This window comes from Antechinus flavipes, chromosome 6, assembly GCF_016432865.1.
Source record: "Antechinus flavipes isolate AdamAnt ecotype Samford, QLD, Australia chromosome 6, AdamAnt_v2, whole genome shotgun sequence".
Taxonomy (NCBI): domain Eukaryota; kingdom Metazoa; phylum Chordata; class Mammalia; order Dasyuromorphia; family Dasyuridae; genus Antechinus; species Antechinus flavipes.
Genome location: NC_067403.1, coordinates 41,196,683 through 41,268,771, shown reverse-complemented (window position 1 = coordinate 41,268,771; position 72,089 = coordinate 41,196,683). Strand labels below are relative to the sequence as shown.

The 72,089-nt window shown below is 38.3% G+C and overlaps 2 protein-coding genes across 3 annotated transcripts; one reads left to right on the top strand and one right to left on the bottom strand.

Moving 5' to 3' along the window:
* Positions 1 to 16,598: 16,598 nt before the first annotated feature.
* Positions 16,599 to 35,515, bottom strand: REST (RE1 silencing transcription factor). 2 transcript variants are annotated; one of them, XM_051964367.1, is made up of 4 exons: positions 35,211 to 35,515; positions 34,596 to 35,120; positions 27,600 to 27,683; positions 16,599 to 18,530 (listed from the first exon to the last, which is right to left on the bottom strand). In XM_051964367.1, the coding sequence occupies exons 1-4, from the start codon at positions 35,503 to 35,505 to the stop codon at positions 16,765 to 16,767; spliced, it is 2,670 nt and encodes an 889-aa protein (XP_051820327.1). In that variant the 5' UTR covers positions 35,506 to 35,515; the 3' UTR covers positions 16,599 to 16,764. The 2 variants fall into 2 exon arrangements, with proteins under 2 accessions (XP_051820327.1, XP_051820326.1); XM_051964366.1 differs by having other exon boundaries at positions 34,596 to 35,515.
* A 1,121-nt stretch (positions 35,516 to 36,636) lies between these two features.
* On the top strand, positions 36,637 to 37,455 carry LOC127541378 (basic proline-rich protein-like). Its single transcript, XM_051966664.1, has one exon. The coding sequence runs from the start codon at positions 36,637 to 36,639 to the stop codon at positions 37,453 to 37,455; it is 819 nt and encodes a 272-aa protein (XP_051822624.1).
* The last annotated feature ends 34,634 nt before the right edge of the window (positions 37,456 to 72,089 follow it).

The following is a 72,089-nucleotide window of genomic DNA, read 5'->3' as shown; positions in this document are numbered from 1 at the left end:
TTGTTTGTACAAAAACTTTTCAATTTGATATAATCAAAATTTTCTATGTTGTGGTCAATAGTGATCTCTGACACTACCTCCCTTGTCATTTCACATAACACAATAGTATTCCATCACAATCATAAGCCACAAGTCAATTCAGCTATTCCCCAACTGATGAGTATCCCTTTAATTTCCAATTTGTTGTCACAACAAAAAGAACTTCTATAAATACGTTTGTACATATTGATCCTTTTTCTTTTTCTTTGATCTCTTTGGGATATAGATCTAGGGATGGTATGGCTGGGTCATACTTCTTTGGTCATTTTTTATTAATTTCATTAAATATTTTCCAATTATATTTTTAAAATGTTTGACAGTCGTTTTTTAAATTTTGAGTTCCAAATTCTCTCCTTCTCTCCCTATCCCTTGAGAAGGCAAGCAAAATAATGTCAATTATACAAGTGACATATAAAACATATTTCCAAATAGCCACATTGCAAAAGAAAACAGGTAAAATAAAATATGCTTTAATCAGCACCCAGAGATACAGATCTCGTAATGGTATTGATGGGTCAAAAGGTATGCACAGTTTTATATATCTCTATGGGCTTAGTTCCAAATTGTTCTGTAGAATTGTTGGAATAGTTCACAACTCCACTAATAGAAGTACACTTTTTAAAAATTCTGACCTTAACAGCAAATAAAATGAGCATCCCCATATACAAAGTACAGCTGAAAAAGAGGATTGTACATGTGTTGGAATCCTTACTAACTGCTAACTAATTAGAGTTGATCTAATCTTACAAGAAGATGTTTTGGGCAGAACCTGAAACAAGGTACTAAGTAGAACTAAGTTCAATGAGTTCACACCTCCCTTGAAGCTCGTTGGGCCAGAGAGCACTATGGGAGAAAACCCATAATCCCTCTCTCTCGTATCCCACAATTCCTCCCTCTTGGATAAAAGAAACAGACAGAAGCTCTCGGTCAGATTTCAGTAGAGTTACGCCAGAAGCCCTCTCTCCGAGGCAAGGCAGAATATTTTCCACTTGGCTGGCTGGTGGCAGAAGTGTTCTTCGGAGAGTGAAGACGCTACAAGTCGAGATTTCAGCGGAATGACATGAAGAGTTGGAGCTGGCTGGAGGCTGAAGAAAGCAGAGGCAGAGGCTGAAGGACCAGACCTTTGGATTTGGTGACATTCGGAGAGAGCTCTTGGAACCAAGCAGAGAGATAGGCCTCTAAGCTAACCGGGCTATATTGGGATAATAAAAGATCTGAACTTTTATCACCTGGCTGCGTTTTGAGAAGAAAAAGCTCACTACATTTTGGCGCCCAACGTGGGGCACGAACCCACGACCCTGAGATTAAGAGTCTCAAATTGGACATTTGAGAGCTCATTGTAGATATGGAGATAGAGTGAGAAGACAGGGTCCAGAGTCACAATAATAACATGTGTCAGAGCCCGGATTTAAACCTAAATTTAAATTAAATTAAGAAATTAAAAACCTAAAATCTTAAATTAAACTAAAAATAAACCTACAGAGAAAGCTCTCTATCTGCTCTCTCTACATTTTCAACATTACAACATTACAACAACAGCTCCTACATTCATCATTACAACACAGCTCCTACTGTGCACAATGCTCCCCTGGTTCTATTCATTTCACTTTGTATCAATTCATACAGATCTTGCCATGTTTGGGGTTTTTCTGGCACTACTTCCCTTGTCATTTCATATAACACAATAGTATTTCATCACAATCATAAGCCACAAATCAAGTCAGCCATTCCCCAACTGATGAGTATCCCTTTAATTTCCAATTTGTTGCCACCACAAAAAGAACTACTATAAATATGTTTGTACATATTGATCCTCTTTCTTTTCCTTTGATCTCTTTGGGATATAGATCTAGGGATGGTATGGCTGGGTCAAGGGATGTGTCCAGAAAAACACTATCTAAATGTGAATTATTACAGTTATTCCAAGACATGGTAGCTTATAGAAAATTCTTACTCCCTAGAATCCTGTGAGGGCAGTTGGTGGAGCTGTGGATAGAGTACCCAGTCTGCAGAGTTTAAATATGACCTTAGACACTTAAGAACTCTGTGAACCTGAGCAAGTTTGCCTCAGTTTTCTCAGCTGTAAAATGAGCTAAAGAAAGAAATGGCAAATCTCTCCAGTATCTTTCCCAAGAAATGGGGTCACAAAGAGTTGGACACTACTGAATAATAAAAAGATTCTATTCTGTTTTTTCCATATTTTGGGTAGCCATGCTAGCAGAATCCAAAAAATACTGTGCCCTATAAGCATATACTTTAAAAATAAAAACATTTTTTATTAATTTTTTTTCTTTTTCTTTTCTTTTTTTTTTTAATAACTTTTTATTGACAGAACCCATGCCAGGGTAATTTTTTACAACATTATCCCTTGCATTCACTTCTGTTCCGATTTTTCCCCTCCCTCCCTCCACCCCCTCCCCAGATGGCAAGCAGTCCTATATATGTTAGATATGTTGCAATATATTCTAGATACAATATATGTGTGCAGAACCGAACAGTTCTCTTGTTGCACGGGGAGAATTGAATTCAGAAGGTATAAATAACCCGGGAAGAAAAACAAAAATGCAAGCAGTTTATACTCATTTCCCAATGTCCTTTCTTTGGTTGTAGCTGCTTCTGTCCATCCTTGATCAACTGAAACTGAATTAGCTCTCTTTATCGAAGAGATCCACTTCCATCAGAATACATCCTCATACAGTATCTTTGTTGAGGTATATAATGATCTCCTGGTTCTGCTCATTTCACTTAGCATCAGTTCATGTAAGTCTCACCAGTCCTCTCTGTATTCATCCTGCTGGTCATTTCTTACAGAACAATAATATTCCATAACATTCATATACCATAATTTACCCAGCCATTCTCCAATGGATGGGCATCCATTCAATTTCCAGCTTCTAGCCACTACAAACAGGGCTGCCACAAACATTTTGGCACATACAGGTCCCTTTCCCTTCTTTAGTATCTCTTTAGGGTATAAGCCCAGTAGAAACACTGCTGGATCAAAGGATATGCACAGTTTGATAACTTTTTGAACATAGTTCCAAATTGCTCTCCAGAATGTCTGGATATGTTCACAATTCCACCAACAATGTATCAGTGTCCCAGTTTTCCCACATCCCCTCCAACATTCCACATTATCTTTCCCTCTCATTCTAGCCAATCTGACAGATGTGTAGTAGTATCTCAGAGTTGTCTTAATTTGCATTTCTCTGATTAATAATGATTTGGAGCATATTTTCATATGTCTATAGTTTTAATTTCTTCGTCTGAGAATTGTCTGTTCATATCCTTTGACCATTTATCAATTGGAGAATGGCTTGATTTCTTATAAATTAGAGTCAATTCTCTATATATTTTGGAATCTTTGACTGTAAAAATGTTTTCCCAGTTTATTGTTTCCCTTCTAATCTTGTCTGCATTAGTTTTGTTTGTACAAAAACTTTTCAATTTGATATAATCAAAATTTTCTATGTTGTGGTCAATAGTGATCTCTGACACTACCTCCCTTGTCATTTCACATAACACAATAGTATTCCATCACAATCATAAGCCACAAGTCAATTCAGCTATTCCCCAACTGATGAGTATCCCTTTAATTTCCAATTTGTTGCCACAACAAAAAGAACTTCTATAAATACGTTTGTACATATTGATCCTTTTTCTTTTTCTTTGATCTCTTTGGGATATAGATCTAGGGATGGTATGGCTGGGTCATACTTCTTTGGTCATTTTTTATTAATTTCATTAAATATTTTCCAATTATATTTTTAAAATGTTTGACAGTCGTTTTTTAAATTTTGAGTTCCAAATTCTCTCCTTCTCTCCCTATCCCTTGAGAAGGCAAGCAAAATAATGTCAATTATACAAGTGACATATAAAACATATTTCCAAATAGCCACATTGCAAAAGAAAACAGGTAAAATAAAATATGCTTTAATCAGCACCCAGAGATACAGATCTCGTAATGGTATTGATGGGTCAAAAGGTATGCACAGTTTTATATATTTCTATGGCTTAGTTCCAAATTGTTCTGTAGAATTGTTGGAATAGTTCACAACTCCACTAATAGAAGTACACTTTTTAAAAATTCTGACCTTAACAGCAAATAAAATGAGCATCCCCATATACAAAGTACAGCTGAAAAAGAGGATTGTACATGAAATTTGAAATCTCAATAATGTGAAACTCTCTTTTCCATTTAAGTATATATTAAATGTGTAAATAATTTTCAAAGCTACTTCTTGCCTTTTCTTTTTGTTTGTTTTTTTTCTTAAGCAAATATGCAAACCATCAGTCACCAGGGGGCATTCTCCTAAATGAAATAAAGCTAAGAAAACCAAAATGAGGCAACCCCACTTTGGGGGCCTCTTCGGTCTATCCTATTCTGCATATCTGGCATTAGGACCCAAATCCAAGAACCTTGGTCAATTTCTTATGTCTTTGCCAAGTCAAACCAGTTTTCCTGGTACCTCTGGAAAGGAAAAAATAATAAGCAAAGAAAGATCGAAGGCTTCTGATGGTTATTTCACAATTTTGTCACAGCCAGACATGTTTACCTTCATATTTAAGCTCAGACAAATAAACTGCACCTAGGAGTTATTTCAGGTTCTATAGAAGGTCACCCTGAGTTCATGAAAACCATCACCACATGTTGACACATAGTAAGGAAATAACACTTATACTCCAATCTGCTCAACTTAGCATTTGGCAAATACATGTAAGAGAAGCAGGACTTTGCGGTGGCAGTTTTGACAATACAGGTTGAGATACTCTGTGCCCTAACACATCTTTACCTTCAGGTTAGGTGGGTACCATCTTGAGACTTAAAAAAAATCTTTAAGAGTATTTACATAACAGGCAATATGGGAGTTGAATGGTCCTAAAAGGAAGGATATCCGTGGTGTTTATCCTCACCTAGCTATATATATTGGAAAACCGTGTTTCCTGACCTTGAGGTAGGAGGAGGTAAAAGAAAATCATTCACCCTCACCAGGATTGGAAATTTTCCATGCAAGGAAACAAGGAAGTGTTTACAAAGCAATTCTCTGAGGAGCCCATTTGGTCCCAGCTATGGGAATGATGGAGGCAAAGAGCCAGTGTTAAAAAAATATATATTGAGTAGTCTCAAGCCAAGTAGTCTTTTCAGAGATCTGGAGCATCCAAGATTTCATGTTCAAATCCAGAGAAGGCTTCCAGACCCACCGGTGGGGGCTTTTTGCATCTGTGAGCTGTGATTGGCAGTGGTGGAGGCAAGAAGCTGCTGCAATGGAAGATCCAGAATCCTTCCTTGCACTGTCTTTCCCCCAGGATTTCTCCATCTCCCTCCTCACTCATTCATATTATCAGAAATTTGTTCAATTTCTCCCACAGGAACATAAATCTGAAGGGAGGGAAGATTTTTTTTCCAACGAACATCTGAAGGGTTAACAATTTAATTGTTTAATTGGGAGGAAATTTCTTTTTAAAAAGCCATGGCTGAGAGATAGAAAGCTGTCCAGTTCTGGACAGAGAGACAGAGACAGAGAGACAGAGACAGAGATAGATAGAGACACAGAGACAGAGAAAGTCACGCACAGAGAGGGAGAGACACAGGGAGAGAGAGGGAAGGAAAGAAGGAGAGGAGAGAAAGAAAAAGAGAGAGGGAGGGAGGGAGAAAGATGAGGTGAGAGTGGGAAAGAGAGAGGAAAAAAAGAAGAGCAAAATCAAAGAAACAAAAGCATATTGCAAATAAAGGTTCTGATAATGAAACAAATGTCCATGAGCCTAGTATAGAGAAGAAATAGAATCATAACATGCTCTCTCTAATTTAGATTTATTTCTAGTGATCTTGAAGTGCAGTTACATCACTTTATTAAAAAAAAAAAACAGTAATTCTTTGTTCCTGCAAAATCCCAAAGGCACAGAAATTTTAAAATATGACTTTTTAAAAAAACAATTTTTATAATGGATATTTCTGTTGACACACTAGAATCACCAAAGTGTTTATTTCTTAACTGAATGTAACTGGTTTTAAACATTCAATACAGAATAAATAATTTCAGAGATTCTTGTAAGTTTGCTTTCTTGTCCAATAAAGGCTCTAGTTTCCAATGATAAGAATAATCACCATAAGCAAAACTTCTCATTTTTATGTAGTATTTATAACAGACTAAAATATGGCTCAAATTTTTAAATAAAAATATAACAATCATCCAAATTCCTAGTTTACATTGGGCAAAAATAAACAATTTTTGAAGCATTCCAAAAGAAGAATATTTCAGTTTCCAATTCTTACCTCCTTCTCACGAAACTGTTGGTACATAATATTGTTAGATTGAGAATAAAACTAATCTGAAAATTATATGTTAAGTACCCTTAGTAGTAAACATTTGGAAATAACATTTTTAAAAGCTGTTACTCCAAGGACTCGACTGAATTCTTGCTAAAATTGAAAATTTTCTAATGATGATATAAGGAATGAAGGTATAGCCCTCTTATGAAAACTGAAAGGTAATTGATTAAGTAATCATTAGGTAAAAGAGGTCATATGCTAGACAAGTCAAAGTATTCTCCACCCTCACTTTCTCTCATACTCTACTGGAGATAAGCCAAGGTTTATTTGAACTCATAAGTCTTGGGAATGATGGGCCCCCCCAAGACCCCTGGTGCTGCTTCCAGCCCACGTCCTGCAGCTTAAGGAAATGGAGAAGGAGCTCACTTTCCACACCCCACTAATACCCCTTGTTATGGTAAGCCAGCATTGCATGTAAGCCAGCACTACACAGACCCCACAGATCCCCATTTTTGCTTTACTACTTCCACAACTATCTTGCTTTCAGCCCAATCCTTCAGTCCATCATACTGGGAAGCAAGCTTCTGCTCCTCCAGGTACTGCAGCCACAATTACTTGAAGGCCCAGAAAACAATGCTCTGACCACCAAAGTCTGTGACATTGTCAAATTATTCAACACTAGAAAACGAGAATAGTTTTTTTCCAATAGAAATGACACTATAGATAATATATCAGCAGCAGCTTATATGCAGGAGCTACATAAACTGCAAAGACCTTTCTCTCTCACCTCCTCTCTATGTTCTTTCCCCTATTAAAATGTAAATTCTTTTGAGAGTAGAAACTTTTTCATTTCTGCATCCCGCAGCACTCGCCATAGAGCTTTATACATGCTACAAGTTTAATAAAGACTTTTTCATCCATGGAATCATTCACATCTTCTCAAATCTAAAAATCTCTTCCCATTAGATTTTCATTAAATCAAGTTGGTTGGCAAGTTCCATTTGCAACCTCATTGGTCCCTTTAGACAAATTCTTTTTTTTTTTTTTTTTTTTGCCTTTTCATTGAAGTAGTTTCCCTTTGTGTGTCCTAATTTTATCTTTGAGCATTTCCTATTTAACTTGACAAAATTTACTGTTTTTATATGATATTGCCAAGACACTGTGAAAGGGATTTATATGATATAAAAGTGAATAAGATACTATCGCTTTTCTTCAAGTGGCTTACAAGACATGTGTTCCACCAATTATAATATGACCTAAAAAAAGAGGTACTAGATGTATATTATGGGATTGCTGAGGAAGTACAGATTACCTCCAGCTTTCAGCTTTAAACACTATGATTCTGTGAGTTGATTAGGGAAGATTTCTTAGAGGGGACAACATCCAAGCCGTACCTTGAGAGATTAATACAATTTTCTACAGGTAGAAAGGATCCTCTGTAGGTAGGTCAAGTAGTGAATACCAGAGTATCCAAAGATCATATTTCAGATAAGAAAGCTGAGGTTCGCAGTTTATGACATTCATGATTTCTGTGTTGAATTTAAACATTCTGTGAGCGATAATTACCATATATATTTAACAAAACAGCTTTGAACTTTAAAACTATTCTGGCAGCAGGTGGTGGGGAGAGACAGAAGAAGACACTAAGTTATTGCAGTATCTCAGATAGTGCTATAGGATAGAATGCTCAGATAGGATCCTATACATAACTGATTAAATTTAACCAAGTTTCTGAAAGAGTCCTGAAACAGCAAAATCTGGAGATACTTTTATGTTAAAAGCCCAGAGTTATCGCTATCACTCAAAGACATAAAGAGGTAGATGTCTTCAACAGTAATCTTCCAACACAAAGACTTCTTTGATTTGTACCCACCGGACTAGTCTGGGCCGGGATGTGATATCTCTCCTACTCAATGAGTTTCAGGAGCACAAGCTTAAATTTCATAGGATTACTTTTCGGAAATGGAAGAACTACTTTGTTGCCATTATCAGCTCAAGTGTCGGAGGGAGTTGGGTGGTGTGAGAAAGGACCTCCTATCAACTCTATCACACCGTGTCTGTAGGAATTTTCATTAAGGCCACCAAGCCTTTTCCATGATGCTGTACAATACAGATTTTCCTATCTTAATCTTTAATCTTACAAATCAAAATAAACCCACTTAGAAGCCCAGAATTTATCTTATTTTGTCCTCTACTTTTTCTATTTTTTAAGGTTTTTTTGTCATGTCGATTTCCAAAAACATTTCTCCTTTTGAAGAAAAAAAAAAGAGTAAGCAACACTGACCAATGTAAACTAGTATATGTGATGTCTCCTACTGCTACAGGAAAAAGAAAAGCAAATATAAATTTTATTTATTGTAGTTTATATTGTAATGTGCAAACTGTTTTCCTGGGTTTGCATATAAGTCCATGTGTCCAGGGGAAGAGAGGATAAAGTGAGCTTTTTTTTCCTTTGGCAACAATGATAGTTTCAGCCTTAGGACAAGAGGAAAAAAGAAGACATCCAACTGAATTTTGATCATCTCAAATGGCACTGAAAGTGTTGAGAAATGAAAAATCATTTATTTTATGGTCTGTACCAAGCACCTACAAAAGCCTAGATAAATTCTGATTTAATCATTGCTGATTTTTTTTAAACTTAAGACTAATAGTGATTTGAAAATCATTGGTGAGGAAAGATTTCTACCAGTTCTAACACTGTGATTCTGGGATATTGTTAACACTGGATGTAAGTGGATAGGAACAAATGAAATAATATAAAGCATTTTGCAAGACAAAGCACCATGTAAATATCACTTATAACTGAAGTTTTGGGGTTGACCTGGATGTAAAAATTTAGGCAAACCTCAACAGGAGAAAACTATAGCATATTTTAAAAGGGAGTTTTACATTAACATAATCCACTTTTTTTGTTTTAGGTTAAGCTTTTGACTGAGTTTTATGTCCTTTTGGAGAAATCCTAATTTGGACATTATAGTCTGGTCATACTCCTTTGAAGCACTATTATGGGATAGCTAGCATTTTCCCCTTGGCTCTGACTTTTTGGGGAGGATGAAGAGAAGTTTCTTTCAGCTAACCATCAATATTGCTTTGAACTCATCATTATATGTAGTAACCATCCTGGATGTCTCCTCTAGACATTCTCCAATTTATCAGTCTTTTCTAAAACTTATAACTGATTACAAATACAACATTTCAGATGTTGCTCAGTACAACTTGATAATATGCTTCTTTTAACATAGCCTAAAAATTGTTAAAAATTTCTTGGTTCCCATTTCACACTGTTGACTCATTGAATTTGCAGTCAATTGAGAAGCATAGGAATAATTTCATGAAATGAATTATCTCAAATACATATGTACATATATAACAAAAATATAACTAGAAAGGAATAGATAAAAACGGAATGCTTTTAAATTATTATAAAGAACAAGCTTGACCAAAGAGAGAAAGCAACTCCCCCTACTTGTTTGTAGACTGTGGGAGTATGCATATAATGAGACTTTTTTGATATAGCTTAATTTTCATGAAATAGTTTCCTTCTTTATATGCTTTAATATAAGAGAGAGCTCTCTGGGAAAGAGAGGGGGGAAAGATACATTGAGAAATATTGATATAAAAATAAAATTGAAAAATCAAACCTCTTCAGTGAAATTTATAGCAACAAAAACCCAGAGTGGAGAAAAAACATTATCTGGACTATAGCGCACACCTATTAAGTTAATATGTATGTGGAACATTTATTGCACATGTTGCAATATTGGACACAAAACTGAGCCAGATAGCATTTGAAAAATCAGTGTTTATTAGCCCAAAGTGCTTCCTTTTACAAAAGGTCATCTAAAGTAACTTAAAATCACATGCAACCTGAAGTGTGACACATGGTACAAAGTAGGCTATTGCATATCAACAACGAAGGTATGTGTACAAAAGATACATCATGGGATAATCTTGTAACAAGAATGAAGAAATGGTAGTGTATACTGGTTGAGAATCTGAGGCATACTGGGTACCAGAAAAAGGCCTCCTGTATATTGAAGAGATGAAAACGTGAAAGGTCACAACCTGTTAGTAAAACCACAATCAAATAGAATGGATCCACCAGCCCATTGGTTACCTACCAAAAAGTGGGAAGGAAAATGGCACCCATAAACTGGGACAAGGCTGAATCAACTGTGCTGTGTGATCGTACCAGAGTATTACTACACTATTAAGATATGCTATCAGACATTGGGGCCATAGGAGGGGAGATGGAACAATTTCTAAGGAAAAGTGAGCTGACCTAAAACATGCAAAATGAGGGAGCTATTAGTAATCAGGAAAACCGACTTCCAATATGATCTAACGTGAGTTGTACAGGCCTGGGCAAGTCCCTTAATCTGTCTGCCTCAATTTCAAACTGTAGACTGGGGCTAATAGTACCTCACTCACAGTTGTCAGGAAGCCCCCAACGAAATACAAAATACATAGGAAGCACTTCCTTCTGAGCATATAGTGGGAGTTACATGCTATAGAAATGCTTATTCCCTTTCCCACTGAAGATTTGAAGACTGAAAATGGTGCTAAAAGACACTTATTCTTATCAGCAATAGTGACAAAGAGTGATGGGTGAACCTCAACTCTCAGCAGAGGTAGGTGATTATGAATGTAGAATGAGGTACATTCAGAAGAGATCTGTAACTGCTGGTTTTGCAAGGAAAAGATGAATGTGTGTATGAGGGGGTGTCAAATGTTAGAAATAAACAGCAACAAAAACAAAAGGCAATAAAACTAAGGCTGGGTATCAAGTAATGGATTTTATTTTTAATCAGCAACTTATAAACATTGATGAAAATCATCTCTATATTTAAAGCATCAAACATTTTAATTACCTATTTAGATATTCAATCATTTTGAACTCTTTGTAAACAACCTTTATTCTATTTTCTCTAGTTAAGAAATTGGATTGGAAGAGACCTAAAGGTCATCTGCTCCAACCTTCGATCCAACCAATAAGTCCTACAGTATCCTTTGACAAGTGGATAGTAATAAATTACATTCAATCAAGGGGAGAGCTAATTGTTAGAATAACCTTAGCAGTTCTGCAAGGAAAGAAAAAGGACACTTCTAACACCTTTTAAAAAAACTTTTTGTATTATCAAAAGCTTTCTATTTTGGATTTTTTTCCTTAGTGGCAAAAAATAAATTTTTACCTATCTTCCAATACTGAGGAAACTTTAGAAGTTTAAGCTCATATTGATACCTATTTTTATAACCATTCCTTTTTTTCCCCCTTTTAATATACCACAATACCATTCGAGAAGTGATTGCGTGTACAATCTCAAGTATGGTTTAATCAAGGTTGTCCTGCAAATATAGCTTACCTAAATTTTAAAAGGGCTTATTAAAATTATTCTAATTCATGCTATTTTGGTGGAAAAGATGGAGATACTGGCTAACAAGCTGTATAAATGGGTTCAAAACTGATCAAATGATTAGACTCAAAGAATGGTCTATGTCAATTGCAAAGTCTCTATTGGAGTGAATGTTTAACATATTTATCAATAACCTAGATAATGGCACAAACAGCCAAAATTCAACAAACTCTTGTTAAATTTTCATCTAACACAAAACTGAGACAGCTAACACTGAATGGGAAGAGCAGACTGTCAAAGATTTGATAATTTATAACACTGAGCTGAACCAATTAAAATTAATGTAAAGTATTCTACTTGATTTAACTTGATTAAACAGTTTCCCATGCACAAAATGGGGAAGATAACAATTTTTTTTTTTAATTTAAAAATAAATTAAGCAGCCTGGTATAAACCTGAGCTGGAATTAAGCACCTATACCTTAGGTGAGGCATATCTGGCCTACTATGTTCAATCACAGGAACCACATTTTAGGAATGTCACCAAAACCCACCAGGATTAATGAGGGACATTTAATTCTATGCAATATGAAGACAAGCCACAGCACAGAGAATGCGTGGCTCAACAATGGAAAATATCACAGGAATGCTCAAATGTTTAAAAAGCGGTCATGTAGAAGAAAAATAAGGAATTGGTTGTGTGTGGCCCAGAAGGCTGATCCAAGAGTAATGGATATTTCAACTAGCTACAAAAATATACTTATCTATATGTATCTTGACTATAACCTCTTAATTATTTCACATCAAAATGTCAAGGTTTGTTGTGTTTTTTTTGTTTGTTTTTTATAAGTCATGATTCTAATTGAAACTGCAATGGCTTTAAAATAACTACCTAATGGAAGACATGTTTCTTACTAGAGACTATAAGGGACTCTGCTCAATCACAATTCCACTGAAATAATTTTAAGAATTATGAACAAGACTAACACCAAGGCAATACACTTTTTAATAAAGTTTATTTCAACGTAACTATGCTTAGGGAAATACACTCATATGGGTTAATAATGCAATTTAGTTTAACTTTACACTACAATTTGGACCAAAGACTTGTACATGGTTTAGGTTAAAAAACAAAACAAAAACAAAAACAAAAACAAAACAGGATTTGCAATCTGGTTTATTTTTCATCTATTACAAATGTATAAAAGATCCTCAAGTGCTGCTATAGCAAGCAGCAAGAACCATGAGAAATTTACCTTTGGTTTACCTTCAGAAAATAATACATTTATTGCACTGTAAAAGCTTCAAACATGGTGCAACAAAACATTATAAAAAATGTTTCAGTGCCAGCTTACAAAAGTTCAATAACTAGTGTAGTCTTACAAAAACAAAGCATATGTACACATGAAACAACTGCATTAGCTATCTGGATTCAGTTAATATTGCATGTAGACTGTGGATCTACACAAACCAATATTCAAGGAGTTCCTTGAATGTGAGTAACACTATAAGCTCGGTTATTCTGCTGAGGTCAGCAAGGTGACAACCCATTGGCTGTCAGTTTTCACCGTTTTGCAATTTATATAAAAAAACCAAAAACTTCAGCCTTTGAGCCTCAGTCCAGAATTGAGAACTACACTAACAAGTTTTAAATTCCTCATTCAAAACACACAGGAAAATATGCTGGGGGAGGAGGGAGGAGTTGCTTCTGTTTAAGGTTACAAACCTCTGTCAATCAATACATCCTTCCCTCCCCCAACATAGTTCAAACTGAGAAATGGCTCCAGAAATGGGCCAAGCATGAAAGACAAGAGCAGATTTCTATCTACAAGAGGCATCCTCAACAAGCCTCGAGAAAAATAAGCACCTATGACTGGAAACCAAAAAGAGAAATAAGAAATACACTGGAAATACTGAAAAGAGGAAACGATGTGGTACACAGAAGTTTAAAGGGCAAAGGAATACATATTTTAGAAGACCAATAGCATAAGTTAATTAGGTTCACACACTATAGTATTTCGGTAGTTACCAATAATACAGAAGCATCAACTTACACATATGAATAGAATGTTAGGTCTTGTTACTTTCTCTTAATACATTGCCAAAAATTCTAGCTTCAGTTCTATCCAAATAAAAAACTGAAAGATGAGACATTTTCATGCAAATACTTAACATTCCAAATAAAATTTCTATTTATTGGAAATTTGTATTTGGAATTATTGATTTACTTTAAATCAATAAGCAAAAATATATAGCAATAAAGGACAGTACCTAATATAGGCGTGACTGTCACAAAGTCCTTGCTTGCTGGGAAAAAGGCCTTAAAGTTCCACCTACTTCCCAGTAAAACAAAAAGTTATCTTGCAGCAACATAGGTCTTGATCAATTTAATGATCAAGTTATTTGTTAATTTGTTACATTTAACTTTTAAGGTTTTTAGACTAGTCTTAAAATTGGATTAGAATATTACTAAAGCTCTTCAGCATCTATAGAGATGGCAAATTTTCTTGCTTAAGAGATTTGAAGGGACCTAATAAAACCTCTTTCCAGAACTGAGATTTCTATAAGTCTCTGCTAAACACTTACCAAAAGATAACAATTTTTATATTCATATACTATAAAAGAAAACCCAATAAAATGTACCCATGAATATTAAAACTAGGTGTTTTTAAAGGAAGACATAACTAGTATCATTATTAAAAATTTTTAAACATAAATATAGTTGCAACTTGATCTTATGTTGACAATGATTGTCAGAGCCTATTATTCAACACCATTTAATCATACCCATTCATGCACACTGAACACATGCTACATCACACAACTTACTCCTACCATGAGATTTTTCTGCTTCCTTAAATCTTTGGCCTCCCAATACCAAGTTCCACACCCTTGAACGTCATCTCCAGATCTCTGCCAAAAGAAGCTTCCCCCCAGATCCATGTCCATCCCTCCCCCCCCCCCCCCCAATTCCTTCCCTTCTACCCTAGCTTTCCCATTCATTCAAGTTGTACTGCTGCACATTTGGGAACATGGTCGATATAAAACCAGAACTCATTTTCCATGATCAGGTCTCATGTTTAAGGAAGAGAACCTAAACATTAAAGTGACTTTCCAGAAATGCACTATTAGGATTCTTCAGATTTTTTTGTCCCATTGTGTTCAAATTTCATATGTTTACCATGAAAATTTTTCAGATCAAAAAAAAACTTTTAAGGGCAAATTTTTTATTTGTAGTTTTTAGCAGCTGGCCAAAGAACCTAGGGAAAAAGGACCACTAAAGAAGACATTGTCCTGAAGAGATTTCCCTTTTAGTGCTAACTGCCCACTTTGAGTATGAGTTGATTTTTTTTTTAATAGCCTTGGGTTGCTGCAAAGGCAAACCAGGGCGCACACACCATGGGAGCTAGCCAAATGTATTTTGACAGTGTGTGTGTGTATATATATACATATATAAAAAAATCTAGATGGCACTTCAGAGTTAACTTTATTGGCTGTCCTGTTCCCTTTCTTCATAGGGAGAAGTTGGGGCTGATCTACAAACATCTGTAAATGCTTTTTTTTTTTATCCCAGCTGAAATCTTGGAGGATTCCATGGCTCTGTATAACTTGAATGAAAAAGGAAGAGGCAATTCCCCTCCTTTCTTTCCTAACCTCAGGTTTGCTACTTACCAGCATATGATAACTTATTTATTTGGATTGGTGACTTCATGGACAACAGCCATTTATGAAAATAATGTTTACATGAAAAGTCCAATTTATACTATGCAGTTTGAGAAGCAGCCGTACCAAAACGGACTCAGGAAAAAAAAAAATCTATTGATGTTTTACTATGTGAGATTTGACTCACAAATTCATCATACATATATACATTATACAGCCAAATTGCATAATGATTATGAAATCAAAACCAAAGAATGCCAATTTACTATAGCCACTTTAAAATAAATTAACATGAAACATGGATTCTAATATGCATTAGATGTGAAAATCAAAATACAATGGATTGAATCTGCATTTACTTCATCTGCTCACAAACTACACGCTAGCATACATACACATAAATAATTCTTATTTTAGCAAACTCAAATGACTTTCCATGAAAAAGACAACAAACTGCTGCAAAGGAAATGAACAGAAAAACACCTGCTCTGTGGTAAGCAACAAACCTGAAGGTTATTTTAAAATGAATCAAAATAAACATGCATATATATACACATATATATATACATACACACATACACACATACACACACACACACACACACACACACATATATATATATAAAGTGTTCCTGTACAGCAAAAAATGCTATTTCTAAAAGATTACACTGCATAGGTAAAAAAAGGAAAAAAAAAAATCAAAAACACAATGTGCAACATTTTAAGCCATTAAAGCACCACCAAAAATAAAAAATAGCACTCCCCTTTACTTCCCACAATTATAAACCAATGTTATAATATTGATGAAGATTGACACATATCAGAAATTTTAATCAAAAATCAGAAAAGACTAATAAATGTGGACAAAATTCACTGTCCATTAGAGGGAGAAACAAAAAACATTTTAAAAGTTATGACTGTTCATTTCTTTAACCACACACTGTGGCTTTTTTTTTTCTTTTTGTTAAAAGTGCTAATTTTCTGAAAGAGATCAGATTCCTCAAAGAAAACCACTGAGTAATTTGCTACCAATATGCTGATTTATGCATAACAAGGAACCAAAAAATAAAATGTATTTTAGATAAAACTAGAGATTAGAAATGAGAAAAACACTGACTACTGCTAACTGTATGATCAATAGAACATTTGTGTATAATATTTTGTTTTCTAAATCTCATTTTAAAAATAATTTATGCAAAGGCTAATAGTTTTCCACTAGCACTTGTTTAGTAGAAATGAGAAATCCGATTCCTTGGATTTACTAGTGTATGCAAGAGATTAACAAACTATTGTACAAGGGTGGTGAGGAAAAAGTATCTACCTTAAATCATCAGACACTACTCGAAAATTAAAAAGGAACTGTCTACTACAAGAATTATTCATCAAACATCAGAGATCTTTCATACAAGAATTGTAGGCTTGCTCAGAGGGAGCTGAGTCATTCTAACTCCTTAGTTGCTTCCTCAAGGTAGTAGACATTGACTAAATGTCGATTAAGGTGTTTGCTATATTCTCCTTCCTTTCTAAAAGACCTATCACAGAAAATGCAGACAAAGTTGGCTGCTTCAACTGCTGTGGAGACTTCCTCCTGGGAAGCTTTCCTACTGGTTTCTTCCTGCACGGATCGAGCACCATTCAACCCAGAGTCATCACTGCCCTCAGACATGTTGTCACTCAGGTCACTGCCATCATGACTGTGGATGCCCTCATCTTCATCGATTTCCTGAGACTCGCTGGCGGCAGCGGGCACTGAGGAGGGCACCGGCACCGGCCCGGGCTGGGAGGCCGGCTCGGCCCGCTCTGCTGCTGCTGGAGGAGCGGGCGGCGCGGGCTCTGCCAGCAGTGGGGGTTCTGGCAGGGGCGGTTCTGGCAGCGAAGGCGGCTCTTCAGCTGTCAAGTCTTTATCAGCCAGATGCTGTACTGGGCTTGGACTCGGTTCAGTTTCCATTTCACACACGGTGTCAGTCTGATGCTCTTTCTCAGGAAGACTGTCCCCTGGCTCCCAAGATGATGGACTACAACCACATGAACCCCTCCTTGGGACTTCATCTGGCGCTCTCTCAAGAGCAGTTTCTTTGTCTTCTTCCCGCTGTTCCGGGAGCATTTCTTGGTCTTTCCTTTCTGCACTTGCCACACTTTCAGCAGGTGCTGCGATGGCAGGGATGGGCGCTGCTGCGGGCTCAAGCGCTGCCAGGTGCTCCTGAGAGCCCTGGCCTTCGTCGGTTATCGGGTTCTTAACGGGCGCTAAGGCATCTTTCACCAGGACCTCCTCTTTTTGGGGCTCTTCCCCAGGGCTGTCAGACTTCTCCCTTGGATCCTCTGGAGGGAAAGGAAGAGGAGGGGGAGGAGGAGATTTTTCAGGGGCCAGCTCAAGCGGAATCGGCTTTGCCTGCACGGACTTGCCAGGTTTTTTACCGTGTTTACCTTTCAAAGCTTTCTTCTTTTTGTTTTTCTTTAGGCAAGCTTTCTGTCTCTTATGCTCTTCGGCGCGGACTTCGTCTTTGCCAGCTTCCTGGCTCTTTCTAGATTTGCCCTCTACTTTCTTCTTCTTTTTTGCCACAGGTTCTGTATCATTCACTGGATTATCACTTAAAGGAGCTGCTTCACTTTCCACCTTCCTTTTCATTTTCTTGTTTTTACACGGTTTTTCTGAACCTTTCCCAGCTTTGACATCTACCTCCTTTGACTCTGTTGCCAACTTTCGATTTCGGGTGGTCACTTGGCCTAAGGCGCCTGGCTTTTTCTCTTTTGAGGCATTTTCTTTTTCTTTTTTCTCAACTTTTACACTCTTTTCACTCATCTTTTCTGCTGCCTCTCCCTTTGTTTTTGTTGGCTCTTTTTCAGTTTTTTCAGCGGCCACACTATCAGAAGCACAATTCTCTGCCTCACTCTTTTTGGATTTTTTGAGTTTCACTTTGGAAACATCCATTGCAATATCACAACAGTCGGAATGCCTGGACTTGATATGATACTGCAGGTTACACTTCTTGGAAGCAGCATAATCACAAACGGGGCAAAGGAACTGCCGCGGGTTCACATGGAGTTCTACGTGCTTTTTGAAGTTACTCCGGTCGGCCGTTTTGTAGTCACAGTGAGGGCAGGTCAGTGGCTTTGGCCCATTGTGAACCTGCCTGGCATGGCGGGTGACTTCATGCTGATTAGAGGCCACATAACTGCACTGATCACACTTAAATGGTTTCTCTCCTGTAGACAGATAAGAGAAGTGGAAAGAAAATAAGTTTTAAGCAAAATGAATTCAAAACTAATTGAAACAAATGTAGAGGGAATGGATGCAAACAATGTACCCAAACTTAAGCAAATATGCACAAAGTAAAATATTGACCCATGCATCTTTTAGTTGCCATATTTACTACTATGGTTTCACCTCTTCTTTACCAAAATTTTGATTGTAAAAGGACTTATTGTTATCCATTTCTGCTACCATTTCCAGCAACTTTAAGTTTGAGAATCTCATCCCTCTTAAAATGAGCTCTCCTTAATAGTTGTAGAGTAATATATGGCAGCAGGAGATCTTTCCTGGTACCCCCAGCTTTATCCTCTGAAATTACCTTTCATCCACTCTAGCTCTATTTATTATGTTCCTAGCCATGTTCATATGCTCCTCCACTAGCATGTAAGTTCTTTGAAGTCAAGAAATTATTTCTGCTGTTTTTATAGTGGCAAGGAACCAGAAATTGACTGGATGTCATTAGTTGGGGAACAGCTGGGTGGGTTACAGTATATAAATGTAATGGGACTGTTATCATTCTATAAGCAACAATCAGCAGGCTGATTTCGGAAAAGCCTGCAGAGACTTTCATGAACTGATGCTGAGTGAAGGGAGCAGAACGAACCAGGAGAACATCGTACACAGTAACAAGATTATGTGATGATCAACTGTAATAGACATGGTTCTTCTCAACAGTGAGATGATTCAAGGCACTTCCAATAGACTTGGAATAGAAAGACCATCATTACCTAGAGAGGGAAGTGTGAAAACTGAATGTGGACCAAATAATATTATTTTTACCTAGTAGCTGCTGTTCATTTACTTGTTTTTTCTTGTGTCTTTTTTCTTTTACCTTTTGATTTGATTTTTCTTGTGTAGCATGGCAAATATGGAAATGTTTTTGAAAGAACTCTACATACTTAACCTATACTGAACTGCTTGTTGTCTATGAGAGGGGGGAGAGAAGAGAATTTAGAGCACAGGGTTTTGTGCAGGGATGAATGTTGAGAAGTATATTTGTATGTATTTGAAAAAATAAAAAGCTATTAAGAAAAAAAAAAGAAGAACATTATTTTTGTTTTTCCTGTATCCCTGCCACTTAGCATAAAACCATCAGGACTTCGAGAGTGATGGACAGGAAGGAAAGGAGGGAAAAGGAAAGGGGTAACTCACTCTCCTCATTTCCTAGCCAATGGCAAACAACTAGATATTCCTTTAAGTTAATCCAATGACTATGCTGGCACAAACTCTGTATCACATTTACCACGGTGAAAGTTCAGAACTCTGTTCACCTCATTCAAGAATCCTAAGATTGTCATTGCAGGAAGGGAACTTAGGAACTGATTTTAGCTTGTTCATTTTAAAGAAGGAAAAATTGGGGGGCTTTTGATTTAAATCATTTATGTAAAATTCTCCACCATGTCCTCACTAACACTTTCATTTCACTGAAATTAAGGCTATCTCATAGGCAATTTCTCCTTTCATGCTCCAAATGTTCTCAGCATCCCGTTTTCATTTCTTCCCTTCTCTTGTCTCCTTTGACAAAGAATCACTAAGTTTAACTTCTGTTTTCAAACTCATCCCCAGACACTTTCTTGGTCTATCTCACAGTATTCTGATGACGAATTTGTCTCTTCCTACTTCTCTCTACATTCTCTACTTCAGCCATCTCGTTCACTTGAAAAGCTTTATACCCCACATCCAGAGGCTCTGGCTTACTGTAGCAACCTCCTATTAGTTCTGTCTTCCAATTTCTCCCTGTTTCAATTAGTTATTCAAATTGCAGCCATTTTAATCTTCATGATCAAGTCAGTGATTTTGTTCAATCATCAACAAGGACTCCTTAACGTCTCCTGAGCAAGTCCCATTTCTCTGCCTGACATTCAACTTTTCTTTTAAAATACTGAATCCCCCAATCTCTCTCTCTCTATCCTAAATCTTAGATACCTCAGAATGTCCTCTTCCTCATCAAACCTGCTAAGTGGTGTAGTGGACAGAATGCCACGCTTGGAGTCATTTTCCTCAGTATGAATCTGGCCTCAGATCTGTGTGATCCTGGGCAGTCACTTCACCCTGTTTGTCTCAGTTTACTCATTTTTAAAATGAGCTGGAGAAGGAAATGGCAAACCACTCTTTTTACCCATTCTTTTAACTCCAACTCGAATATCACCTTTGTGAAACTTTTCTTCTCTGAAACTTGTAAAGCATTTTGCTTTGCATTTTATAATGAATTTCATGTGCAAATACACTGTATATTTTAGTTGCATTTTATTCCTCTGCTAGATGAAAAGCATTGATTCCGGAATCAGAAGTCCTGAGCTCAAATTGTTCTTCTGATTTCATTACCTATATATGACTTCGATTTCACACTTGGTAAGATGGATGGTTTAAACTAGCTGTAGAAGACCTCTGAAATCTCATATAGCTCTATATATATGAATCTAGGGCAGACTTCCTAATCTTAGCCACATGCAAGAGGTGTATTTGTTCAACATTTATTGAACTGAAGAGAAACTTACTTAAAAGAATTTCTTTTTGGCAAGTTCATCACAAGATGAGAAGACACTTTGAAAGTAAGAGTATTTCAAGGGAAAACATAAGTAAATATGGCACATAAAAGAATAAGCTAGGAAAAAATACAATCACAAATACATTGAAAAAAGTACAAAAAAAAAATTAAAAGGAGCAATAGAGTAACACACATTCTATCAGAGTACATACCCAGCTAGATCACTCTATAGTAATATTACCAAATGGTATCCATACCCAACTGGTCCTTTGGAATGCATTGTAGAAAAATGGAAATTAACAATTGATCAAACAGAATATTCACACAGTCTCAAAAAAAAAAATTAAAGTTGTTCAACACTCTAAAGGATTTTTAATCTATATTAAAGTAAAAGGGAAGCCTCAAAATTATCCAAGACATTAAAATTCCTTATATTAAGACGACAATTCCATAATGAGTAATGATAAGATGCTTAATTATTAAAAGATTCAAATTCTAGCAAATAAAGCAAGCACATGCATATATAATGGTAAATGGTTCTTTAAAATATTCTCAAAACATACTATATGGCTTAATATTAAATACACAAAACCCCCATCAAAGCATAAAAAGCAGTTTAAGCTATAAACTTCCCCAATTAAAGAATCTGAACATATCCTACGTAATAAATTAACATAACATAATATAGTTTCAAATACATATGGAAATATATGCAATATTATTAATAATGTCCTTTCAAAAGACAATACATTTTGAGTAAGCATATTTTTGTTCAAAACCAATAAAGGATGCCTATTCAAAGTACACAGAAACATTTTTCTTTCATAGGTCATTCCCAAAGGGTCACATCTAAGTCATTATGGGGATTTTTTTTTTTAATTCATTCCCATTCCTTTCCCTGTTTTTTCCTTTACTCATAGAAATAGATCTGATCTTAGTAACATTTACTGTCTAAGTGTATTCATATAAGTCTACAACTATTAGCCATGGTGGTAACTTGTTTCTCTATAACACCACAAGAACTAGGTTTTACAACTTTTAAATTTATTCTGACAAACCTAATAACAATGTGATCATATCTTTTATCCAAGGATTATTAACAAATTTGTTTTTTCTTTTGATGATTGTTCATTTTTTCACTTTCTTCCCTACAAATGAACTCAATAATTAAAGCAAGAAAATTTACAACAAAACAAAAAGGTCAAGTCCAGAAACTACAGACAAGTTTGACAACTAACAAAATTCAAAAATGGAAAAAAGAAACTCAAATTAGTTTCACTTGGAGAAAAGTTTCATAGCAAACTACCCTCATTTCTTTTCTTTTAACAAGTTAATTATTGGGATAACCTGGGAGGGTACTCTAATTATGTCCTCCCTATGATAACATACTGGGTATTCTTGAAAACTATGCTTATAGAAAAAGACAGCATATCTATTAGATGAGGACTGAGATAAGTGCCCATGGACAGGTCTCTATGTTGGTTCTTTGCTACAGTAACCCACAAAACCTATCTACCTCTTAGGTTCCAACACTAGCCAGTGGCAAAAAGTAACCAAACGGATGAAATCAATCATGGATCTCTCAAGTCTATGAAACATTTAATTAGTAGAAATGATGAGACTATTTTAGACAAAGTAGGGAAATGTGGGAAAGATTATATGGTTACATGGATGCAGGACTGAACAACTACCCAAGGATTACTAACTGGAACAATGTCAAACTAGAGGAACATCTAGCTTTCTGCTCAACAACTTTCTTGGTGAAGACACACTTATCAGATTTTAATAGATACAATGTCAACAAAAACATTTATTAGGTGCCTCTTATTTACTGGACACTATACAAAACTAAGCTTACATAGGACAAGAGAATCAAGATTAAAAAAAAAAAATCAATAGTCCGGAATAAAGTTACTTTTAATCCACATAAATATAGAGTCCTACATTGAACAAGTTTAACTCCCATGAATGCAGAGTGGTTTAACAGATGCCAATAGCTAAATTTCCAGAAGGCAGACTGCCAGCTCTGGAGTCAAGAAACATCCAGGTTCATGAGCGGACCTGGCCAAGACACTGACCTTCCCCGTGCCCCAGGCAACTCTTTAATCAAGACTCTAAACTGTAGACCAAAGGCTTGGGTCCAAAAGTCTAAGACAAGAGAAAGAATGAAAGGAACTAGCAGGCATCCATCAAGATGCTCAATTCTGAGACTAAAAAGGAAACACACAAGCTAGCAAATCCCCAAGAACACATTCAGCCTCAAAGGGGGAAAGAGAAAGGAATATAAGAAAGCAGCACAGGTGAGAAGGAACAGATGGACCTGGATAAGGAGTCTTCAAATTCTCTCAAGATTAAGACAAGCTAGGGCAGCTAAGTGGCACAGTGGATAGAGCACCAGACTTGAAGATAAGAGGACCTGAGTTCAAATCTGCCCTCAGACACTTAAAATTTCCTAGCTGTGTGACCCTGGGCAAGTCATTTAACCCCAACTGCCTAAGCCAAAAAAAAAAAAAAAAAAAAAAAAAAAATTTGATTTGAGGTAATAAGTTTTAACAAAAGAATTTCTAGGTTTCTCATCCAATAAAATGATTCTTCATTAAAAACAGGCTTATTCAAGTCCCACACTGTAGAAATTACAAGATGCAAGTTCTCAGCAAAAGCTCCTATTTGAAGAGCAGGGACCCACCTGAGGGCAATTTGTAGGAGCTCATCCATGCCTTTTCATCTTGGGCATTTCTAGCTCATGTTTGCTCATAAATAATACACAGGACCTAACCAAAGGGTAATGGGTCTTTGCTTTGGTCTTTTTATAGCTATTCTTGTTTTGGTTAGAGATCTGCTTTTGTTTTCTCATACCACATGATTAGCCCATTTCGCTTTTCCACTTATAAGGCATCCTCAATAATACCCCTTATGGTACTTTTTATATATATTAAGTCACCACATGAAACATGTTTTAGCCATTTTTTTTTTGAGAAATTCTCAAAAATGACAGAAGATGGGAAGAGCCAATGTTGGAGAGAATATGGAAAAAAAGGCACAATGAGCTCTGAATTGGTCCAGTTATTCTGGAAGCAATGTGGAATTATGAGAAAAAAGTAAACAATATCTATAAGTTTTCTCACCTACATGGTCCTCCATCTAGGCATATGACCCAAGAAGGCTAATGAGAACCAAAAAAACCCAGTCAAGATGACTTTATACACTTCATCACCACAAACCTGCTGCATCAAAAACTTTAGCTCTGTACCCAAAGATAATTCGTCAAGATATTCAAGGAAAAACTATGTGAAATGACTTCTTCCACCCCAAAAGTACACAAAAAGTGACAAGAGATATAGGTATGTCCAAAACTAGCAAGAATGGAGGGCTCTCTGAAGGGAGTGTCGGGGATGGTAGCAGCCAGAAGTTACCAATTCTCTCTGAAAGTAGCTTAGACTAGGACCCTCCAAGAAGCAAGTGTAAGAGGATGGAGCTCTAACCTTTAAACAGAGAAGACATCCTGAAAATACAGTTGATGTTAAAAAATATCAAAAATATATTTTTAAAATGTTGACAATAAAAATTCTGAATCACCAACAAAAAGTACATTTTGCTAAGTATAAATACATTTTCATTAAGACATGGAAAAGTAAAATGGTTTTAGATTTTTAAATCTAAAATGGTAAAAAATATTTATAAATGGTTCTTAATAGACCCAATTACCGGAAAATTTTGATTCATCAATATAAATCACAACTCAAATATATTCTTCTGAAAAGTCAGAATGCCAAAAACTTTAATGGTTCCTAAGTGATAACATTCTAGAAACTGGGAGGGTGGTACAAATAAGTATAAATTCTAATTGATACTATAGGGGCAAAGCCATATTAAGTAAAAATATGCCTTTTATTATATATTCCTTTAAATGATAAAGGCAAAAATCTTTAAGTAGCTTAGAGTGTATGGTTTGTTTGTTTTTTCTGCAACACACTTAAGTTTGCCAGGACAATAATGTTCACAAAGGGTGTAACACTAAAATGTCTGTGCTGCTACATGCCATACTTAAACCTTAAAATGGCTTTGCAACACCTTTACACACACACACACACACACACACACACACACACACACACACACACACAATTTATAAAGTAATTTATAAAATCTGGAGCTGACCAAGTTTTAATCATTTTATTGTTTTCAAATGGCCCTAATTCCTTAAAAAAATGTTAAGGACTACACAGCAACACCTCCCCTCCCCCTGCCCCAAAGGTAACACACACCCTAAATTCTAGGGATAAGGTTAACACTTAAATCTCTAACCAAAACAAGAATAAACATGTAACATATGTGATTAGTTATGACTTTATGCTTTCATGTGGAAATAGCTTATAATGATGAGGTTCCCTTTATCTGTTAATAGAAAACCACCATAAATATAACCCCAAATCTTAGCAGGGCAGGGAGGAGAAAATAATGTCACAAAGAATAGAAGAGTTGGGATTCTGCATGGATCTGGGCTGTAAAAGCTTTCCCACGTCACTGGAGCTGCCTGAGGATCCTTGTGTGATAGTTTCAAGAGCTGTCCAGTCTACACAGGTAGAATGATCTATCCCCAAAGTAGAACATACATGGCAGATTATGTCCCTGTCAGCCCTACAGCTATATTCAATGTAACTCTCCTTTCATACCAACACCTAAGCTCTTTTTTCTAATTTTTTGCTCACCAAACAACATCTAAATTTGGTCTGCTGAATAAACTTGTTCATCAAGAAGGAGCACACCTTCCAAATGACCAGTACTTGCTATCATGTTACCCTAGTGTTCCCATTGTAAATTATCAACAGGCATTCTTATCAAAGATTCACGCAAAAGTTATCCTCAAATAAATGGGACCATCCAATTTTGTGCTGGAAGGAAACCTAAGACATCATTACCTTCCACCCCTGTAATATTTAGCACACCAAATATACTACTTTATGAAACTTTTTGTTTTTAGGTCTTATTTATTAGAAACTGGTATGCCAGGGTCTGATCATCCCCAGTCAAGTTTGGGAGCATGTAAAACTGAGAAGAGAAGAGTCCTTTCTTGAGGACTCCTAGGGGGTCAGCACAGCTCTCTATTTCAGAGAGCATTCAACAAGAAACCCCCCTTCCTTTATGCTGGGCTAAAGGGTTAGCATGAATATCCAAGACCCAAGAGTTTACAAGGAAGAAGCAAGTCCAAAGATAGAAAAAGAGAGCTCTTGAAAGACTTCAGAACTACTAACAAATGTGAAGCTCCCAAATCACTAATTTTGCAAGAGTACTCCAAATCAAAACAAAGCTTCATCTCACATGCATCAATTGTCTAGAATGATAAAGGCAAAATCTAAGTCCTGGAAAAAGGAGGCGCTGGCACATTGATATGCTGTTAGTAAAGCCATGAATTACTCCAACTTTTCTGGGAAAAGTTTGGAATTAGGTGGAAAGAGTTGCTAAAAATGTCCAAAACTTTTGATGCAGAGATCCAACATGTCATTTATTCTAAGGAGGTCAAGAATAGGAAGATTCCCCAAATCTAGAGAGCACTACACTTTTTGTGACAACAGAGAGCTGAAAACAAAGTAAATGCTCCATGATAAGGTAGTGCTTAACAACTTGAGGCACACAAATGCAAAATAATATTACTATGTCTCAAGAAAAGACAAATGAGGAATTCACAAAAGTATAGAAAACTTATTTGAACTGATACAAAGCAGAACCATAAAAACCAATATAAACAATAACTACAAGAACATTAAAAAATAAAATGAATGCTGAATTGCTTAATGATGACCAAACAGAGCCTGTACCCTCCCCCCCTCTTTTCTTTTTCTGTTGCTAGGGAAGATTCACCAAGCAGAGGTACAGGTATTTTGAGAAATGATATTTAAAAAGGCATCAGAAAAATTAAGATAATAGTTAGTCCTCACAACCCCAAAATTCTGCATGTATTAAAAGCATAAAAAACAATTCCAAAATATAGCACACAACAGAAGCAAGACTCCTTCTTACATTCTAAGAGAATTCCAACTAATCTGGAAATGACTCAATTATAGGGAGATTAAGTTTATGGCCTAATTAAATTTGGGGAGGCTCATACATAATAGGTTGCCAATACTGTAACAGACACTCAATTCTTGATGACTTTGCTAAATTAGAGGAGTTACAATTTTCAGTGGTGGAAGGATCCCATCACTAATGAAGTGATCACAATAAATTTTCCTACTCACAAAAGTCTTAAGTTACTAAACATCCATTGAATTAAAGTGGAAAACTTCACTAGTGTCCATTAGGTGGAGCCACAGATTAGTTTAATTATGATATAAAAACATCAATACCATCACTAAGAAGCTGCTTTAGTAATTATAGCTAGTTTATCAACTGAACACTTACCTAACATAAGCCTTTTATCAGATAAGTCATTATTTTAACACACTTCAAAATATATTTTTAATAAAAGTTGAAGAAATAGTTCTTAAAATAATTTGCCCTCTAAAAGGTGTTTACCAACCATGACAGAAGTACCAACCTGAATGAGTACGCATATGTCTAGTTAAATGTGTCTTCTGCGAGCTGGAATAGGGACACATAGCACACTGATATGGGCGTTCACCTGCAAACAAATCAATCATATATTTAAAATCTCAATAAAGCAAAATACATAGGAGATCCATTACTTATTGACAAAACACATATAATGCTTATCACCATCTAAGCCCAGGCAAAATACAATTGATATAATGGTGTGACTAGTATGCAACTAAGATTATCAGAATATTCCTTGATTCAGTTCAACATCTGCATAAATCTGCTTTGAATTCACAACAAATTTTAAAGTTGAACATGATAAAAATGATCCTTCAAAATGCTCTCCAGCAACTGAGTGGATGCCCATCAATTGGGAAATGGCCAAATATGAATGTAACGGAACACTGTCCTGTAAGAAATGATCAGCAAGCTGATTTCAGAAAAGCCTAGAATGACTTACATGAACTGATGCTGGGTGAAGCCAACAGAACTAGGAGAACATTGTATACAGCAACAGCAAGATTATACAATGATCAATTCTGACAGACGTGGCTCCTTTCAACATGAGGTGATTCACACCAATTCCACTAAACTTGGGATAAAAAAATCCATCTGCATACAGAGAGAGGACTGTGGGAACTGGATGTGGATCACAGCATAGTATTTTCCCTTTTTTAACTGATGTTGCTTATTTGCTTTTTAAAAATTTTTATTTTTCCCCCTTTTGATCTGATTTTTTTTTTACAGTGTGATAATGTGGAAATGTATTTGGAAAAATTGTATATGTTTAACCTATATTGTATTACTTGCTGTCTAGGAAAGGGGAAAAAATTTGGAACACAAGATTTTGTAGGGGTGAATGTTGAAAGTTCTCTCCATGTATTTTGAAAAATAAAAAGTTAAAAAAAATATTCTTCAGCCCTCCATGTACTTTTAAGTATCTAATAACAATAATATTTTAGCTAGTTGAAAATACAGAGTATCATAAATTAGTCTGGCACAATTGTGGAATTTTTAAAAAATATATAATTCTTTAAAAATCTGATTTTGACCAGGCCTACACCTACGATAATATAGATACAAACAACAATTATTCAGGCAATTTTTTTTACTACCTATCAGACTTATTGTGAGGAGAGTGCTTTTACAAAAGCTTAAATTAGTAAACATAGGACTTAGGAAGAGTTAGAGAATGTAGGCTCAATTTCTACTTATAGTCTGTGACCTTTAAGAACTTAAGTTTCTTCCCACTATCCCCATCATATGGCAGTATTAATTAACACTTGTACGGTCTTCCCCAAAGGGTTACTGGAAGGCTCAAACAAGACGAAGCCCTGGGCATGCCAAAACCGTAGCTTTGTTCTTGAAGCTTAACGCTGCACTAACACTTTTGGGACGCGTCTCTGAAGTGGATTGCCAAGCTTCATGAGCCACAGCAGACTGAACAACTTTACGAGATGGATTAGTATTCACAACCACTTTATGGATAATACTAATAAAAACCTCAAGTTCATGTCTACAGCTTCTCTGGAGATGACTAGGAAGGCAAGCCTGGAGGAAAAGCCCCAGTGCCAGTTCTGCCGCTGTGCTTGTGACCCCAGAACACCACAGTCCCTCCTCACTCAGAGAAATTCTGTGGGATGCCCCAAAACCCTCAGCTGTCACTGACAGCAGGAGGGGAGTGGGCAAGAGACACAGCCAAAAGGGGCCTGGAGATTTCCAGAAGTTCTAACCTGGGCCCATCTTCCCACCCAGGCTAAGTCCGCAGCAGCCCTGGTGCTGCCCGCCACACTCCCGCCTCCTGTAGCCAGAAAGCCCGGGTCGTGCGCCCGCTCACCAGCCCTGTGACTCTGAACAAGCGGCCCAATCTCTTCGTGCCTCAGTTTCTTCCCCCAGCATGCCTTGCTGTGACTCCAGCCAGGGCCAAGGGCAGCCCTGACTTCCTCTCCACTTTCATCAGATCCCTCCCCCCCTCTTCCCCCAAGCATTTGCTGAGCACAACTCTGCTGGGAGACACAAATAAAAAAGGAAACTCTCTTCAAATCCATGTATACTAGTCACAAATCTGCCGTCAACGGCAGAGAGCTGGTGTTGGAGCTGGGGAGATGTGAGTGAGCTCATGTCCTGCCCCTGGAAACCCTGAGCTGCATGACCACAAGAGGCTACTGATTCTCAATATTGCAGGCCTCTGAGTAGAGACAAGGTGGTTAAGAGTTATGCAGTTTCACACCAGGGAGTTTCCCTTAACGAATGAAATCACAGGTGAAAGCAATCAGAAAGGTGATCTGATATAATGGAAAGCTCTATTATTCTCTTACACTTGGAGACATTTCAACTCCTACACTTAGAAGCAATGTGACTGTGGGCAAGTTAATTAACTTTACTAGGCCTCAAAGTTCTCCATCTGGTTAAAAAAAGAGATTAAGAGTGAGTCTACTTTAAGGGGTAGTACTTTGTAAATCTCAAAATGCAAATTTAAGTTATAATTTTGTCCTGAAAAAGTGGAGGGGGAAGAGAATAAAATGCATGTGAGAACAGAAAAAAAGAGTAGGGAGAATGGACCGGAAATTAATGCATAAAAGCTAGGAATGGATGGTCCTATTAATAAAGGCCTCTGTTTACCATAACAACTTGGGTCTGGAGACATTTTAAGAAAATGGCAGGTTTTACTAGGAGGAAACACTTGTGGATGGATTAATGTGACCGACAGATGAAGCCTTCTGTCACCAAAAGGAGTAAAGACGTTGACAATGTCAACTAGACTTCAGGGGTAGCATTTCAACCAGAAACATTCTCCCATGATGGAAAATTTCATTTTAGAGAGAACTTGTGAACTTGTACAAAACTGGGGGGGAAGGAGAAGAGAGAGATATGGTTGACTTTTCCTCCAAATCATGAGGTAATATGCCATCAAAACTATATTACCTTCAAACTTACATGTAAATAACAAAATAATAAAACAAAAGGAATGGACTAAACAAGCAGTTTGAAGGAAGATGGACAAATTGCTGGAAAGAACTTGGGCAAGTTATTTTGCTCTTTTCCAATTCTAAGAATTGATTAAATTACAGTCTTTCCACATCAAACAATTTAAAAATGATCAATGAGGAGATTAGAGGTACTTAAAAATGTTTTAAAATTCTAAAAATAAAAAGAATCTCCAAGGATCACCATAGTAGAACCAATATCCTGACATATTTAAACTCCACTGACTTTCAGAGTTCAACAATTGATCCTCAATACTAAAAACATAAATGAGGCATAACAGTATAATGAAAAACATATGAAATAAGACTTTTAATCTCAGTGATCAAAAATGTAAATGGTTTTGATAGCTATGAGTTTTTAAACTACATAGCAGTCCCATCCTAAAGCTACCAATTATAACAACCTCAAATGAATCCTATGTAACAGTTTAAAAAGTCTATTAAAACTTCTAATGGGATAAAATGGAATCAAAATAGATTTTAAAAAACAGAATAATACCAAGAAGTACTGCTAAACAAAGCAGACTACTCATTAATTCTTACCCTACATAATATTAAATCCTACCACCAACAATCTTAACTTCTCATGCACAGCAGAAATGAACATTACCTCTTCAATGAAGCCTTCTCCAAAAGGAGAATCATTTCTGTCCTGCTGTTGACAATTCACAGGAAAAAAATATTATTACAGTCTTTCTTTTACCTCCTAACTGGTTATTAGTAGACTGCAAGTTCCTTCAGGGCACTTCTGCCCTTAAAGATACCATGGCACATGGAGAAGCAGTGGCTGAGACTCAGAGGACATGATCATATCCCACTTTGGAAGTGTGGTTAGTCCCTTTACTTCCATGAGCCTCAGTGACCTCCTCTGTAGAAACAGAGAGGGTGAGGAAGGGGGGCAGACTAAGTGACTTCTGGGGTCTTTCCAGCTCTAAATGGATGATCCTTCCTTACTGATCTCTTTCCCATTTCTTTGCCTCCCATGAAGGAATTTAATGAATGAAACAAATCAAGAGTATTATATAACGAGCTATTAGCTACATCTTCTATAATCCTTTGAATCAACCAATCTATTGCTTAAAATCTTTCAATGGAATGCATTTATTAAAATTTGAATATAATATCACGAATGGGTAAGATCTACTTCTCAGGCTATTCATCCATCAAGTTTCCAAAACTATCAATGTATTTGTTGGCAGGCTCTTTCAATCTTTCTTGCCCCTCATTTTTCTTAATGATGCCTTTTAAAAATTATATCCTGATATATCCTTCCCCCTTAAGAAAACAGTTAAAACCTATATAAACATTCTACACCCCAAATAAAGACGTTTTATCTTTATGTTTCTTCCAAAACATTATTAAATTAAAATTCTCAATGACATTTATCTAAAAAAACAAAAAAGGAAAAAAACTTGTTAGGCTATTAGTAGGCCCTTTTCCCTCTCTTCCCACATTTCTCCATACGTTCTACTGCTTCTCAATCCTTCTTTCCCCAGAAGCCATTTTCAAGTACAGTTTTTCTTCAAGAAACTAAAAAACGTATTAAGTTAGAAAATATAAGATCAGGAAGATCTTATTTTAACTAAGATTAGTTTGTCAAATAATCAGTCCACATGTCTAAGAAACGCAACCAAATACTGAAACCTGTTACAGGGCTGCAAATTCTGAATTGGAAAGAAATACACACTAAGTTTGGGCTATGACCTAGTGAAAGTTTAATGAAGATTCCACTATGGATTCAGGTAATATGGAAATTTTATGACAATAGCTAAAAAAAACATGGGTTGATAAATTCTTGCCATTTCCAACCTGAATTAATCACAGTACTAACAATCTGTAGCACTACTCAGAATCCTTATTTAGAAAAATTGCTTTTTAATTGAAACTGTCACCTGGACAAACTTCATTGTATGAAGTAGACAGGCCACCGGGGCCTGGAATCAGAAAAAAAAAAGTTTAAATATGACCCCAAATATTAACTAACTGCAGGGATCCTAGCCAAGTTCCCCAACCTGTCTTTGCCTCAGTTTTCTCATTTGTAAAATGGCAATAAGCCACACAGCACTTACCTCCCAGAGTTATTTTGGGATCAAATGAAACAATAACTGAAAAGCACTACACACAGTGTCTGGCACAGAGTAAACACTGTATTAAAGTTAGCTCAGTTTTGGGTGAATTCTTTTAAAAATGCATTTATGCTAATGAATGGAAGGAATTGTAAAGACTAAAATAAGAGAATCTAAAAACTTTTGAAATGCACTGACTCCTGTTTCTCAGACTAATCTTTCTCTTAGGCTATCGCTAAAATGAATCTGCCTGTTAGGAAGAACATAATGGCCAGGAGACGGGAAAGGTTACCCAGGAGTATCCTGGTTGGCAGAACTGGCTCAAGATTCTTTTAGCCAATAAGCTACAAAAATGGATAAAATGCCCACAGATCGATCATTCATCACAAAATACAGGGCACACTTCACCCACTACATAATTCAAGAACCAATCCAATTGATTTTCCAGTACTGACGAGTGAGCAAGCCCAGTATAGCTCCGAGGAACCCCTTTACCAATGTGCTGTGTGCAGAAACTACAAGCATGGAGAGAACATGGAAGTTCTCTTCCAGAAGAGGGGTTTCCATTCGCACACTTGTCACAGCCCTTCTCAGGCAGGATCATTCAGACCTCTTCCCTGTCTCACGGGGCTAACATACTGGAATCTGAAGGTTTGGCTAAGTAAGGCGCGAGGAGGTCTACCACAATTATTGGGAGTCCCATCCTCTCCTTAGTCTTCTTCAGGGGTTTGAGCCTCTTAGCTCTCTCTCTACTCTTGTTCACTCAAGCAGAACAGTGTTAACTGTGCCACCTCACAAGGTGGTTGTAAGGAAAACACTTAGAAAGGGCCAGGTAAATAAGCACTGATGTAGTATTAGTTATCAAATATTGTTTTAAATGGGTGGCCCATCTACTATGGCTTTTAAATCCTATATTTCATTGTGAGAGACTCCATTTTAACACAAGGCAATTAATATTACTAACTGTATAGACAAATAGAAATCTCTAAACACATCTGCCAACACACCTTAATATTTTGTACCTTAGCTCTGGCATTCTTCTGGGAAAACTGACTACTCAGTAGAAGGTGCCTAATAGTAATAAAGTTTTCCACCTAAATAATAACATATTAGAATATTTATTGTCTCCATATTGCCCTTAATAATTGATTGGTATTGATGTTATTGATATATAAGCATTTTTATACCATGTATAAAAATATAAGATATGCGAAAACTTTAGTACAACTAAAGTGCCAACCATTTATTTATAAAGTTAAATCCATTTTTAACGATAAAAAGGTCTAACAGATCTCTTTTATTCCCAAATAAATTTTTTTGGGGGGGAGGAATGAGCAAATTGCGGAAGACTATAATATTAATTCATGTAGAGAGAAGTCTTGACTTTTGAGGTTTCATGAGTTGTAAAATGAGAATTAATCAGGTTAAATTTCCCAACTTACCAGGCAGATTCTGTCTCTCCTAAGCTGATGTAATAATATGAGGGGCTTTTCCTTTGACAGCTGTACTATCTAAAAAGGGGGGAGGTTTACACTAAAGGAAAGGAATGTCCTTTCTAGAGGAAAATAAACATTAAGCATCACAGGTAAATTTCCATTTAATTAAATCCACAGAATGCAAAAAGATCGTTAGCATTCAGTTTATATTATTGCATACACTGGAAAGTAAAATGAAATTTTTAATAAGTCCTTTAATGTAGACTACTTTTTCCAATTAGTCTTGATAAATGAACTTTTGCTTTACAATCTAAAGTTTGCTGGTGCAAACAGCACTAGTTCTAAAAGATTTTAGTCTTTCCAGATCAGCCTCCTCTCTTCGCAGATGAGCACATAAAGATCAAGACCCATGCCTAAGGTTCAATAGAGCAGTTTGGGGCAAAAGCAGGTCTGGATAACAGGCTCCCATAACACAACCCACAAAATGGACAAAAACCAAAAAACTTACCAGTATGTGTTCGAATATGTTGAATGTAATTATTTTTCCTGTCTGAAAAGTAGGAACACTGCGAGCAGGTATACACTTTCTTAGGAAAATGATTTCGCAAGTGTTTCTTCCAGTGATACTCGCTCACGGTGGTATAGGTGCACAGCATGCACTTGTAGACCCGCTCATTCTCTCCAGCTTTGTTGTGGTGCTTCAAGTGAGCTAAGTAGTGATCGTATCGGTTGGTGTTGTAGCCGCACCGGTCACAACGGATAGGCCCCTTGGAAAAATCGGCTTCTTCGGCAACAGAAGGCTCCGACTCCTTAGTCTGCGCTTGCTGTGCTTGTTTCTCTGCATTTTCCTCTGCAAAAAATTTATTGGCGCTGTGGACTCTGATGTGATGTACAAATTCTTCTTCTGACTCGGCTTCATACTGACAAGGTTTGCAGCGGAAAGGCTTGCTCTTCAAGCTCTTGCATTTGTCCTCAGGGGTCTCTGGCTGATAGGGGGTCTCTGAGGGAGGATCTTTTTCCGAACTAAAAGTCTCTGGAACAGATGATTCATACACAGTTTGAGGGTCAACAACAATGATTTCCAAAGACCCCAATTCCATGTTTTCAGGTCTATTTGACTCACTTTCTATTCCAGGAGCCCCTTCGAGACCCTCCCCATCACTGTCTGAGAAGTTGTTGTCTCCCACCGTGGTCAACTCTGCCATTTGTCTTTCTTCTCCAACCATGTAGTCACAGCAACCGCCATTCACTTCCCCAGTCAAGGCCACGTTGGCCAACATAATCAGCTGAGGTGCTGCCAGCTCAGCTTTGGAGAGGTCATGTAAGTCGTACATGTCGTTAGGCAATGCCATGACGATGTTGGCATTCCCAGTGAAAAGCCCGTTGCCTCCAGTCTGACCTAGCACCTGAGTGGCCATAACAGCAGCTCTGTAAGCAAAGACCAAAACAAATAAAATCAAACAGGTAAGAAGGCAGAATTTTAAGACCAAAAGCTCAAATAACTTACTTAGCTTTAAAGCTTTTAGAGCCTAAGAAAATTTTATCTTGCCTTTTCCAGAAATCTGAATTCAAGTAGTTTTTCAAATACATTACTCAACACTTTTTACTTTATTTTAAATTGAGCTTTAAGAGATCTTCTTCCTGAAAATCTGAATCCAAGGCCACCATTCAACAGCAGGCATGACCTTGAGTTTTGAAAGACTACACAAGCAAAATGCAGCCTCACAACACAAATTGAAAGCTTTCTAGGGGAGAAGATTGGCTAATTTAGACAAATTCAGAGATGATCATTAAAGGACTACTATCTACAACGGCTTTTTGGCAATAGCAACTCCTAAGAAGTCTAGTCAAAGGAAATGCACCAGACCAATAAAATCAAGTATTAAAATCAAGAGAACTGGAAATAATTTTAAATGCTGTTTAAAAATACTTTAAATCACATTTTTAGGAGGGTACTACATCCCAAACAAAATGGCTTGATTTTTCTCAAAAATAAATGTCAATTTCAATAATGTTACCAACAAAGTTTCAAATAAGTGCAATATGTATTTATTTGATTTATATTCCTTCCTTGGTTTCTCCACTTTCTCTTGGTTTCTCCAATTCCCTTCTGAATTTCAGGTGCAAAAAGTTAACAAGTGACAATTCCTCTTCAATTCCCGTTTTTTTTCCATCTGTGGCACTTCATGGAAAGACATTTCCATAACTTTGCAGAGCTCTCCCCTCCCCTCCACATTTTACTGGTCTCTTGAATCCTACAGCTCGGAGGCCTCTGAAAGCCACGCTGTGCATTCATTATATATACACAGACAAGTCTGCAAAGGGGGAGACCGCGGTAATTGGTCAACTTAATTGAATTTCATAGGAACTCAATCCCTAATTCCAGATGACTAACCTATTGTGAAAAGGACCATCGAGTTTGTTTTAATTTCTAAAGGCTTCCATTGGTTTAAAAAAAAAAAAAAAAAAAAAGCGAATGCCCCCAATTCCTAGGAAAGGAGTAGGATATTGATTGGCCAGGGACCTCATGGATGAAAAAACAAGTGTGGATGTGCCCCCGGGAGGGGTGGCAGCAGCAACTTGGTGCTTGCCTGTGGCCCGCCGGCCCAGAGGCCTGGAAGCCATGGTGGCCCGGGGCCCTTCCAGACCGGTTGACCCCCCCCGGGGGTCACGCTGCCCCCCCCACCAGGGGAGAAAACAAAGGGGGCCGGGGGAGCCCAGTTCGGAAGCCCGTGGCCGAGTGCCCCCGTAACCGCTGCCCGGCCAGGCCCGAACAAAGCCAGCACGGCCCGGCGCCCCCGGCCTCGGCGAAGTTTCCAGGAGAATGCCAGCACAGGGCGGCCCGGCCCGGCCGGCCCCCGCGCCCCCCCACCGCCCCCTGCCAAGCCCCGGTCTTCAGGGCGGGGGCTCCCCACGGGCCCGCGCGAGCACGGGGGACTGCAGACATTCCGCTGCCTCCACGGCTGCATTCCTGCCGCAAACAGGCATTCGGCCATTTTCTCCAAATACCCGACACAAAGCGGCTCCGGCCTCGGCGCCCCCGGCCCCGCCTCGGCACCCCCGACCGCCCCAGCCCCGCCTCGGCCCCGCCGGCCGCCCCAGCCCCAGGGCCCGCACTTCCTCGTCGTCGCCCCCGTGCCCCCGGAGATGGGGAAGTTGAGGGAGGGGGGGTCGGCTTTACCAGCACTTTCCGGACTCGGGCGCCCCCACAATTCTCCTCCTTCCCTCGGGGGCGAGGAGCGGCCCAACTCCGGCCTGGGCGCCAGCGAGAGGAGGCCGCCCCCCCCCCCTTGGGGGTCCGGCGGGCACCCCCACCCACGCCGGCCCGGGCCCGCCCGCCCGCCGCCTCTCCCTCCGGAAGTTTCTGAAGTTGAGTCCCCCGCCCCCCTTACGGCCGGGCCCAGGCTCTGGGGATGGGGGGGAGGGCCGAAGCTCGCGTGGGGGTGCTGCGGAGGACGGCAGGGGCGGGAGGGCAGCGGCGCAGCCCGGATCGCTGTCCAGCCTCATGGGCCGGCGCCCGTCCGCTCCGAGGCAACAGCGCCTTCCGGCCGGGGAGCGGCTCGGGACGGGCCGGGCCCGGGGAGGGGGCGGGGTGGGGAGCGGGAGGCCGCGCGCCGCTGGGGGCCGGGCCTACGAGGGTGCGGGGCCACAGGGACCCCAGCGGACAGAGGCAGGAAGTGGGCTTGGGGGTCGGGCGCCTGGGCGGCGGCGGCGCCCTCGAGGGGGCCAGGTGCGCCCAGCCAACCGGGTCACCTGGCCGAGGCGAGGCCCCGGCGGCCCGCTCCCTTCCCCCGCCCGTCGCGGGGGTGTAACCCGAGCCCGCTGATCGGCCTCCCCCCGCCCGGGCCAATGCAGCCTGAGCCGCAGATCAGCCCTGGACAGCGCCTCTGCTGCTGCTGCTGCCGCCGCCGCCACCGCCGCCTCCCCCACGCCGCCGCCAGCCTACCTGAGCTCTGTCCCCCTCCTCAGTGCGGTTCCTTCCGGCCGGGCCCGGGCCGTGGGGGGAAGGGGCGTACTTACCGGGCTCCGAGAAGGGGGGGCAGCACGTGCACGTCTTCCTCCTCCTTCTCCTCTTCCTCTTTGTGGACGCGACTTTCAGCGATTGTTCGCGGGAGGAAAACAGCCTCCGACGAGTAAAGTTGGGGCCGAGGCCGCGGAGATCCAGCAGGCCCCGGGGAGCCCGGCTGCAGGTGGTTCTCACGCAGCGAAGGCTTCCCCGGCAGCTCCCGCCTCCTCGGGGACCTAGTGCGGGGCCCGCGGGGGCAGCGGGGCCGTCAGAGTCACAGAGTCCGGGGGCAGTGCTCGAGGCTGCTGCGCCGCGCGGCCGCCCGATCCGCACATTCCAGCACAGGAGGCAACGCGGCGCAGTCCGCCCGCCCGCGCCGCCGCCGCCGCCTCCAGCGCGCCACGCCCCCTCCGGCTGCCCGCGCGCGCCCCCGCTTCCCGGCGCGTCCCCGGCGGGCGCGCGCGCGCCGCCTCCCGGCACGTCCCGTGGGCGCCTCGGCCGTCGCCGCTGTCCTGCGGGGCTGGCGAACCCCGCGCCCCCCGGAGCCCTTGGCAGCCGTCTTCCCCTTTTTTCGTAATCTGGGCTGCGTCTCTGGGGCTCCGGTTCGGAGGGCCAGGGGGGAAGGAGCCCGAGCACATGGTTGCACCTGGGGAGTCTACACTAAACCGCCCTCGTTTTCACTTCCTGGGGGTCCAAAAAAGAGACTACATGCATACTTGGGGGGGCATCAAAGCGAGGGCCCCCTCCTTGATTCGGGGGCTCCACAGCGCGGACTTGGGCCGGATCTCGGCTCGCTTACGCGTGCATGCACCCGGGAGAGCTCTCCATCTTTGGCAGCACCGCTTCCTCCTTTGTAAAGGCAGGCCGGGCTGGGAAGAGAAGGCAAGCACGGCTCGGGACAGCTCCCCGCTGACCGCGCCGCCCCTTAGCAAGCGGCCGGCGGCCACGCGAGCCAGGCCGGGCAGGCACCTGGGGCAGGAGCCGTCACAGTGCCTCGGCTCCCCAAACACGTATGGAGATAGTCGAGGGTCGTGCTCCCGGCTCCAGGGGAGTCCCGTGCCGAGGTCGGGGAGAAAGTAGTCCTGAGCTCTCCAGCGGGAGGCCGGGACGTCAGTCTACGCTAGAGCCCAACAGGGAGCCGCGCACGAAGGCAGAGCGCGTCTGAAGCTCCTGACTACATCTGCTTTTGGTCCGAGTGGCACCCGGCCGGCCAAGGAGGCCAAGGACAGGGCACCCGAGGAGTCAAGTGGGGGCCCGAAAAGGGCGGCCCCGGGACTGTCATCTCGGAAGTCGTGGCGCTGGAGGACGAGGGGGCAGGGGCAGGGGATCCCCGAAGCTAAAAACAGACTAAGTGGGTAGTCCCGAGGCGCACGTGAGGGAAGGGGCTCCCGGAAGCAAAAATAGAGGCTGAGTGGGTGCTCCCGAGTCACACGTGGGGGAAGGGTTCCCCGAAGCCAAAAACACAAGTCAGTGGGTAGTCCCGGGGCACACATGGGGGAAGGGTTCCCCGAAGCCAAAAACACAAGTCAGTGGGTAGTCCCGGGGCACACGTGGGGGAAGGGTTCCCCGAAGCCAAAAACACAAGTCAGTGGGTAGTCCCGGGGCACACGTGGGGGAAGGGTTCCCCGAAGCCAAAAATACAAGTCAGTGGGTAGTCCCGGGGCACACGTGGGGGAAGGGTTCCCCGAAGCCAAAAACACAAGTCAGTGGGTAGTCCCGGGGCACACGTGGGGGAAGGGTTCCCCGAAGCCAAAAACACAAGTCAGTGGGTAGTCCGGGGGCACACGTGGGGGAAGGGTTCCCCGAAGCCAAAAACACAAGTCAGTGGGTAGTCCCGGGGCACACGTGGGGGAAGGGTTCCCCGAAGCCAAAAACACAAGTCAGTGGGTAGTCCCGGAGCACACGTGGGGGAAGGGTTCCCCGAAGCCAAAAACACAAGTCAGTGGGTAGTCCCGGGGCACACGTGGGGGAAGGGTTCCCCGAAGCCAAAAATACAAGTCAGTGGGTAGTCCCGGGGCACACGTGGGGGAAGGGTTCCCTGAAGCCAAAAACAAACGAGTGCGTAGTCCCGGGGCACACGTGGGGGAAGGGTTCCCCGAAGCCAAAAACACAAGCGAGTGGGTAGTCCCGGGTCACACGTGGGGGAAGAGCCTTCCATGGCAGGCCTTCCTGAGCCTGAGAGCCCAACTCTGGCTTCTGGAAGAAACAGCTTAGGAACAGGGATAACTTGGGAAGGAAAACACTGACTTCTGCTTGAATTGAATCGGTCTATAAAACACTGAGCCGCGTGGTCCCTGTCCCCAGATAACTTACTATCTAACGAAGGAGACAACGAGCGCATAAATATGCCACGCTAGCCCAGTCCTGGGTAAATAGGAAATAACTGACAAACGCAAAATAATTAACCGGGGAGTGGGGAAGGCTTCCTGGAGAGAGCAGGATTTCAGTTGGGACTGAAAGGAAGCCAGGGAGGTCGGCCGCGGGCAGGGGAGTCTCGGAGATGAGGGGTAGGGAGAGGAGTCCAGAAACAGGGCGTCTTATTCATAGAACAAGTAGCCGGAGAGGGCACCGCATGGAACAGGATGGATCTAGCAGCAAGGGGGGAAGAGGAGGAAGGCCCGAAAGGTGGGAGATGGCGGGTCACCAAGGACTTGGAAGGCCGCAGGGGTACTTTGGGTTTGCCTCTGGAGGGGACAGGAAGCCACTGGCGTTTATCGAGTTGGTGAGGGGCCTGTGCTTAGAAAAATCACTTTAGTGGCTGAATGGAGAAGGGACTTGATGCAGGCAGAAGGACCAGCAGGCCCACCGCAGTGGGCTATAAGGGATAAGGGGCCTGAATAAGGATAAGGCTATGAACTCAGCTATGAAGGGAAAAGGGGCCTGCACAAAAGGCGATATATAAAATACTGTTGTGTGTATACACATGTGTACATACTCATCTAGTGCATTCTAGTACATCTATGTACACGGACATATCCTCAGACTCGTGCATACCCCTATGAACTGTTCCTTTCCTTCCTCATCCCAGTATTGCTCAAAGCACTCCTTTCAATCTGTTAACATATTACAACCCAACTGTTCGGAACTGCTAGAAACACCTGGCAGCCACTACAGGGAACTGTTTTATCCCAGTGTCTAAACTTCTCCCTCAATTACTACCACCATCCCAGCCCCAAAGGTTACACCACAGGGTCCCCCTTTTTCCTATAATTCACTAATGGAGGAGGCAATGTGAAATGGTGGAAATGACACCAGACTTGGGATCCAGAAACTTGAATTTCTTAATTTAATATTCTTAGTAAATTCAATTCTTACCAGTTCAAACTTTCTAAATGTTTACTCACTGACTTAAATTTGTACTCGGATGCTAAACTCAAATGGAATTCAACATTTTTCTTCCAAAACCATCCGTGCTCCTGGCCTTTTTCTGCCAAGAGGCAAATTGGTAACATGCAAAAATGCAATGTCAGAGGAGAAATTGTCTCATTGCTTGCACATACTAAATGCTTGTTGATTAATAAATAGGCATTTCAAACTTAACATGTCCTAAGCAGAGCTAAAATCCCATCTTAAACATTTACTAGCTTTGTGACTCTAGCAAGTCACTTTATATCTGTTTCCTTCTCTAGACGGCCTTACAGCCCTGGATGTATGTACGGTCCTAAAATTCTATGATCTTTCTCTAACAAATGCACCACATTCCCTATCTCTCTTAAGGGAAATCATCCTGCCATGTACCCAATCTTACAGCTTCAGTCCTCCACTTTCATTCTTTACTTCAGTATTCCAAATCAATCTTCAAATCTTTTCTTAATTACCTTCTTTTTATTTACACAACCAGCCTTAATTACCTCAACTTTGTACTTTCACAGTGGTCTCCTAATTGATCTCTTTGCCTCCAATGTCTCCCCTGTCAATCCATCCATCCTTCAATAGAGCTGACAAAATGATATTCCTGAAAGTCTGACTCCCGCTCACAGGTACCCTATTTCCTCTTAAAACACAATCCTCAGTTTGTCCTTCTCAATGTGCCTCCAAACCTATTTTTCAAGATCACTTTTATCTTCTTTCCTCTCATTCACTCTCCACTCCAACTGGACTCTTAGTTGCTATTCCTGTATCTGAGATATGATCTCCTACTTTTGTGCTCCTGCTCAGGCTCCATCCTCAAATCTGCTACTTGGAACTGACTTAAAAGGAATGACAAAAAGGAAAGCCTTAATAAAGGTCTAAGGCTTGAAGTATTCCAAGTTTGTTTCTTTTATGAAAACTGCCCTTTTATAAAGAAAAACCTGGGAAGACGCATAAGTGAGTAGAACTAAAATAATTTATACAATGACAATAATATCCTAAAGACTAACTGTGAAAGACTTAAGAACTCTCATGGATATAATGACTAAGTACAATTCCTAAGAAATTCATGATGTTTCATCATGCTGTAGCATGATAGTGAGGTGAGGGACCCAAAGTTCAGAGAGAGGATAGTGGTGGTTTTTTGGCCCTGGCAATGTGGATGTTTGCTTTACTTGCTTATTCATAGTTGTAATAGATTTTGATTTTCCTTTCTCAATTGAGGGCCAGTATCACCTTGGAAGGGAGAGAGGACAAATTTTCGCTTATTGAAAAAACTATATTTGATGTTAAAATTTTATCCCTGTTGAATTTTACATATATTTAGCCCAATACCTTAACCTAGGAAGGTCTTTTCAAATTCTGATGACATCTAGTGAATTAGCACCATCCCTCCAATTTTGTTTCATCTGCAAATGTGATAAATATACCATCCATGCCTTTTTCCAAATCATTCATACAAATATTTAACAGAATAGGGACAACCACTGATAGGAATCTGTGACACTTTATTAAAGACCTTTCTAAATTGATCTCAAATCATTAATGATCACTCTTTGGGAATGGCCATTGACCCAGATTTTAATCTAGGTAATTGTAATCTAATTGTAATTCATCTCATTCATAAGAATAACATGAAAATATTGTTCAATACTTTGCTAAAAAAAAAAAAAATCCACCACCACCATCCCCATCCAACTATGAACTATCATAACTTTTTTTTTTTTTTTTTTTTTTTAACTCATGGGCTCCTGTGGCAATCTAGTATAAACTATGAACTCTGATTCAGAATACTTGTCACCTATGTTCATGATTAAAGAAAATGCTACATTTCACCTAAAGGTCAGTGAAAATAAAGATGTATTTTTTTTCCCTATCTGTGACCTTTAGAGAGGGGAAATTCTGAAAGCCTAAGATTAAGAACCTCTAATCTTGCAGTAACCCAGTCAAAAAAGGAAATTACATTAGTCCAACATGACTAATGTTTTTGATGAAGCTGTATTGGTTTTTGTTGTCATGGGTTTCTTTTCTAAATTTTCACTGTTATTCTTCATTTGGATCTGACTTCCTGACCGGGTGGATTGTATCACACCAATATTGTCCATGGGAAGGATAAGAGAATGGTTTACCATTTTCTTCTCCAGAGGCAAACAGAAGTTAACTAACTAGGCCAGAGTCACCCAGTTAGTATCTGAGGCTTTGAACTTCCTGACTTCCGAGCCCTAGCGAGCCTAGCGTGATCCACTCTGCCACCAAGTTGCCTCTTTTCAAATTTTCTCTAGCAGGGAAAAAATACTATTATTTTTAAAAATATATGTGTTATATGTTTCTATGTCCACCATCATTGGAAGAGGGGAGGAGAAGGAAAAAATTTTTGTAAAAATGAATGCTAAAAATTTTCTTGGCATGTAACTAGAGGAAAAAATAAAATACTATTCAAATTTTCTCTAGCCATCTCTTAAAAATAAAATGGCCTAGAAAGACTCTAAATTTGGAATTCTTTCCATGAAGACAAGTTCACTGCCCTAATTTGCACACTTCCTTATTTACTTTTTTTTTTAAGTAATTCAAAACATAAACACCCCTTTGGTTGTAGAGATCTCCCATTGTCTGAGATCTAATCAAGATCACTGCCAGTGATCATCAGCCAGGAGACCAACCAGTTCTTGAAGCACTTTGAGCTGTAATTCATCCGAACTAGGTGACTCAACCAAGGTCAGTTAATTACTGCCTTGTTATCATCTTTCTTATCTTATTCGATACAAAGAAAATGTTTTAGTTAAAAATTTTCAATTCAAGCACAGGTTTAACCTGCCTGTAGAAGGGAGGTGGGGAGGAAGGGAGAATATTTGGAACACAAGGTTTTGCACGGGGGAATTTTAAAAACTATCTTTGCATGCATTGGAAAATTAAAAGCTATTTAGAATTTTTTCAATTCATTTTTTTTTCTTTTTCGCTGAGGCAATTGGGGTTAAGTGACTTGTCCCCAGGGTCACTCAGCTCGAAAGTGTTAAGTGTCTGAGGGCAAATTTGAACTCAGATCCTCAGGACTTCAAGGTTAGTGCTCTAGCTACCGCTGCCAGCTAGCTGTCCCTCAATTCATTTCTGAACAAAATGTCCTTGGAATCATATAGGATCTGAATCCCAGACTTAAAAAAAAGTTACTAACTTCTCTCTGCCTCAGTTTCCACATCGGGATTTGGAGTTAAATGATTGCCCGTCTATCTCTAAATTTATGATACTGTAATTTACAATTGTACTAAATGACTAGAACAGTAAAAAGCTATAGAACTTCATATTCCTTTAGATTATTATTTTTTCTCATTCACCAAAATTCACTTAGCCTAAGATTTAAGGCTGTTGTAAAACTTGGCCATTACTAATTTCTTTCTTTGAATAACGGTAACTCTCCTTTACATTGCACCTCATGGTATACAAAGCACTTGAACCACACTAATCCTGGTGTAAAAATGGTACAATTGGTTTTCTCCACATTAATGGAATGGGAGAGGAACAGCTGAGGCTCTAAGTAGTTCAGTAACGCGGCTATTGTTACCCAATTAATAAATGTTTGAGAAAAAAACGGGAACTCATCACAAAGATCTGAGAAATGAGCAATCCTGTTACCTAGTTGATGTGGACCATCTCAGAGTTGGTCTACTTCATATTATCTTGCACGCCGTTTCCTGTTCCAATAGGAATAGTGTTCCTGTTGCTTGGACCTTAATAAATAAATAAAGCACCCAGCACTGTGCTAAGTCCTGGGTATACAAAAAGGTCTCAGCTCAAGGTACTCACATTCTGATGGGGGAAATAGCACCTTCAAGTCACACACCAAAATCCCACGTAGGTTAGAATGTAGCAGAAAAGGAAATAGTGATGCATTTTCTTTAATGTCAATTCCACTGATAAAATCGTGAATTTTTGATATTGAACATTTAACAGGGAACCAAGGATCTTAAATATTAAATATGTGTAGCTTTGCATATAATAAAGGAATGCTTTTTGAAAAATCCACTTACTAATAACTTAATAGGCCTGAGGAACACAGTTTTATGCCTTCAGTGTAGTGATTTACAATTTCTCCAATAATTCTGTATTTTCTGAAAAGCTTCCAATCATAGTATGATTCTCCCCATTTTATCTTAATCCCACAACTACATGGTGCTTGCCTATTTCAACACTGATATCCTTTCACTATCACTAACACTTTACAAATATTATCTCATTAATTTTCACAATCACAATGGGAGGTCGCTGATAATATTCTTCATTTTGAGACTAACAGACTTGGCCAGGGTCACACAATTAGTATCTGAGGCTCCATCTGAACTTAGGTCTTTTTGATTTCAGGCCTGCAACTCTGTCCACTGCACTATCTAGTTGCCTCTCAAGTAACTACTATGCAATTACCATTTTATTTCTGTAGACTGATTAATCATTACTTGTGGAACACCTACTATTTGTTTAATATTTAGTGTAGTGGAATGGAAGAAACTAAAGTCTTCTTCATTTGATAAATAGTCCAAGGATATAAACAAGCATTTTTTCTAAGGAAGAAATCCAAACTGTCAACAAGTATGTGAAAAAATTTCAACAAATCACTTAAAGAGAAAAATAAATTAAGCCTCACACCCACCAAATTGACAAAACTGACCAAAAAAGGAGGAAAACTATCAGTGCTGAAAGATGTGCAGGAAAACAAGCACATTAACTGCTGAGGGGTTAAGAGCATTCTAGAGATCAATTTGGAATTATGCCCTCAGAGTTAGTAAATTTGCATATGCTTTGTCTCAGAAATACAATACCAGGCCTAGCCTCCAAAGAGAGAAAAGAATGAAAAGGATTCATATGTGTAAAGATTTATAGCAGTTCTTTTTGTGGAAGTGCAAAATTGGAAACTAAAGGAATGGTAATAAATCGGGGAATGACTGAAAAAATAATGGGATGTGAATGTAATGGAATATTATTGGGCCAATGATGACAGAGATTGTTTCAGAGAAAGCTAAGAAGATTTATATTAACTAAAAAAAGTGAACAGAACTGGGAGAACAATTTATATACACGAACAGTAAAATTAAACAAGTTTGAAAGCGTTAAGACTATGATCAGTGCAATGACCATGATTCCCAAGGACTGATGATGAAACACCTCCTAACACAGAAGTGATAGCATGTGTTGTACAATAAGTCATGTATTAATTTTTTTTGACAATCAGCATGGGTTTGTTTTAATTAAATAAAAGATTTTTGTCACAAGGTTTTTTTTTTTTCTTTTTTTCCCTTTCAATAGTGGGAAGGATAGGATAAAATGAAGAAAAATAGGTATTTGTTAATTGAGGAATTTTTTTCTTCTCTTTTTAAAAAATTGTACTCATTTTGTATTTTTATTTTTATGATTAATTTTTTAAAATTTTAAGTTTCACATTCTTTTCCTTCCTCCAGAGGGCAAACGTGAAATCATATAAAAATCTCCATATTAACTGCTATGTTACAAAAAAAAAATTTTTATTATCCTATTTTCTTTTCTTTTTCCTTTCTCTCTCTCTCTCTCTCTCTCTCTCTCTCTCTCTCACACACACACACACACACACACACACACACACACACACAGAGTCTTACTGTATCCTTCCTCAAAAGTCTGTTTTACTTCTAACTGCTGCTTCCCTTAATCCTGGCTCCCTCTTATCACCCTACTTCCTCTTTCTTTTATCCCCTTCCCCTCTTGCTTTGTTCTTAGGTAAAACAGATTTCTCCGGAATTTTCTTTTAAAAAGAAAAGAAGTCAAGATGTCCCAATTTGTAAAATTTTCAGAACACTGGCTTTGGACTAAATGGTATTTAAGCGCTATTCAGTACTAAAAAATTGTACAAGTTTGTCACATGATTCCTGACCTCAGGGATATTACAATCTATTTGAGATGAGAAAACTAATATTTCCAACTGATAAGAGATCCTTCTTATTATTTTCATGATTGAAAATGTAAGGAATGGCAAATATATCTTATTTCAGAATGTCAATGATTAAATAAATGCAATAATGCTCAAATTCTGTATTAAAAAAAGATCTGGTGAATGATATCTCTCCACGAGACTACTTCTAGCAGTCAGGATGATATATAAGTGAATTGGAAAACTGGAGCATATGTAGACTTCCTGAGCATTCAGAAAGGCTGAGTCAGCTTTAACTGAATTTCTTCACTTCATTTATTTCTTCCATCAATCATGGTTTCCTATGGGAGACCATGCTGCATGTGGTCCTAATAAACAGGAGTCAGTCCTTGGCCTCTGCATTCTTTCTTTCTTATTCGAAGTTAAGAAAGTGGAACCTCAATGACCTTGTGAATTAAAAAAAAAAAATTATAAGGAGAGTCTGACTTTTCAGCATCAATGCCCTAAGGGGCAAAACCCAACTCTTACCAGTAACCTTCTGGATTCAGGCCAGCAGAAGCTAAGACAAGGACTCATCCGCCAGTCATCCTGTATCTAGACACAGCATTCAGGGCCATCTCTAATCATCCTAATGGATATCTGACCATTGGACCCAGATGGTTCCAGAGGAGAATGTAAGACTGGGAACTTTGCACAGCCCTCCCTCACTTCGATCTAATTCATTTGCAAGCCATGGTATAAACTTCCTGACATCATGGTCCTCTTGGAGAACAAAGGACAAAACAATATTCATAATTTCATTTCATGGTTATTTTGGTTTATTAGGATTGTTACCTTAATTATAAGGTTTCCATGGTCCTGGATGATTTTAAAATATTTCATACTACATGTATTCCTGAAAAACAGAAGTAGACAACAAATGGAAGAAATTATAAAAACAAACCAAAACCAGATTCCTTACTGAAGATAAAGGTTGTGTTTTGTTCTGGTTTTGGGCTTTGTTTTGTTAGACAGAACAAACAATGCACTTAAAATAACCTGTGAGGAAGGAATTTTAACATCTAAAATCTATAGAAATTGATGAAATTTTATATGGCTAAGTTTTCCAATATCTATTCCAAGAGATAGATGGTCAAAAAATACTAAGAGGCACTTATAGAAAGTAATAAAAAAAAATCATTAATAAACACCTGCTTCAATTCTTGAGAAATCAGAGAAATGTAAATTAAAATATTGTGAAGATACTATTTCATACCCACCAAGTTAGCAAACACATTAAAACCACAAAATTCATGCTAGCTAGTGATTAAAAAAAAAAAAAAGTTCATTTTAAATCCCAATAAAGCTATGATTTGTTTTGGCTCTTGTGGAAAGCAAAATGGCGTCATATAATAAGAATTGCAAAATAGTTTTTACCCTTTAACCCAGTGATTGTGCTGTTAGGATTATTCTCTAATGATGTTACTGATGTTTAGAAAAGTCTCCATACAAAAATGTTCAGCAGTTTTATTTGCAATAATAAAAATTGAGAATAATTGATGTCTTCAATGACTGGGTGATGGCTAAACAAATAGACTAATATGAATTTAAACCATTACTTGGCAAATTTAAATTAATGGAAGCAAAGGTAATTAAGCATAAAAAATCATTGTGCTTCTGTCAAATATTTACTGTGTGCAGAAAGAATTAACCATGGAATGTTATTCTCTATATGAAATGACAAAAGTGAAGAATGAAAAGAAATAATGGAAAAATCTTATTAAAGTGATTAAGGAAAGAAAACAGTCCTAACAAAATATGCATACTAAAATTTTTTAACAAATAATAAACAGGAAAAAAAATCCAGAAAATACATATAAGAAAAGGAATTGAGAACAGGACACAAATAAAACAAGATTTTTTTTTTATTTCTATCTATTTTAATGTACTTATAAAATACTAAACATATATTTAACAAAATTCTTATTTGTGTATATGGGAGATTTTGTTAAAAATAATTATTTACAGGAAACTAGGTGGTGCAGTGGATAGAGCACTGACCTGGAGTCAGGAAGACCCAAGTTAGGACCTAGTATGGGGGCTGAGAGCAAGTTAACTACCTCAAGTTCCAATTGCTTCCAGGATACATTTCTAAAATTATAGCTTATGAGCCCCCATCGGAGTGTTTACCTTTAATAGTTAACCAGTTGATGGAATTAGCCCAAAACAAAGGCATTCACAGAGACTGTGTCATAAAAACAATTGCTAACAGAACATTCCCTCCCATGAACCTGGAGCTTATTTGCGTTCCAGAAGCTACAAAAAGCATTAGTGGGAAAAATGAGCACACAGTTAAGAGTACACTAGGACAGAGGCACAATCATAGAAGTTCCACAGTCATGATATTTTTTGGCTTCTCGTATATCTGGATCAGTTATTTTGCTTCCAGTACCTCGAATTAGACATTCCAACTAGATCTTCTCAAATTCAACATGATCAACACAGAACTCATTAACTTTACTCCCAAAACCACTCCTTTTAGGAATTTCCTTCTTGTGGAAGACACTACTATCCCTACAGCCATCCAGGTGTGAAACCTCAGTATCTTTGACTCTTTACATGATAATCAGCTTCCAGATCATATCAGTTCTATCTCACAACATCTTCATGTGTGTTCCTTTTTCTCTACTTACATAATCATCACTCTGGTTCAGATACTCATCACATCATTCATAATCTAGGAATATTTTGATATATCTGAGACTTTCTTTTTTGTTTCATCTCCTAACAACAAGGTATCAACAGTGAATTTTCTTTTAAAATTCCAAAGTGTTTCGCAGAATGGTTGTCCCAACCAATTCATAGCTCTTCCAACAGCATTCTCAGAAAACTTGACTTCCCATGCCCTTCCACAAGTTCTATTTTTTGAATTATCTTTTCTTCTTTGAAGGAGTAAAATATCTCTCTCTAGAGTCTGACTTTAAAAACTCATAGTATAAATACTGAATTTGTTTCCATTTATTGTGATGTAAATACACAAGGACAAATGAAGAACTACATTTACTTTTTTTAATGTTTCTTTTTTTATTTTTATTATCTTTTATTACAGCTTTTTATTTACAAAACATATGCATGGGTAATTTTTCCAACATTGACCCTTGCAAAATCAACTGCATTTACTTAAAATTAGCAGAGATCTTTTTTACAAAGGATGGTATTTTTGGTGACCCAAATTATAATGACCTCAATGTCATAGGTCAAATTCATTGCCATGTGTATTTTAGACATTGAATTCCAAGTTATTTATAAAGAATCAGCATTTAATTTCTCATGCATAAAGAATCCCAAGAAGGTAATGCTCAAGATAAAGACAATAACATTTTAATATTTTGTTTGTTAAGTGTTTACGTAGGTTTTTTCTTGATGTGCCAAAGCCACCTGTTACAACAGGAACTTTTTTGGCTTAACTATAAAAGCTAAGAATTATCATGACCTGGGTTAAGAGTTATCATAACCTGGATTCTCTGTACTAATTTTGTAACTTTGGAGAAATCACTTAGCTCCTGTACAAAACAACATAGAACTACTGTTTCTGGATGTGGCAAATATTCTTGGAATAATAATAATAATAATAATAATACAGAATTTGGACTAAGGTATTTCTAACAAGGCAAAAAAAAGTTTTTAAGCATCTACTTGATAGTAGGTGCTTTTGGAGATGTCCTGAGCCACTGTACAATGTCAGCAGCCTTCCACCTTTAGACCAGGTGGGGTGAAGTGTAACTACCAGTTTATCTCCTGCTTACCTCCAACTCTCAAATACACACTTGGACTTTCCATCCTGCAGAAGAATCTAATGCATGGTTTGGACATTACTCTTTGTTTCCACATTTCACCACAACTACAACTAATCTAAAATCATTGACTTCCCTTCCACACACACCCCCAACTCCAAACCCTACCAAAGGGAACCCCTCCACCTTGTCCCTTTTTTTCTCCATCATTGATCTTAGAAAATAGAAGCTCTTACTCCAAACCCTTCAAAGATGGGACTTGGAAAAAAATTTTTTTAAATAGATCACTATGCAATCTATACTATAGTTAATATAATATAGTGCCTTTTCATTACTTCTAATTCAAATTGGGATTCATTTTTAACAACTCCTTGATGTAGAACCTATTTTAAAGTGTAGAATTAATCCTTTCTTCACCAACTTCACTAAATTATTTGGGGGAAAAAAGTAACATCTCAGCACTCCCATAACTATTGAGTGTCCAGACATTAGGAAAATGGAAAATTACTTCATTCATTCACTCCCTCACAGAATGAGTGAATTTGAGAATTGGAAGGGATCCCCTTTATAATATACTCAACAACTAGTTATCCAACTTCTGCTTGAAGACCTCCAAGGAAAAGGAGCCCACTACCTCCCAATGCAGCCCATTCCACTTTTGATCAGCTTTAATTGTTAGGAAGTTTTTCCTGCTATATAGTTCAAATTTGACTCAATAATTTTCTCCCAATCTTCCACTTAGATGTCAAAATGATCTTCTAAAAAATAGAGCTGTTGCTGGTCCCCAAACAGCATTCTTTCTCCTTTTTTTTGCCCTATAGTTAAATGCATTTCTTCCTCAATTCTTAGCTTTCCTGAAGGCTCATCTGAGTAGTTAGCTCCTATATTAGTATCTTCTACCATTCTTCCATTAACTTTTTTTTTGCATCAGTGTTTATTTGAATTAATCTTGTGGGAAAACGTTTTAATGGGCATTGTAGTCTGCTACAGAACAAAGCAACTATGCAAAGAGGGATAAAATTATGGAAGGTAAGTAGACATCAAAGAATTTGAATATGATGTCTTTTCTTTATATTTCTTGGGGGAGAGGATATGGATGTAGATAATCCCTGAACTGGATCACAGCAGAGATGTGTTGAGAAAATGTCTTAAGAGAAAGTAGTTTTATGTGAAATGGGGAGAAGTAAAAGGAATAAAATGGCAACAGGAAAAAATGAGAGCTGCGCCAATGCAGATTCTATGTGTTATACAATCATATCCAATGATTGACTTGTCACAGGCCTAATATTTGGACAAAAATAGACTATTGGCAAGTAAACTGATTGTAAGTCACAGGGAAGATACTGATTTGTAGAAATTTCTTCATCAGAGTTTCCTACATCAGTAAAAACTGATTGAACATAAGGTTTTGCAAGGTGAATGTCGAAAATTATCTATGCAGATGTTTTGAAAATAAAAAAAAGTTTAATAATAATAATAATAAATTTATTGGCAAAACTATACTTTCAGTGGACTCTATCACACTTTAAGACAATGTGGCCCCTTCTCAGGATCACAAGGCTAGCAAGAGTTACTTAATCAAGCTTCCTGCAGGGGTATTAGAAAATAAATGCTTATGAGTGGATCTAAAGTTCATAAGTCATAAGGTTATTCTAAATCTCCAAGGCCCAAGTTTAGATAGTGTACCAGTGATACTCTAAAGCCTCTGAAACTTGTGAAGATGGTACCAACATTATAACAGTCCTTTGGTACACAGATGATGAATCTCCACTGAAATACAAGATTCTGATTCAAAAGCCCCAATAAAAAATTCCATTAATTTTTCAATATCAGCAGCAAAAAAGTTGAGTTACTTGAGAATTGGTTGGATCTTCTGCTTTTTGTAACCTTAGGACCTGCCTCATTGCAACCAATAATGCTTATCATATGATGGAAGTGTAATAAATAGATCAAATTCCTAAAGAAACCACTTTGCAAATTATGAATCAAAAGTCAGTAATACAAAAAATCCCTGGAAAAATACAAATAGGAGAACATGAATTAGTTAATATTAGAAAAAATTGCTCTTTCCTTCTTTCCCCGAGAATGTCCACAATGCATGTTTTCTAAAAACTTTGGGGATTACTTATTTCCCTAGCAATACCTTGCAGAACAGTTGTGTTAGAGTTCTTCAGGACTAATTTTTTTAAAAACAAATTATGAGCTAGAGAAAAAGACACAAATTAAGGAGGGCTTTTGCTGAAGTCTTTACTACCAATCCCTATTTTATTTGTAACATTGAAAGCACCTAAGTTCAATGAGGAGGTGTTGTTCCTTCAAGGGTAGCTCAAAGAATCCTAAATTGACTGTAACAGTAACATCATGTTGGTCCCCATCTAGGGGAGGCTATTTTAAACATGTGAATTGATGTTTTCATGTCACAAAGTCTTAGAGAAAACCACCTAGAACTGTATGCAGTTTTATGTAGTTTTTATCGCCTTTCTTTTAAGAAATTTTCTTCTAATTGCACATTTTTAGCATATATTGGATTACTTGCTGTCTAGGGGAGGAGGTGGGGAAAGGGAGGGAAAAAATTTGGAACACAAGGATTTGCAAGGGTGAATATTGAAAATTATCTATGCAGACATTTTGAAAATAAAGAGGTTTAATAATAATAATAAAAAAAGAAAATTTCTTCTGAACAGCACATATTTATTTTGGATTGCTGACTAGCTTGGGGAGGGAGAAGAGGGAGAAGAGGGAGACAAATTTGGAGCATGAGGTTTTGCAAAGGTGAATGTTGAAAACTATCTTTGCATATATTTGGAAAAAACAATATACTATTAATAACAAAAAAAGAAATTTTCTTCTGCACTTCAGCTCAAGCTAAAGGAAAGCAAGAAAGCATTTTACTGCTTACCATCTAAAAGGCACAGAAAGGTATACTCATGAGTTTGTTAGTATGAATTAGGAGGAAAAAATATTAACTCTTTCAATGAGATTTATTTATATGAAGAAGCTAGATTCCCCAGTCTTCAGAACTATTGAAGTATTGTACTGAGTTGAATTGAATTTGGATAAAAAGACCAATATCTGATTCTCTCCATGCTAAAAAATGCATCTGTTTGGATGCTATTTTTTCCACAAAGTAAGAAATAATTGAATCCAAAAATAAAGTTAAAATAAAGTATTAACACAGGAATATAACTGCAGCAAATTAAAGCTTCACACTTGAATGGCTGTCACACACTTTAAAAGCCCATGGTATTCCAGGAAGTCCTACCTATTCTCCTAGAAGTGGGCCTACAGGAAGGAGAAACATCTCAAGATTTCTTTTTTTAGTAACTGAGCTTCTCTGCCTCCAGAAGCTGCTGGATACCCTGTTACTGGCAGGCAATGGCACCTCACAGAATATAGAGCCTTAGTGACTTTCAAAAGCTTTCCATCATTCAACAAGGCTCTTCATCTTCCCCACAGGAAAGCTGACTAGCCAGCCACAGCCTAATCCATGTGATTCCAATTAATTTCTTTATACTTATCTGTCTACATCATGTATCTACAGTAGAATGTCAGGTCCTTAAGGACAAAGGTATTTTTGTTTGTTTGTTTTTTGTGTATTTACTCCTGTCTCTATCTCAATACTTTGCAGGCTTTATTTGTTTAATTAAGTTTGATAGAAGCAAATACTGTGGCAAGATATTGAGCTTTATACCATTTCTGAATTTTTTTTTATCTTGATTAGAGGTTTTTTCTATACTAAGGTTTTTAGGAGTGGACCAACCCAATCTCAAAATTTTTTTCTTAACTGTCTGAATGTTTTATTTTTCCCCATTTAATAGCTTTTTCCAATTACATTTAAAGATAGTCTTCAATATTCATTTTTTGCAAGATTGTTAATTTCTTATGCCTATAAGGCATAAGACTATCAAACTGTGCATACCCTTTGATCCAGCAGTGTTATTAGTGGGCTTCTATCCCAGAGAGATCTTAAAGGAGGGAAAGGGACCCACATGTGTAAAATTGTTTGTAGCAGCCCTTTTTGTAGTGGTTAGAAACTGGAAACTGAGTGGATGCCCATCAATTGGAGAATGGTTGAGTAAATTATGGTATATTAGTGTCATGGAATATTATTGTTTTGTAAGAAATGACCAGCAGGATGATTTCAGAGAAGCTTGGAGAGGCTTACATGAACTGATGCTGAGTGAAATAAGTAGAACAAAGAGAACATTGTACAGGGCAACAACAATACTATATGATGATCACTTCTGATGGACGTGGCTCTCTTCAACAATGAGATGATTCAGGCCAGGTCCAATGGGCTTGTGATGAAGAGAGCCATCTGCACCCAGAGAGAGAACTTGGGAATCAAGTATAGATCACAACATAGCATTTTCACTCTTTTTGCTATTATCTGCTTGCATTTTATTTTCTTTCCTTTTTGATCTGATTTTTCTTGTACAGCAAGATAATTGTATAAATATGTATGTATATATTAGATTTAACATATATTTTTACCATGTTTAACATGTATTGGATTACTTGCTATCTAGGGGAGGAGATGAGGGGAAGGGGAGAAAATTGGAACACAAGGTTTTGCAAGGGTCAATGTGGAAAAATTATCCATGCATATGCTGGAAAAATAAAAAGCTTTAATAAAAAAAAGATTTTGAATTCTAAATTTTCTTCTTCCTTCTTCCCTTACCTCCCCCCTTCCCCAAGAAAGCAAGCAATCTGATATAAGTTATATAAGTACAATCATTTTAAACACATTTCCATATTAATTCAACCCCAAAATTCTAAACAATATAACCAATCTTTTGGCAACCTTCTTTTTAAAATTCCAAACGATTTAGATGAGATATTACTACTTGCCCAGATCATTAGGATACGAGAGTTTATTGTAACTTTATTTATTATGATTTTTTATTTTATGATTTATTATGATTATGATTTATTATGATTATGATCAAATGAGGGGATTCAGTCATGTTCTGAGGCTCTTTCTGTTAGAGGGTATAGAAATGCCATGGAACCCTAAGTACCCTGTTCTGTGCTGAAATGAAATAGATACTCACCGGTTGATAGAACAGTAAACACGAAAATGTTTACTTTTCCCTACTGAAACATATGGCAGCAAGCACATAGAAGCACTTCATCTCCAGGTGTGTGTAGTCAGCAGGCCAAAGCAATATGGTGACTGGTAAGGTCTTCAGAAATCCACCACAGCAGAGATTAGTGTGGAAGGAGGAGCAGTTTTATACCTTCAGGGGTCCAGCAAGCTGCCAAGGGAAACTGGTCAATCAAGTCCCAAGGTAAACTTTTAGAGAAAACTAATCCATATTAAGGGAAAGGGGAATCCTATCAATCAGTGATTAAACTTGTCACTCCCTCTGAACTCAGAACCTTAAGATCCTGGGTTTAAAACTAAAAGGGCTTTGGACATCAGTTTCAACCCCTTCATTTTATAATGAGGATCTAGATCCCAGAGAGGTTGGGACTAATTTGAGGTCATACAGGGAAGTGGCTGAGCTAGGGCTCCAGCCCATCCATCATCATGATGATTCTTCAAATCCAGTAGCATCAAGATCACTTTAAATTGAAAAACAATCCTATTTTTTTCCCTATCTCTCACCTACTAAGCTTTTCCTGGGAGAGCATCCAAAGTAGGGTGAACAGGAGGATGATGGCAATCATGTAGCTAGAGCTACGCAGGTGCCATAAAGTGCTATCCTTAGGTTTCCTCTGTATTACTTTGTTGCCACAAAGGAAGGGAGGATCCCAGATTATCCACTAGGACTCCTTTAGACGTTTCTAGGGAATCTCAGATAGCATTTGAAGTGGTTAACAGCTGCAGAGTTTAAGGGTAGAAATTTATAACTGATAAAAGTTCTTCATTGCGGCTCTTATCAATGAGTAATTGTTCGTGCAGATTGCTCAAGCCCTTGAGTCTGTATAATGAACAGAAAGCTTTGCCAAGTCTGCAGGAGATACAAAAAATAAAAGGTATGGGAGAATGCTAATCATTTTTGTGCATGTTGGTACTTAACAGATGGATCGGATCCAAACAGATGCAATTCTTAATCAACATGGAGAGACTCATATTAGGCAGGGCCATACAAAGTGTACCTGAGCTTATTATTATAGCTTCAGGTCCCTTTATCCACTCTATTAACTCAGTTCAGTAATGGAGGCGAGCCCTGTGCTACCAGGGATTGCTGTGGAAACCTAAGTCCAAAGCACAATATTTACTCTCAGGGAGCTTACAATCCCAATGAGGAGACAAAATATACACATGAAATAGATAACAAATAGATAAAAACAAAGGGAGACAAGGGTTTGCTATGGCACCGGGAGTGCTGATCTCTGCATCTTCTAGGCTTTATTTATCCACTTGTGATCTTCTTTGAGAAGTCATGGTTATTACTGGATCCTGAACCCCTTATAAGCATAATGACAATGAAAACGAGCATACCGTAGATGGGCAAAGAGCTAGGACAGAACTCAAGAGGGTCAAGGAAGAACACTGGATTATCTCTGGGATGCTGTCCAGTGCTTACAAGGATCTCACGTTGCTTGCTAACGCAAGTAGTCTTTTCCTAATGATGTTATATGGCTCTTAATTTTTATAAACACGGAAGTCTCTGAAATTGTGGATGACCTAAAGCAGTGGTACTCAAAGTGTAGTCCAAAGAATCGTTGGGGTCTCTGAAACCCTTTCAGAGGGTCTACAAATTCAAAATCATTTTTTATTTCTAATATAGTAAATAGCTATAAGTGTAACCCATGTGAACAAAAACTCTTTGAACAGATCCTCGATAGTTTTTTAACAACATGAAGATACTGAGAACAAAAGTTTGAGGACCACTGAATTAAAGGATAATGTAAGATTGTCTTAGATAGACTGAAGCAGCATGTTGCCATATTCTTGTCACTTAAAAGTTGGGTAAAATATGTCATCCACAAGAAAGGAGATAAAAAAAAAGAGTTGATAGGTCACCTTTGCATTCTCTCAAAGGAACCACTTGAAAATGCCATCCTTTGAAGAGAGCCATCTACACCCAGAGAGAGGACTGAGGGTGGATCACAAGGTAGCATTTCCATTCCTTCTGTTGTTGTTCTTTTGCATTTTTTCTTATTCACTTTCTTTCCTTTTTGATCTGATTTTTCTTGTGCAGCAAGATTATTGTATAAATATGTTTACATATATTGGATTTAACAAATAGTTTAATATGTATAACACATATTGGAATGCTTGCCATCTAGGGGAGGGAGTGGTAGGAAGAAGAGAGAATTTGAAACACAAGGCTATGCAAAGAGTATATGTTTTATGTATGGAAAAATAAAAAAGCTTTAATGATAATAAAATAAAAATAAAAAGCTTTAATAATAATAAAAAAGAAAATGCCATCCTTTGGGTATATCAAGGAGAATTCCCAGGAGATGCTTAAGGAACACCAAGAATTTTTTTTTTATTAATCAATGTATTTATTTATTTTTTATTATTATAAATGTTTTTTATTTACAAGATATATGCATGGGTAATTTTTCAGCATTGACAATTGAAAAATCTTCTGTTCCAATTTTTCCCCTCCTTTCCCCATCCCCTCCCCCAGATGGCAAGTTGACTAAAACATGTTAAATATGTTAAATACAATATATGTATACATGTCCACACAGTTATTTTGGAACAGCAAGAATTTTAAGGCAAACATTCAATGCCAGAAACAACTCAGAAAGCAATAGATATGCCATTAGCATGTTTTATCCTCAGGTTGAAGATGGTACCAAAAATCTGGCAATATGGAGAGATATATCTCCATATGGAAATGAGGGGGGTTGTGTCTACCCAAACTAAGTACTACTAATAGGAGAGCAAGAAGTACTTTGGGCATCTATCAAGTCTGAAGGGCAGTGATCCTGTGTGATTAGTACCTTTTACGTGAGAGGTTATCAAGCTGCATCAAGGGAAACAATCTGAGCCTTAACCCCATAACTGGACCAATCAAATCCTGGCTTTGTATTTTTATTGAGAAAATCTAGCTTAATGCATATGTATGTGTAAGAAGAGGGAAGCCTGGCAGGCATTGGTTTTATAACAGAAGGAAGTATCCATATCAAGTAAATAACAGGTCCAATGAAAAATTAAAGTAGAACTTGCATTATATTGACTATATTTTCCAAACCTAAAATCAGAGCATATTTTTTTTAATAGTATTTTATTGACAAAACATATGCATGGGTAATTTTTCAACATTGACCCTTGGAAACACACCTGTTCCAATTTTTCCCCTTCTTCCTTCCACTCCTTCCCCTAGATGGCAGATAGTCCCATACATGTTAAATATGTTAAAGTATATGTTAAATACAATATATGTATACATATTATACAGTTATCTTGCTGCACAAGAAAAATCTGATTGAGAAAGAAGATAAAAATAACCTGGGAAGAAAAAAAAAATTCAAGCAAACAATAATAGAGTGTAAATGCAGAGCATATGTTTTAACAAAGAAACTCAAGTTTACTTACCTGTCAAATGAGGGCCTTCCTAGACCCAGATCTATAATCTTATGATTCTATCTTTTTTGAAAGAAAAGCACATAAAACCCCACATACTTAATTGTCTTAATTGTACATGTTTAACATATATTGAATTGTTTGCTCTCTAGGGGAAGGGGTTAGGGAAAGTGAGGTAGAAAACTTTTGGACCACAAAGGTTTTGCAAGGGTGAATATTGAAAACTATTTTTGCATATATTTTAAAAATAAAAAAGCTATTTTTTAAAGCTTAAAATTTTTTCTTAAAATTGAAAGTTAATTGAAAAACATAAGACTTAAAGTCAGCTTATTTATAATAAGATGAGATCACGATTTTCTTTCTGGCCTAGTTTTCTCTTTAGGAAAAAAAAGAGTTCTTGGAAAAATCCTACCAAATAATTGTGTATATTCGAGAAACTGACTTTCTAGAAAGCCCTTGTCTTACTGCTTAGGCAATTTGATAATTTTTAAGAATCTGCCACTAATCTGGCACCTGCAGTTTCTTGAGTTGAGTCAGAAATTCTCCTGTTAGTCGGGGTAAGGGAGTACATGCAGCTCTCATAGGATTTTGAACCAAGATAGGCAATAAAAAAGCTGGGGTGAGAGTTAAGGGGATTGAATGAAGTGAATGTGTAGAGAACTAGACTGTAGATATGCAAAGGTTTCTCCCTCATCCCAAGTAATAGGTTTCTTTTACATCTTCCTGCATTCCTGGATCTAGTATTTGACATAATGCATCTCAATTAACATCCTGGAACACAATCAATTGGGATGGAAAGAACCATCTGCATCCAGAGAGAGAAAGAACTATGGAGACTGAATGTGGATCAAAGCATAGTATTTTCACCTTTTTTGTTATTGTTGTTTACTTGCTTGCTTTTTTTTTCTTTCTCGGTTTTCCCCCACCTTTTGATCTGATTTTTTTCTTGCAAGCATGATGAATATGGAAATATGTTTAGAAGAATTGCATGTTTAACCTATATCAAGTTGCTTGTTGTCTTGGAGAGGGAGAAAAATTTGGAGCGCACTATATTGCAAAGATGAATTTTTTTTATTATTATAGCTTTTTTATTTACAAGATAAATGCATGAGTAATTTTTCAGCATTGACAATTGCAAAACCTTTTGTCCCAATTTTTCCCCTCCTTCCTCCCATCCCCTCCCCCAGATGGCAGGTAGACCAATACTTGTTAAATATGTTAAAATATATGTTAAATACAATATATGTATACATATCCATGTAGTTATTTTGCTGCACAAGAGGAATTGGACTTTGAAATAATGTACAATTAATCTGTGAAGGAAATCAAAAAATTGCCAAGATGAATGTTGAAAGCCATCTTTACATATACTTGGAAAAATAAAATACTATTTAAAAAATAAAAGGAAAAAGGAGAAAAAAACATAAAGTCTGATGTAATAGTCCAACCTCCCTGCTGCCCCTATTATATTACAGCAGAGTGTAGTTCCTTTTCCTCTCTCACTGTTTAGACTTTCCTAAAGTTTTTTTTTTCTCCTTTTATAAAAATCCTCATTTCCTAGCTTCTTTCCTTTCTATATCACTGTTAAAAAACTAAATATATATTGGATTACATGAGATCTAGGGGAGGGAATAGGAGGAAGGAGGGAAAATGGGTACACAAGGTTTTTCAAGGGTCAGTGTTGAAAAATTATCCTTACATATGTTTTGAAAATAAAAAACTTCAAAAAAAAAAAAAAAGACTATTCTCATCTTGTAGAGTTCAAACTACCTCAGAAGAAATCAGTAGAAGCATTTATACTACCAAGGCAGCCATTTGATGGAGTACCTGGACCGGAGTCAGGAAGATCTGGAGTCAGACACCGACCAGTTGTGTGACCTTGCACAAGTCACTAAACCCAGTTTCCTTAGCTGTAAAATGAGTTGGAGAAAAAAAATAGTCAACCACTCTAGTATCTTTGCCAAGTAAGCCCCAAATGGAGTCACAAAGAATATAACTGAAACAACTGAATAACAACAAAGCCAACTCCCCAGCTCTAGGTAATCCTCACATTTCCATTTGTCCTCTTGTTCTGGTATTGTCAAGAGCAAAATTGGGGACCAAACCCACAGTATTCAACCCCAAGTGGGCCTTCCTGTCTGATAATCCATCATTGTCTCTCCTCTAATTGATACACTATAGAATTTCCCTCATCGATGACTACAGACTTCCTCAAACTTTAAGTCTTAGATGATACTTGTCATCCTTCTTACTCTCTGTTGTAGGTCAGACTTTATAGATATCAACAAGAACACCTTCAATTCTCTCCTTTGCCCCTCAACATTATTCTGTGCTGTATCTTCACCCATTCTCTCCTTTCTTCCTTTATCAATATTTGCATCAAATGAGATAACACATAGGGCATGTTTTTGCAAACCTTAAAGTAGACTATAAATGCTAGCGATTTTTATTATTATCTACCTTTATTTTTCTATTTTTATTGAATGAATGAATGAATCTAATGTTGAAGAGCTAAACTATAGAGGGCCTTGAGTTTCTGGCCAAAGATTTTAAACTTAATTCCAAAGGCAAGGAGGAGCCATTGGTAATCTATGAATAAAGGTTAAAAGTGTACCTGGTGCTCTTTTAAGATTAGCCAGAGAGCTGTTTTGTTAAGGATGGACTGACAGATTTCAAAAGAGAAGGATTTGAGGCTGGGAGACCAATTATACTAAAATAGTCCATATAATAAAAGACTAGAAAAGTATGATTTACCAGATCTAAACAATTGGAAGAATATCAAGTGTTCCTGGGTAGGCTGAACTAAGATAATAAAAATGACAATTCTACATAAATTAATCTACTTATTCAGTGCCATATCAATCAAACTGCCAATTTTACAGGCTAGAAAACATAATAACACAGTTCATCTGGAAGAACAAAAGGTCATGAATTTCAATGGAATTAATGGAAAAAAATGCATATGAAGGTGACCTAGCTGTATCAGACCTAAAACTCAATTATAAAGCAATGGTCATCAAAACCATTTGGTACTAAGAAATAGAATAGTTGATCAATGGAATAGGTTCACAAGACACAATAGTCAATAATTGAGTGTTTGAAAAAACCCAAAGACCCCAATTTCTGGGCTAAGAACTCATTATTTGACAAAAATTTTCTGAGTTGGAATGACCTCAGAGGACAAACAAGACTGGATCAATAATTCCCACTAAAACATTTAAAAAGTGGTTGTCTCACTTAGTTTGAGAGCTCCCCGTGAGAGGACATCAATTCTATCTCAGGTACTCAATCAGGGAATAGACATCACAATGCTTTTCCATACAATTTTGTCCATTGTCACAGATTACACTTCACCTCTCCTAAAGTTAGTCTCTTTTGGAATTCATCTCTTTGCAGATTTACACTGCATTAGATAATCCAAACACCAAAGGAGCAAGAAACATTTATTAAATACCTGCTAAGTGCTCATAATGTGTCCAGCTCTATGCTAAGGGATACAAAGATTAAAAAAAAAAAAAACCAGTTCCTGCCCAAAAGGAACTAACACTCTACTGAGGAAACAGCATGTACACATAGTTTTGCACAAAAAAGAGAGTGAAAGTAAACACAGGGTTATTTGCTGGTGGAGGGGCTATGTAAGGCATTAGAAATTAGGAGGAATAAGGCGAACTTTGATCTGGACTTGAAAGGTGGTTAGGGATTCTATGAGATTTGCTGATACCCTTGGTTTTCATTATTTAATTTTTTCATTATTACTCACCCACCCCCACTCTCTCCTGTAACAAAAAAGAAACAAAGGGAAAAAAACATGTCTACCAAATTAAGGAATGAATTGAAAAAGTTTGGTACTTTATGCAAATTTACTGAATTCTGGAGGGAAAAAAAGAAGCATTACATGTTAATGTTTACTGAGTGCCCAGTCCTATTATCAAGTGCTTTACAAATATGATTTTGTTTGTTCTTCATAATAATTAGGGGAAGTAAGTGCTATTATCATCTCCATTTTATAGTTTAAGGAAGATTAAGGGATTTACCCAGAGTCACAGAGTTACAGATTCTAATTTAAGGCTTCCTGTTTCCAATCCCAGGGCCACCCAGGATTGCTGGAGGAAGATTCTATCAATCAGCCAATTAATCAGTCAAATAATCATAGATTAAGCAGATCAGTGGATAGAATCCCTGGCCTGAAATCAGGAAGACCAATCTAACCTCAAACATTTACCAGCTGGTCAAGTAACCTTGTTTGCCTTTCTCCAGAGAAGGAAATGGCAAGCTGCTTCAGTATCTTTGCAAGAAAATCTTTGACAGTACGGCCCCCAGGGTCACAAGACTGAACTTTTAACATGTTTTACTCACTGATTCCATTTCAGGAACAGTGTGAGGGTTTAGGGGATCCAAAGACCTCCCTCCCACCAAAAATAATTTTAAAATCCAAACTGAGGAGCTTGCTTTCTACCCAGGAAATCCCAGTGCCACAAAACAGAGGGAAGGAACAAGAGCCTCCAAAAGGAGACACCAAAAAGGAAAATCCATTGATATTCCCCACAAAAGTTAATTAACAGTACTCTGAAAACTATTTGTGCGATTAACACATCAATTCCTCTTGGAAGGGTATGGGGGATAGCCTTAAGCAACTAGATTTTAGAGCAATTACTGGAACTGACCAGTTGAGGCTGAACAAAAGAAGGGTGAGAGCTAAAGGAGCTAATTGTCTTGGAGTACCAGAGAATTTTGGCAGACAAATGGGAAGGATTGCAGTCGCCAACCCCGTATCAATGAATAAATTCCAAAGGAAAAGCGCACGTTCCAACAGCCACTTAAAATAAAACAGTAATTTTAAATGGGTCAAATGTGCTCAAAACTTATTTATTTAATGAAAGAATTTCCAAGCTAGAGGGGACACCTCTCTCAGAAGTCCCATGGTAACTGAATCCCCTCTACTACAACTGGCCACCCAGCTCCCATTTGGAGCTGTCCCAAGCCAGTTACCCCCTCCCCAATAGACCAATTTCTTTTTGAGCAGGCCAGTTCCACAGCCTGGGGTCCACCCATTTAAGTTGCTTTGTAATTGGGGCCAAGAAGAGCAAGTAAGTCAATCAGTGAGTACTTAATGAAGGCTCACCGTGTGTCCGGCACGGTGCTAATCCCTTCAAGACAAAGACTACACTATCATTTCTTTTAATTGTGATTTTGCTTTAAAGAGCCTTTCTGCCTGCAGAAGATAAAAGACTGGAACCGGATTCTGGTTAACAAAGTTTCCATCTCCCAGCAGAAATGAATGGAAATCTGGGATATAAAAAATCACTCTAGACCTGTGAATTATGAGAGAGATGAGTGAAAAGCTGGAAAGGATCTTGGAAGCTCATCCATACCTTCATTTGGCAGATAAGGAAATTCAGTTCCAAAGAAATAAAATGACTTAATAATGTGACCACTTAAGGGGTCACATTAGATTCAAATCTCATTACCTAGTTCCTAGATAAAATAATTCTTTCTCCTTCACACAATCTAATTCTGTGTCTAGGCCCAAATGTTGCACAAAACATCTTTTAAGCACCAATAAAAATCTATAAACGACTAGAACTAATATATTGCTAGGTTTTACTCAGTGTGCTGTGATCCATCTATCTGTCCATCTGTCTGTCTCACTCAATATAATACATTTACAGGATATATCTTCATTTTAAAATACAATTCTCAAAACTCAAGAATTCTTTCTCCCAATGTTCCTTCCCAGTCTAGTTTAATTCTATTGTTTCTTTTTAAAAATTACTTTACAAATATTGCTGATACCCTTTGTTTTTACATAAAATTTTCATTATATTCCCTCTCCTGCCTCCCCCATCCCCATCCAACTCTCTTAGAGAAACATTTCCATCAAATTAAGGAATGAATTGGAAAAAGTTTGGTACTTTATACAAACTTCCACACCATTGTTTCCCTGACCCTAAGTCTGACCATGTCCCTGATAGCTCAAGAATCCTCAATGGTTCCCTATTGCCTACAGAATCAAATACAAATTCTTCAGCTTGGTATTTGAAGCCTTTCACAATATGACCCCAGGATACTTGATGAGGCTCACACCTTTCCAGTTTATTGTACAGAATTAACTTTCTTTTACAAATCCTACATGGGAGGTCTATCTCATAATCTCTATGCCTTCACCACAGGCTGTTCCCTGTGCCTGGCAGAATGATAATTTAAATAATGATATTTTTAGAGTTCTTTCAAGATTTCAAATTACAAATATTATTTGACTCAAATTATTGCTATCTCAAATGAGATTAAGTAATTTTCAAATGAGAAAGCTGAGGCTGAGAGGGGATCTAATGATTTGAACGTCTGGTCCATCCTCAAGAGAATACTTAGAATGCATCTCTAGCAATAGAAACACAAGATGTTAGTTTATTTTGAAATTAAAATGTTCATCCTATTATCTCTATTTAATTTGTAGATTTAAACAATGCACTCCAATTAACTCAGTTTAGTCCAAAATTTTAAAAGGTATTTTGTTTTTTTTTTTTTTTTAAACTGGAGTGTTTGGTCCTTTTCTTCTCCAGCTCATTTTATAGTGAGGAATTGAGGCAAACAGGGTTAAATGTCTTGTCCAGGGCCACACAGCTGGTAAAAGTCTGAGGTCAGATTTGAATTCAGATTTTCCCAACTCCAGACCAGGAGCTCAATTTTACCACCTCCCTCCCTAAGACCTCAGTGCCCGTGATCAAAACTTTTCAGTCATTCAGAGGGGGGGTTCTTTTTGCTTTGTAAAAAGTCATTTAACAAGGATTTATCAAGCTGTTACATGTGCCATGCTAGGAATGCAAAGATTAAAAAACAAGAAACAAGGATTTACCATTCTAATGGAGGCAAGAATACACAGACAAGAGTGGACAAACAAGATGTATGTGTGTGCCTTTGTATTTGTATATATACCATATATCCCAGGAACACTCTCTTGTACAAGATTTGAATCAAAGCTTGAAGAAAGCCAGAAAAACTTTTTTTTTTTGGGGGGGGGGCAGAGAATTCTGGCAAAGAGATGATGATGAAGATCTCTGCAAAGAGATTTCCATGTTATCTCACTTGATCATCGTAACCACTCTGCCTGGGAGATGCTACAATTATCCCCATTTTACAGCAAGAAACTAAGGCAGAGAGAGTTTGTCGCTTTCCCAGGATCCTATATAGAGCTAGTGTTTGAAGCAGGGTTTGAGTTCACCACTTCTTTCTTGCTCCAAGTCCCGTCCCTCTATCTACAACCACCTGGCCAGTGAAACAGAGCATCATTTTCCAGGAACTGAAAGTAAGTCAGGCAACCCACCCACCAATTTTACAGATGTAGTTTATATTGATTGAAATTCCCTTCCCCAAACACACAGTACAGTACAGCATGGACGAGTTATATTCCCCAGAAAATGTTTTGTGTTCGAAATGCCCTCCTCGTGCCTAGATTGAAATCCTCTCTAAAATACTCAGTTCAGATGTCAATTCCCAGGACCGAAGCAACTCCCTTGTTCTTCCTTGTTGGAAATTATTTTTCCTTTCCAAGAGTTTATATTTTGTTCCTCTCTCATGTAATTCCTGTACATAGTAGGGATTAATACTTCAGTTCAGATATCAATTCCCAGGACCAAAGCAACTCCTTGTTCCTTCTTGTTGGAAATTATTTTTCCTTTCCAAGAGTTTATATTTTGTTCCTCTCTGGTGTAATTCCTGTACACAGTAGGGATTAATACCTGTTGCATGTTTATTGATTCTGCCCCATTGGACGGTCAGGGCCACAGGGAGGTGTATAGAACAGCCCTTATCTTTGAATTTTCCACAGAGCTTTGCACACAGCAGCCATTTAACATACCTCTTGTTGACTTGAACCCATCAAACTGGGAGCAAAGAGAAGCAGACTTCCCTTTTCTTAGTCCCTCGCCCCTATCCCTCTCCATCCCTCGCAGGGTGCGTGGGCAGTGAGAGCTGGCAAGGATGGCAGGAGAGGAAAGCCTTCTTTCTGGCACCCAGACCAGGCCCCGGTCCTGCCCCAGCTGTGTCCTGCCCACCGGGAACGTTATTAAAACCTCCGGACCGGTGCTGAGAGGCCGTCTCAGAGCCTGCTGAGATCTAAGGCAGCCCCGGAGCCTGAAACAGTAGGACCCTCGGCGCTCTGAGTAGAAAATAAAATCAGATTTTCAGTGTGTGAACAGCCGTTGGTCACCAGTTATTGATGCTGTGAAGCAATCAGCAGTGCCCGTAGCCTTTGGCACCAGGGACTGGGGCAGCGGTGGTCACTTAAGCAATAGCCTCCATTGTGGGGGACAGGGCCTGGGGATAATTGACTGTGACAGGGGTTAGGCAAGGGAGAAAGGCCACAGAATGGACATCAAAGGCAGCTATAACACGGCCGAGCCTGTCATGAAAAGAGGCAATCATTCAGAATGCAGTTTTAAAAATCATTTCCTCACACGGATTTTTGAATTTGGTCCTCTCCGAGCCGGTAGAAGGCCCCAAAGCTTTCCGTGAAAATGGCGTTACAACCTTAGGATTCCCTTTCCAGGCTCCGGCTGTTTCTTGATATGCAGATTCGTGGCCTCGGAGGACCCAACATGTGGAGAAGTTCTATTTTCAAAGTGTCCACATCTGCTTTCCATTGAGCGGTGAAATCGAGCTGATACCGAATCCTCAGAACATAAAAAACAATAATGGTTAACCGACTCCTTAATCTAAAAATGTGACAATTGGCAATAGGACATATTAATGCAAACCACAAAAATCCTCTTGGCTTTATCACACTCTCCATCAAAAAAGAAACAGTATTAGTAAGAAAAATGAACATTTCCTGAAGATAGATTTGTTTTGATATGTTGATTCATTTTGCCGAAGTTTTTTTTTTAACTGATACTTTGGGGAAGTCCCTCTGGGAGGAATACATGGGGAAATGTAGGCGATGTTAAACCAAATGGTATAAATAAAAATTTATCCAATAAAAAATAAGTCACTGTATGTTAGAAAATCACATACATTTTTAAGACTAGGATCTGTAGGATTTTAACGTTTGCAAAACATTTCCCATGTTATTTCATTTAAACTTTTCAACAACCTAGGAAGAACTACAGACATTCTCCCATCCCCCACCTCCAAGTCATTTTACAGATAAGCAATCTGGAGAGAGTTTAAAGTTTCTGTGACCATCCCCCAGCTGGACTGTAGAAATAGCCTCTAAATTGGATCCCCAGCTTCCAGTCCCCCTCTCTATATCCTCCATGTAAATGCCAAAGTAATTGTGCTACAAGGATACCTCTAAAAAAGATCTGACCCTAATATTCTTCTACTTGACAATTTTCATTGGTTCTTTATTGCCACTAGAATCAAAAAAGATCTCAGTTTGTCATTTAAAGCCCTTTACAAGATGACTGTAGCCTACCTTTCCAGGTGTATAATCCCCTTCTCCCATTTGTACACCTTAGTCAAACTGTCTACAATCCCCTCTCCCTCTAAGGCATGAATATGCCTTAGCCTTGGGATATCTGTCCAAATCCAAACATGTTTCAGCTTCAGCCCAGTAGCACCTCAAAGAGGAAAGCAGTTCTCTGGGGTCCTGCTGGTTTTTAAGGGTTCTTTCTCCTCCTTCTCACATTACCATGCAAATACTTCTCACTTACCAAAAGGATCTCACTTAGAAAATCCTTGAAAAGAGCAGTTTTTGAATTGGATTCTTTCTTTCAATTCTTTTCTTTCCTTTTCCTTTCTTTTCTTTCTCTCTTTCTCTCTTTCTTTCCTTTTCCCTTCCTTCCTTCTTTTCTTTCTTTCTTTCTTTCCTTTTCCCTTCCTTCCTTCTTTTCTTAATCTCTCTTTCTTTCCCTCTCTCTCCTCTCTCTCTCTCTCTCTCTCTCTCTCTGTCTCTCTCTCTCATTCTCTCTCTCTATCTCTCTGTCTCTCTGTCTCTTTCTGTCTCTCTGTGTGTCTCTGTTTCTGTCTCTTGCTCTCTTTCTCTCTCTGTTTCTCTGTCTCTGTCTGTCTCTGTCTCTGTCTCTCTCTATCTCTCTGTCTCTCTCTCTTCTCTCTCCCTCCTCTTTGTCTCTCTCTCTTGCTCTCTGTCTCTGTCTCTCTCTCTTTTTCTCTCTGTCTCTGTCTCTCTCTCTGTGTCTCTCTCTCCTCTCTCCCCCCTCTTTGTCTCTCTCTCTCTCTTGCTCTGTCTCTGTGTTTCTGTCTCTCTTTCCTTCTCTCTGTGTCTCTGTGTCTGTCTCTCTCTCTCTCTCTCTCTCTCTCTCTCTCTCTCTCTCTCTCTCTCTCTCTCTCTCTCTCTCTCTCTCTCTCTCCTTGGGCTTTTTCCATACCCAGAGACTAGCACCTCTGCCACTCACATAAGTACTTAATGAACAACAATTGAATTGGAGTGGAAGTGACTAATAGAATCCAGGTTTTCCTGATTCAAGCCCAGCAATCTATCATCTACTATATACCCAGTTCTATAATATGAACTGAGGGGCAATGAAAAACCAAAATCCATAGTTTATTACCCATCAAAAATCTGAATTAACTTTTAGAAGACTTTTACAAGAAGACTTAGAAGAAGAATTGCTATCTGTATCAAGGACTGGGTCCACTTCTAGTTTTTAATTGTTATTACATGTATAATCCTTTTTTTTTAAGTAACTTTTTATTGATAGAACCCATGCCAGGGTAATTTTTTACAGCATTATCCCTTGCACTCGCTTCTGTTCCGATTTTTCCCCTCCTTCCCTCCAGCCCCTCCCCCAGATGGCAAGCAGTCCTTTACATGTTGAATAGGTCACAGTATATCCTGGATACAATATATGTGTGCAGAACCGAACAGTTTTCTTGTTGCACAGGGAGAATTGGATTCAGAAGGTAGAAATAACCCGGGAAGAAAAACAAAAATGCGAGCAGTTTATATTCATTTCCCAGTGTTCTTTCTCTGGGTGTAGCTGCTTCTGTCCATCCTTGATCAATTGAAACTGAATTAGCACTCTTTATCAAAGAGATCCACTTCCATCAGAATACATCCTCATACAGTATCGTTATTGAAGTATATAATGATCTCCTGGTTCTGCTCATTTCACTCAGCATCAGTTCATGTAAGTCTCTCCAGTCCTCTCTGTATTCCTCCTGCTGGTCATTCCTTACAGAACAATAATATTCCATAACGTTCATATACCACAATTTACCCAACCATTCTCCAATTGATTACATGTATAATCCTTAATATGTTCTTGATGGAATTACAAGTGGGAGCTCAGAAAGGGACTAGATTTGTGATTATATTGGTACAGGGAACTACAGGAAAAGGAAACTTTGCTTTACCTTTACAGAAAAGCACTTAACCCTACAATTGATAGTCTTAAAGTTACCTGGAGCAGAAGTATCAACATCAAATCCACAGAGCCTGTGGGCTACAACACTCAAGTGAGACCAGAACCAGATTAAAATGTAATTGGGAAATATTAAGCAAAACAAATAGGAATACCATAAAATATAGATAATATCACATTTTAAAATGAAGTATTTGCAGCCCACAAGGATCCCTATGTACCTATTAATGGCCTCCATTTCTCTTTGAGTTTGAACTGGCCTAGAGCAATGAGTTGAGTCATCTGCCCAAGGTCACACAGGCAGGATGTGTCAGAAGCCAGATCTTCCAGGCTCCGAGTCCAGGTCTCTATCCCCACCATGCTGTCTCCCATGCATACAGATTATTAGAACTACACATAAGATCCTTATTCTGTTGCAATTATTAATAATATCTCAATGTTGACATAGGCACTTTAAGAATTTACCCATGTTATCATTTATATTTTATATATTTTATGTTATATATTTTTATATAAATGAAAAAACATACCAGGGAAAGAATAAATAACCTAGCATTTATATTACTATAAGTATGTTTTGGAGGTTACTAGTGACTCAATAGGTAGAGATATGGTCCATGTAAAGACACAACTGAACAACATAAGTTGTATTGTACATATATCCTCATGACAACCTGGGAGGTAGAGGCTATATTATCCCCATTGTATATATGATGCTCTTATTATCCCTGTTTTATGGATGATGAAACTATTTGAACTCTGCTTTTTGTAACTCTGAATCTAGTACTTCTCCATTGTATATCTAGCTGCCATTAAATGACATCCCAAGGTTAAGTAGCTAATAAATCAATTATACTGTCCTGTCTAAAATCTGGTTTTGTTATCAATGCAATTAGAATCATTACCATTTTAAAATGTTTGAATGTCAGACAATAATTAATCAAATAAATTGACATCTATTATTTTGCTTTTCTCGACTCTTGTTCAAGTTTGAAATAAAGATATACTTTCAAGAAAATAGAAATAACTTGATCTAAATATGAAGATTTCTTTTAAAATGATTTTATTAACTTTTTTTGTTGTTTCGTATTTTAAAAAAATAATAAGGATAGAGAGCTACAATGCCAGATCTGAACAGAAAGAACACTGGATTTGGAGTGAGAATCT

Excerpts from the sequence above, each read along its gene's own strand:
- LOC127541378 (XM_051966664.1), top strand. The coding sequence starts at position 36,637 with ATGTGCCCCCGGGAGGGGTGGCAGCAGCAACTTGGTGCTTGCCTGTGG.
- REST (XM_051964366.1), bottom strand. The coding sequence starts at position 35,505 with ATGGCCACTCAGGTGCTAGGTCAGACTGGAGGCAACGGGCTTTTCACT. Across the intron at positions 27,684-34,595 it reads ACATATTCGAACACATACTG|GTGAACGCCCATATCAGTGT; the intron begins GTAAGTTTTTTG and ends ATTTGTTTGCAG. Across the intron at positions 18,531-27,599 it reads ACATATGCGTACTCATTCAG|GAGAGAAACCATTTAAGTGT; the intron begins GTTGGTACTTCT and ends ATCTGTCTACAG.